Below are 53,560 nucleotides of genomic sequence, written 5' to 3' on the forward strand. Positions count from 1 at the left end.
ATCCCTGTGACTGGTGGGAGAGGAACATCTCCATTCCCCTGAGCAAGCCTGAATCCAAGGCAGGGGATTGACTGTCTGAGCAACTGACCAGAACACCCTGTCTGCCTGTTCCACCTCTGCAGCAGCAGGTAGCGGGCATCCCAGCACTGAGCACCTCAGTCATAGTTCACCCCTAAATATAAGCTTTAGTAAGGTGTCTTCCACTTTCTGGTCCCTCCTACAACAGTGCTGGTGGGGTGTCCCACTGCCAGCTGCTCCCGAGCTAGCATATGACCTTACTGGGTTTACTGCCGGCACGTAGCAGCCACATCTTCCCCTGCTCAGTGTGTGTGTGCAGGGCTGGGGAGAGTGGAGGGCAGCAGCATCGCTGTGTGCTGCTAGTGTGGAAACGACCAACTGGGAAAGCATGACCCTTCTGTTCAGGGAGCTGCAAAGCTGCAGTGGAATTAGTTCACCAGTAAGTGGTTATCAGAGTCCTCAGAGGGGGTCATTGAAATAGGAAAGCCACCTTTCATAGCACAACCAAATTAGTATAACTGTGTTTTTGCTCTCCCCTTCCCCAGCAACGCTTGCTTTCAAGCAGTAAGACCTCTGAGCAGAGTAGGGGTCTCCATGTCTCTGCCTCCAGACTTGTCATTCCCAGGGAAGCTAGCCAGAGCACCTGCAGTGTTTTCCATTGATCCTCTCTTCTTTGCCCAGTCCTACACTGGGTCTGGGGCCAGGCGCAGTCAAGAGGGACTGTGCCAACAGTTGTACCTGCCCCCCACTCAGCGCACAGCTACCATCGCCTCACTCTGGTGTGCGTAGTGGAGAAGTTCGTACACCATAAATATGTTTATCTGGGGCCCCAGACAAGGAAACTAGCCCTGCTCCTCACTGGGGAAAAATCTGTTGCTGCATAAAAACCGTTGCACTGGCTGACGAGAAAAAAACAAACCCTTAAGAACTTAAATGGTAAGAACATCGCATCTTTAAAAATTCCCCAAAGACTTCTAAAACCATCTCTCCTTTCCCTTCTTCCTCTGTAAACAGAGGCACAGTCTCAGCTTAATCACTACCAGGCAACAGGGAAAAATCTTTAATTACTTCATAGCAGAACTTCACAAAACTTCTAAATATGAACAGCCTTCCCCACCCCTGGCACAACTATTCTGGCATGGCCCCTTAAGGACTGCTGCATGGACAACTTGTCCTGTCTGCGTTGCAGGCATGTAAAAATAAATATTTCAAGGTCAAATACTTAAGGAAGAAAAAAAAAAAGTGTATTTATTTAGCACAGCCTAAATTGACACTTAATTTTTGTAATACTTAAAAAACAATCAATTTTTTTTTTTTTTTGCATGCTTTGCAAGCTTTAGAAGGCTGTGACCCTCAGTTTGATAAACACTGCTTGATAGAAAGGGAGCATTTAACTCACAGGTACTCACAGAAAACAGTCTCCAAGCCAGCCCCAGCTGGGAAGACCCAAACACCATGGCCAGGCAGTGCCATGTGGAGCTGGTCTCTGTCACCACACAGATGACAGGCACAGCTCTTGCCAGGTGTTAACAGCCTGTGATGGCCAGGTCCAGCTACAGCCGGAGTCCACAAGGACAAACTGAACAGGCTTTTACAAACACTTGCAACACGCTGTTTTGCCAATACCTTTGCTTTTGCCTGAGAAGCTACACCTATACCCCAACACCTACATCAGCGAGCACCACACCGTTTCCATCTGACAGCCTGTCCCTGCACTGTAGCTCAAACACAGTCCAAAGCCCCTCCTGGAGCCCCGCTGCCCAGCTCGTCCAGAGGGCACAGCTTCACATCACCCCTGCCCAGCAGCAGCAGCCTGAGGAAGAAAAAAAGCCAACCAGCAACACCAGTTGTTTGAAGGAACAACTTTTTTTTTTAATAAAGAGTACAAAGTAGTAAAACTCCTTACACGAGGCGCTGTTACAGAGATGATCTGGGCTTCACAATGGCCCTCATGGTGAAACACCAACGAGCGCTGTGTGGAGACAAAGGACATGAACACAACACAGACCCACTTGCCCCCACCAGTTTCCGTAAACCTGCCCTCCCCGTCCCACACTGCGCCTCTGGCCGGCCCCTGTCACTTCACCTGCCTGGCCAGTTCGCCCACGCCGGGTTGTTCCTGCTGTCCCACACCACGGCATCCCACACGTGTTCAACACGAATAACACACTGAACCAAGTGACCTGTCTGAGCGGCATGCATACAGAAAGGAAGAGTAAAAACACAACCCGACCAAACCCACAACAACAACAGAATTTTAAGGCTATGCATAAAACAAAATGAAGCAATATCTTAAAGCTAGGTAGCAAGTAGCATTTGTGAAACATAAGGCTTGAGGCTTATTTATTCTTCAGAACAGGTTTATTTGCTTTTCCTTCTTAAACACCAATGTACCATTTTTCTTCCTTCGCTTGAACAGGGATTTTGTTTCCTTCTCGGCAGGGACATTTAACTCAGGGAGGTTATGTTGGAGCGGCCTCCTGGGGGCGCAACGATGCGCTTGCTCGCTGAGCGAACTCCTTCATCAATCTGGGTACCTGGGAGTGGACAAGAAAGCACAAAGTGAAGGGGGAAAGTGAAGTTAAAAGCATTTTCTTCACAGCACTGAGCAGTCAGGCAGCCTGGGGTCTCGCCAAAGGGCCTCCTGAGGCTGTCTACAGCCACCTGCTCCCTCTCTGACTCCATGAAAGACCCTGCGAGCAGCAGTGGCTTGAATGTCACTGTAGATGCTCCTCCATGAACAGACCCATGCTGCAAGAGCAGGGTCCGATGTTGCACTGGCACCTCCGTGCCCACAGTCCTTCTTGCTTCTACTGCAAGGTGCAGAGGGTTGGAGGGCCAGCTCTGGCCATGTCCTTTAAGGGACACACAGGGTCTCACATTGCCATGCTCCACTCTTGTGCTCAGCTTGCCCCAGGCTATCTCCCAGCTGCCCCCTGCCCCAGGCCAGGGGCTGGGACAGCATGGTCAGTAGCTCTACATTCTCCCAGCCCAGCCGCCACGTTTGTTCACCTGACAGGCTGAATCCAGACTGATGGAGGTTCCTGACGGGGGGTGTCTGCCGCGTGGGGGACCCCCTGGTTGACCCTGCAGGGGTGCCCCCCTTGGGGGTGGTGGTCAGGTCAAACACGGGTCCATCATACATGCCGCGGGGCACAGCATGCATCTCCGCCATCTGTCACCAGAGAGAAGACGACAGTGACGCTTCTCTGCTCCCAGGGAGCATCCTGCCATGGCAGTGTCAGGCTGCAGTGATCCTTGGCTCCCCAGTCCCACCGCAGAGGCAATTCACGCTGCCACCGCTGTGCCCCTCTGTCCTGCATGCCCAAGACCTTCCTGCAGCATTGAGGCCTGGCACAGCCCCACCACCCACCTCCTGTGTGACGGCCTCCCTTCACTCCTGCCCTGCAAAGTGTGCAGAGCCTGGTGCAACCGGCAATCCCTCAGCATGGGTTTGTGCTGTGTGGATGGAGGAGAAGGCCATTTTGCCCAGTCTCCTTATTTTTAACTCAGCACTTCCCTCCAGAGTCCTGCTGCAGCAGGACAGCAACAAGGGCAGGCATCACCCACTGTTGACCCAGATGAGCATCTGCCTCCAGTGGTAGCACACCATCAACACTAAGGTCAAAGCTCTCTATCCAGGCCTTAGCTATCCAAGCTGTAGGTTCAAAATACACCAGTTTGCAGTACTGTTTCCAGGGTCCACAGAGAACAGTCAAGGAAAACCTATCAGTTATTAGGGAAAAGGGCAATTTGGGCTAACAGTGTCCCAACTATGTCTCCTGGTGTCCCTGTCTCCTCACCTTCCTCCTGGCTTTGATGCGCTTGTAGACATAGTCAGGGAAAGGGCTGCTGGGCAGGAAGCGTCCAGTCCCCTGGGTCACATGCAGGTTGCCATCCTCCAGCATGATCTTCCCCTGGCATATGACAACCAGCGGGGCCCCACGTAGCTCCATCCCTTCAAAGATGTTGTATTCAGCTGCCTGCAGCAACCAGGGGATGATGGTCAGGAGGAACGCGAGCACTGCCTGCCCACTCAGGGCTGTTTAGTCCCCCCTCGCTGCTGCAGTCACCAGTGCAGGGAGAAGACACCTCTAACAGCCTCGCCTGCCCCAGGGGCCTCCTTTAGTTCACTAGTCCATCACACTAAGAACCCACCAGAGCTCCCAATATGAACCAGGACCTGCTACTTCGGAGCTCACTGTGAGCAAGGACTCCAGCAACAGAGGAGGGCAGGGCCTAGGCTTGAGGTAAGGCATGAACAAAGCATGCTGGCAAACTCAGGAAAAATTTGTACCAGGAAGAGGAACCCAGATAAGGAGAAATGTGTGTCCTTACACCTGTGTGGGCCAGGCTCAGAAGAGCAACACAGCAGGGTGAGAAAAGCCCTGTGTGCAGAGCCCAGGGCTCAGAGACATCCTACCCCACAGTCACAGCTGGCATCGCCCAGCACCCAGATTCAGTCCTCCTCCTCAGAGCCCAGCATGGCAGGGCAGCACCAAGCTCCCAGCAGCCAGGTAGCCTTCACACAGTGCTACTTGCACCCCACTCTCCAGCATTCCCACAGATGAGCAGAGGGCTTACAGATTGATGGGTTTTTGCCGTGACGATCTTCACTGCATCAGGATCCCATATAACCAGATCGCTGTCTGAGCCCACTGCTATTCTCCCTTTCCGTGGGTACAGGTTGAAGATTTTTGCAGCATTAGTGCTCGTCACAGCCACAAACTGGTTTTCATCCATCTTTCCTGTGGCCTGCTCAGACACAAAGAGAACTAAGCACTCTTTTGGGGAAAGGGAGAGCTAAGAGCCCCAGGAAGCACCAGACTCACTCCCACACAAGCTGCTGGCTGGCTGGGTCCAGACTGCTGCAGCTGATCTTACTATTGGCATGAGACAGACCAAAAACTGGGGGCATAGTCACAGCTCCTGGCTGTTCAGCCTGAACCCGCGACAGCTGCCTCTCCCACTCTGGCTTGTTTTGACTCTCAAAGCCAGAGAGGAGACAGGCAGCTGGGTGTCCAGCTCTGTGGGGGCAAGAACACGGGTGTCCGAAGTGTCAGTCAACCCTGCCCACTCTTACCCTCTCCCTGGCATGACTCTTACCACTGCCTTGTCCCAGATGACAGACATTCGTTCCTCTATGCCGTTGGTCCCTTCTGGGATTGCCGTGAAGTTGTCTTTTCCAATTGCTTTCTGTGCAGTGCTGAATGTACAGTGGGCACTTCCTGAAACCTGCAGGTCACCACTGAGGGATGGTGGTAACAAAAGCATCGTCAGTTGTTTTGTGGTTAGTCAACAGCAGGGACACGAGGGACATGGATCTCCTCTGGGCACAGGTGGCCCCTGGCTCACTTCTATTTTACTCTGCTCCCTCATTTCAATGGCTCCTCAGTCTGAAGCCTTCCACCCGACTCATCTCCTGTGACAGCCACGTCACCTGGGGGCACGGGGGGCAAGAGAGCTCCGCCACACTGCGCTGCCTGCCTGGGACATGGACAGCATCCTGCACACAAGAGGAGCCAACAGCTCAGCTCCCAGGGAACAGGGTGGCCTTTGTGTCAAGCCAAAAGATGTCCTTCCATACTGGACTCCATCATTTGCACTAACACAAAGAGAAAAAACCGTCCCAGTGTGAGTCAGAAAAATCATTTCTGGCAATTTGTCAGGTCTGCTTGGGAAAGCAGCCTTCCTGCCACACAGGGAGAAAGAGGCCTTTCCACCCGAGAACTGTACCTAGAGCCAGCCCTTTCGTTGTGTAGTGCCAGCTCCTGTACCCTGAGGGGCAAGCGCAGCCCTCCCCTGCCCCACAGGAAGCCTGCTGTGGGCAGGTGTCACCCTGTCTCTGGGAGAGGGAACACGGCTGCAGGAGTGGGCTTATGGGGAGCTGAGCCTGTGGACTGCCCGCCACTCACACTGCCAACCTTCCCCAGCAAGGAGAGCACCTCAGCCTGGCTCTAGGGCTCTCCTAAGACATTTTGTCTGGTAGAAGCTCCTCTCAGCCCCTCATGGACACTCGCAGCATGAGCTGCAGCAGCCAGCAGTGCAGACCAAGAAGGTGTGCTTGCAAGTGCAGGCTGGTCCAAGCTGCAGCCTCTGGCCCAAGCTACAGCATCTCTGCCACATCACTGCTACAAAAGCAAATGCTCCCCATGGCTACATGTAAATCTGACAGTGGGATGAAGAGAGGCAGGACTCCCCAGAAGCAGCTCTCTCCAGGAGGCCCAGAAAAGCTTCCCTGAAGTGCTCTACAGCAGGTGCTGCCCAGTGCTGTTATCCAGACTCCTCTGCCCAGAAGGGCTCACCGGTCAGATGACATGCCCTGACCCATCCTGATCCCGACAATGATGGCAGAGGGCAGGAACAAGCAAAGCCTGCAAGCTTCCAACAGGCAAAGCAGGGCAAAGAGCTGCCCATGGCTCCCTGGAAGTCACCTGGCTGCTGCTGGGTCTTCAGGGAGCAGTGGATAGGCAGCAGCTGGGAAGTCATTGCCACTGGGCAAAAGGAAGCAGGCCAAATTCTCCCTGCATGAGGCAAGTGGCTGAGCACCTGGCTCCCAGACAGGCTGTGCCTGAACCCAGGATGGTGAGGACACAACGGCTCTGCTCAGGGCTGCGAATCAGCCCTAATCCACTGGTAATCTCCATCTTCCTCTGATAATTTCTGCCATATGTCTTCTGACTGCGCAGCCAGAGGCCCAGGCTGATGACACAACGTGCTTCCTAATCTCCACCAGATTTGTCCCGGTGGAAGAAAACAAGCCATCCAGCCCAGCTGGAGCCTTGCAGCCTCTGCTCCTGCTGAAGCCTCACAGAAAATGGCATGGGAAAGGGGTCAGAACAGATGCCTGTGGGCTGCAGGGACTGAGAAGTGCTCTGGCCTCTCCTCTGAGGTCTGGGGTAAATTTGAAGTGGAAGGGAAGGATTAGAAGGCCAGTTCAGGAGCTGGGCTCACTTATCCCTGCCAGTCCCCAAGACCTGCACCTATTTCATACATCCAGACTGAGCAGAGGCATCTCTTGCTCCTTGACCAAGCAAAATCCAGGGTGAGCTGCATATTCAGACCCCAAACGCACTGGCACCTCTCTTACACCAGCCATGACATATCCACCCTGGCACAACACAGGTTTATCCTAATGTGCCGCTCTGCCGAGACACCTCTTAGTGACCAGCGATCCCTTGCTCATCTAGTCAGAGATGTTTACAGCATTACCTCAAAGGTCATTTGAGGGAATTCTCAGTGTCAGTCGTTCCCTGGCTAACACAGACCAGCCACCACACGCACAGTTAGACATACAAACACAGGGCGAGAGGGGCGTGTGATTCACACGCGGCGTGTGGACAGGGCCAGCAATGAGCTCTGCGTCCCTAGCTGCTGCGCATGCCTTGCCAGTGAGAGGATGGAGTATAATTGTGAAAGGTCAAAGCAAATTGCTGAAGTGCTTGTATTGTTTGCTCGCTATTTTCAACAAATCCCTTCCCCACCCCCTTGCCTTCAGGGTGCAAAAACGACCTACCATCCCTGTCAGATGTGCACGAGCTGCTCTTAAAGGCCTCCTGCACTCTGCAGGCTGTACTACTGCTCACCTGTACAGGCATGAGAAAATGTCTGCTTTGTATTCGACTGGTGAGCCCCCACCAGCTTGTGACACCTGTAACCCCTCCACCTTCTCCTGCATCATTGCAACCCAGGCAGCCATTCCCCACCCCGCACATGCAGAAGGGCTTCTCCAGCTTGGTGAATGCTTTCATTGACAAGTCTGTGTTAGCTGGTCTTCATTTCTTTGCCTTCTTCAGGGCATTTAAAATGGTTCATGACTACTTGCCCTGGTATTTTTCTCATTACTGATGTTAAGCTTATAGTGCCTCCCCAGTCCTTCCTCCGCTCTCAGAGATAAGCCACCACAGCTCTGAGCCAAAGCCATTTCATCAGTCAGCTCATTAAATACCTGCAGTGAAGTGGTTCAGGTTGGACTAAGGTCTACGCTGCCTGGGTACTCCCTAACCTCTTCCTCCCCTATCCAAGGCCAGAGTCTGCTTCATCCTGCTAGCAGCATCACCCAGCAGAGCTGTCACTCACCTGGCCAGGAGGGAGTTGATGTAGTCAGGAGTTGTTGGATCTGGGCTCAGAGGCGGAGAGACCACAAATGCTGCAGCCTTGGCCCAGTTCTTGCTCCAGTAGTGTGTCCCGTCGGTCCCGAGACTGGCTGTGATTGGCTCACCAAACACCACATTGCCTGGAAAGGAGGACAGAAAGGATGCTGGTTTGGTGGAGCCTGGAGACATTCTCTGTTCCACAACACTACCAACAGTCTGCCATGCGCAGAGGACAGCCAGACCCACATTGGGCTGTCCCACACTGCCTGCGTGGACCTCAGGTGCTGGGGCAGGCAGGAGGGACAGCAAGGCTCACATTAGGGGTGAGACCTGCCCACCATCACCATAGAGCCCTCCTGCTCAAGGGCACAGATCCTGCTGGCACAGCAAGCCTGGCTGGAGCATGGCACAGGAAGGCATGGCCACAGAGCTGTGTTCCCCAGAAGACACCGCAGAGAGACAAACGATGCTGGAAACGTGGCCTCCTGCCCCAGCACATGGCTGCTTCCCAACCTGCTCTGCCCCAGCCATGCTCCTGGGAAGCGAGGCCCCTGGTCCCTCTAGGCCCTCCTGCAAGCACTGGTGTCCCATGCTGTAGCAGGGGCATTTCACCCTGCTGACTTTGGTGACAGCCACATCTCAGAGCTGACTGGCAGCGCAGGCACACCTGGCAGGGGTCAGGCAATCTGACGTGCCCACATGCGTGTGGGGAGTCTCTGCGCTCCACCACCAGTGACAAATGGAGCCCCCAGCCACATGAAAAAGAACCTCTGAGGGGCCAGGATTTCAAAGGGAGGCCAGAGCTATATGCAGCAGCTCAAACCACTTGCACGTGGATCAGACGAATCTCCTCAGAGAGCCCTTCACAGCCACAAACTTTGGTGTTTAAAGCACTGCTCCTACCTGCAGTTGTTGATGCTACCTGATGTGACAACAGGAGGTGGCTCCATGTGGCCTGATGCAGTGTCCCTGTGCCCTTCACAAGTCAGGTAAATCCCTGAACTAACTGCTCCCCAGCAGAAGGGGAAGCACTGGACTTCCACTCAAGGCACAGTGGCGGTCTTGGCAAAACAATCATGAGGACATGGGCACCATTTAATCCAGCTGTCCAGGATGCCAGCAGCAACAGCAAGGCTGTGTGCAGCAGCAGCTGCCACTCACCTTTTTTTCTAGCTTGCGAGATGAGGTCAGCAGCACTTTTGCTCATCACTTTAGTCACATAGAGAGGACAGTTGGTCTGGCTGGCAATTGTGATGGCCCGGAAGACAGCTTCTGCTTCCAGCTGGAAAAGAGAACAGTGCAGGGCTGCAGAGGAGCACTGGATGAGTAGGGAGGAGCCCCTGTTCCTCTCGGCACACCACGGATTGCTGCTGACACTCTGTGCCCTCGCTCTTACCCTGGACTCCCCAGGGACAGGTCAATCAGGGAGACTTGAGGGGTGAAGCCTCAGCCTCCCTAGGGCCTGGCCCAAATCGCAGGCTACAGCCACACAACGCTCAGCAGGGGAGTGCTGTCTGGACTGTGCTCGGGGTCGAGCACAGAGCTGCATCGGCTGTTTTTTCCACTGTCTGGTTCCAGCTCTCCTGACAGCCAGAGAAGGCCAGGGACTGCTGCCCGCGCTTGACAGCATGGCTCACTGGCTGACACCAGGCAGCGAAAGGGTCTGCCCCTTCAGACCGCTCACGGATCCAGGCTCTCCTGTGGCTGTGTTTGGTTTAACCAAACACCACCCTGCCTGTGGCTGGGGTGCAATGAGCTATGCGCTGGCAGGCTGTTTGCATCAGGGTCTGGCTGTCCTGTGATGCAGCTGCTGCTCATCCCAGCCTGCTGACACCCGCCCCGTGTTTCACTGCCTTGCTGTTAGCGGAGGGTGGATTTTGATCATGAGGGATATCTTTGGACTATTACATCAGCCCGTGCTCAGCCTGAGCTCAACCCCCGAGGTTCTCCAAGTGTTTGCTCTACAGTTTGGCTTCAAGCTTCAGCATGAGAAAGTTCAAAACAGAAGCCTTAAAAAGACAATGTACCAATCAGCTAGCTCCCAGGGGAGGCCAGGACTGCCAGCTGCAGGGAACGCAGTAACTGCCTGCAAGCCAGGCAGCTGGCTGTGCAAGCTTAATTCTCCCAGTAGCAGAAGCAGACCACTACACCCAGACACACATGCACTCGTACACCTCTTGTACTTCTGCAGGCCTATTGGCTGCACATGAAAAGAGGTTTTTCTCTTCTGCTTCAAGACTCCTTAAACAGAAATTTAAACAGAAAACATTTCTATCAGCCCACTTATGGACTTTGAGTAGTTGACAGGGTTTAACATGTGGATAGGAGCAAGCAGAGCCATCACTGAATATGCTTCACAGCAGGTTACAATCTGGACCAGCACCATCCTGCTCTACCGGGTCACCACCATCACCTGATAGAAGAGCATGTCTTTAGCCCCCACTGAGGTCCCTCCGGGACAAAGCAGACCCACGGAGCTATGGACCACTCTCCCAATGCTTTGCCATCAACCTGCAGGCTTTACGGGGGGTAGCAGGTTCATCTGTGCTCTACCTAACATTTTCCCAGGTAGAGTACGTTCTGGAAGAGGGACACTGTTTATTTTCAAAGGCAATGAGATCTGGATTTAGCTGGACAGATGATATCTAGAGCCTTCTTGCACTGTTCTCAGTTGCATTATGCTTTAATGGCATTTCAAGATCAAACACTCAACAACATTTTACCAGCTTTGGATGAGAAGAAGCGCAGTGCTGTCTTATGGTAATAAGACAGTTCCCAAATCCTGGCACAACCACAACATCCCGTAATTGTGGGTTAGCTTGCCAACTAGTGGCAATGGGTCTAGAGCCATAAAAATAAATGGCAGTTTACACATAGAGGGACTCTGATCTATTGTATTTGATATTGAGTCTCTTCCCTGTACAGGTAAATGCTTTACACTCTCATACTTCAGAGAGAATAAGCACTGTATTACACTAGGCTATATATGTTGTTACCAGCTACAATACAGTCAACTTCCTACACTTTTAATTTAAGCCAACTGATTTATTTCCAGCAGACCCTGAAGTACAAATCTGTCCCAGTGTTCCCCTGCTCAGCTTTGCTATTGTACCAAATTCCTATTGTTCTCTTCTTTCACATGCTGTGGAAAGTTTAAAGCACCTCTCAGCAGGGAGCTATCTCAAGAAAACCTGTCTAAAATTAGACTCAACTCAGATTAATGGACCAAACAGAAAAATACCCTGCAAGCTAAAATTAGAAGTAATCTAATTAGTGTCTTGACAATGATTTGTAACCAGGGAATTCCCCCTCTCCTTCCCTCCCACTCCTTCCACCAATGGCTTTGCCTGCCTGATTTTGAAACGCACATTAGACCCTAAACAGAGATTAAGCAGGAAGAGGCTGGAATCTGTCTGCACTCAGACAGACATGAACAGTGACTTTTCAGAGGAACTAAAACTCACCATTTGATTCTCCTCAGGCCTCTCACACCCATGGAGTCACCTATATAAGACAAATACTCCCAAACCAACCCCAAATACTGCTACAGCCATATAGATCTCTTTGTTGATTGATTAATCTCCGAGAGACTCAGAAGCCCTTGTCTCTGCTAGGAGACTCAAGCAAGACTGAAAAATGTTTGTCACAAACATGCACCTCGCTCTTTCCTGAGCTGATGACGAACAAGACAGTATTGCCTGTATAAATGGATACCCATGGATGCATACACACACACACACAACCCTGACGCTTGCTTGGCCCCACTACATACACTAAGCCCTCTGTGACTTGTGGGGATAGCTCTTCAGTGCAGCAAGGCTGGTACTGTCCTTTGCACCTTACCTCCTCAGGTCTGCTCAGCACATGGCCCTCGGGGCCGGTTATTCCCATCTCCAACATCCTGGTTTGCTCCTAGGACATTGAAAGGACAGAGGGATGTTACAGGGCTGTGAAATTATCAACCACACAGAAAAGCAGACCCCTCCCGTGTGGAGCCCTTCCCTCAGGACTGCCACCACCCTGCAGCCTGTGGGGTCATCGCGCACAGTGAGAGGCTACTGCACCCTCAAGGAATCCGAGAGAGAAAGGGGGAGGATGGGGAAACAGGAGGGCTTGGAGGGAGCATAGACACTGACTGAAACCTCTTCAATGAAACAAGCACAGCGTGGAGGGAAAAAGGGTACAAAACCCCCCAGCTCCATGTACAGCACTTGATGTTTACAGTCCCTTTCTAAGGCCCTCCTTGGCTCCCCTTCTGAAAAGCAAGTAGTCTGAGTAGAAACTACTGAGAAAACAATCATTAAAGCCAATAAAAAAATTCTCCTCCCAAGGTTACTCCTGGGTCCCCAGTGCTGTTAATTTAATCATTTGGAAATCAGCAAGTGCTAAATCATGTCCTGTATCGATTTCTGTATAAGCTGGTGGTGTATGGTGTTAGTTACAATATTAACATTATCCCAAGTATTTTGCTGTTATAATTAAGGACCACGGATAATTGTGTGTGTGTGCACCATGTGCTGGCGTGCCTATCTCCTGTCTGTACCCTAGAGACTTCTCTTGTATTCCCTCGTTTCAAACGTCTCCCTTTGACAGAGCTCAAAGGAAACATGCAGAGGGACTTGACTTCATGGTCCTCCCTGACCAAGGCACTCCGGGATCTTTCTGATGCGACCCTCACACCTTTATCCACATGCTGTTGCTGCCTGTGGCAATGCACGTGTTTGCTCTCACCCAACACCTGTCCTTGACTTGCAGAAACCACATGCAGTTGCACAACAGGCAACATTTCTCCAAAAGGTGTTGTGGGGCATGAAGTGGATGCACAGCTGCAGTAATATTAAGCCTGTAAGCAAGCAGTTTTATGCACTTTTTCTCGTGCCTTGTAGAGTACTGAGCATATTACGGGCATTAAATAATGCCACCAATCTGCGTCAAGACCGTGTAACTCCTGCAATGATAACAGATGTGTTCACAGCTGTTGGAGGAGTGTATCAAAGGATGAGGCTGCACAGCAGGTAAGTGCTGTGTGTCACCTCCTCTGACACATTCTCTGCCAAGTGAAAGTGCCGAGCAAAGACTTGACAATACTCGCGTCTTGCTCTTCACCCACCACGAAGCACTCTTCCACCACCTACAGCACGTCAGAGTCTGAAGTCAGAAGCTCTGCTCATGTCTATTTCTGTTCAGGCCATGCATCACATCTCTTCCCCTGCAACCTCCTCTCCTATGTTCACCAAACTGGAGAAGCGCACAGTCACCAGGACCACTGAAATAAAATGGACTGAAATGGCAAATGGAGAGGACAAATCCTCTGCCTTCTTCCTGGGAACCACCACCAGCAGATGACCACAAGCATCATTCTTTGTGCTAACAACATGCTGAGCCCCACATCAGCGTGGGATTTTTCAATCAATCCTGACAGAAGGAAGCAATTCCCAGGGCTGTGAAGTGCTACCAACTAATAGTTTTGGGGCATTTTATGGTTAGGCTGGTGCTGAAGTAGAGAAACTCTAGCCAATACAATTCCTCTGATGACTCTTTGTTCTCATGTGAAACAGCCATCCAATTGCGCACTGCAGCTCTAAAAAGTCCAAAGAAAAACTGATTGTTGCAGTCTGAGAGGATGTTCAAAGAATGACCTCTTAGTTCACACTTCTTCAACTCCCAAGAATGAGACAGACAGGAAAAAACTAGTTGCAGAGCGTAACTGAGCAATGTCTTCTCCGTCTTAATGAAAACCAAAACATTTGGACTTTCTCTCATCCAGCACCAATTACAACACAGCGGGCCAATACAGACTACCCACTTGAACACCAAACCGCACCCCTCATAACAATTCCCTTGCAAATCCAGCTCCATTAGCCAGCTGCTCACTTGCAGCAGGGAGAAGATTCCTCTCTTGCCATGGCACTTTTCAATACACTTTAACTCTCAGCTGATTATGTGCAAGGCAAAGGTCTCTGCCTCTCCACACTGAAAAAGAGCTGCGGTTGGAATGAACATACTGTACTTGATGGCCCACTCTCTTCCATTTAGATAATGGCCAATACACTATTTCAGACTTGCTTATGAACCACATACTCACAGCAGAAAGTCTTCGTAAATTTGATATTGCTGCTGAGCAGCAGCAGAGATCACCTTGCAAAAGATGTCCATGCAGCTTTAGAGCCGTTTTGCCAATACCCCACGCCAAATCTGCCTGGGATAGACTTTCAGTCCCTGCATACCACCAGAGTAGTTAGTTACCTGTGCAATTATGTCCCCATTTTCAGCATGAACTTGAGCTATGGCACCCAGCTCTGCCAGGCAGCTGAATATCTCATACAGCTAAAACAGAGACAAGAAAAAAGGATTACCAAGCAGACAGACTGCCCCAGCCTGTGCATGGCGCCGACAGCCCACATGGCCCTTCAGCCGAAGGCCCTGGCAGCAGCAGGGCCCGGCGTGGGCGCGCTGGGACCGCCTCTGGCCGCGCCAGACAGTGCTCTCTGAAGGCCGTGGCCGCCGGTGGATGCTCTTGGTGATCTCCACGCCAGACCTCTGCCCCCACCTGTGGCGCAGGGGCCCGGACAGCCCGCATCTGGCACACCATGGCCCCAGCCTGGGGGCAGCCCTCAGAAGGCAGCGAGGGCAGAGGAGAGGAACCTCGAGGCCCGGCCGCCTGCCGCCCCAGCCTCCCAGCACCCAGCATGGCTGCCGCGTCCCCCGCTGTCCCTCGCATCGATGCAACCAAGGCGGCGAAGGGGGTCTCACCTCGGTGTTCGACATCTGGTACAAATCCTTGTAGGCCATGTACACCATGAAGGAGTTAACTCCTAGGGGCAGAGCAGAGAGGAGAGGGGGTGAGCCGGGGGCTCTCCCTTCCAGACGGTCTGGTCAGGCTGCCTGCTCTGGGCTGCCTTCCCCACCAGCTCATCCGCAGGGCACAACTCCCACTCACAGCTGCGCAGGACCCCAGCTGGCGCTCGACAGCGAGAGGACGGACGACAGCACAGTCGCCCCTTGCCCTCCTTGGCGGGGGGACGCGACTCGCCACGGCCCACGTGCAGGGAGCGGAGGGCAACAAACCTTTCTCTTGGACCATGGTGTGCAGCTCCTGCCGGATGCGGTCGCTCCAGCGGGGGATGTCCACGTGCAGCGCATAGTCGCAGCAGGCCTTCCCGTCGGCCCGCTCCCGCCACCGCTCGAACGCCTCTGCCAGGCTGGACTCGGGGTCCGGCACCACGTGGTCCACTGCAGCAGCACAGTGGGGGTAAGGGGTGGGCGAGGGCTCCCCTCCTGCACCACCCCACCGCGGCCCTGCACACTGCCGGGCATCTCCGCGATCCCAGGCTTGTCTCCTCAGCAGCTTCAGGGCAGCTCCGAAGAGGCCCCCACCACCTCTGCCATGTGCCTGGGCTCCTCCAAGTGCACTTATCAGCAGGGAAGCACACAGAGCCTTTGCTTAACAGCCCTTGGCATAGGACCAGGGGCTTTTACAGGCTTCTGCTGAGACATCAGCTGAAAGCTGAAGGGCCTCGTCCTTCCTCACCCCCACTTCCACCCCATTAACACTTAGCCTCCTCCCACGCTGCCATACTAATGCACCTTTTATTGCCCACCATGTAATCCCTTTGCCTTGCCGCAGTCCATTTCACACAACTTATTTTTTTGGCCCAGGGGAAGGAGAAACAGTGGGGGGAGGACAAGAAACCCAGTCCTTTACTGGAAGGATCAACAGTTGCTCCTGCATCCCAAGGAACCCTGCAGTGTACACAGCTGTGACCACTGCACAGCAGTAAAACCTGGACCTCAAACCAGCACACAGCCATGGCCTTCCCCAGGGAACGATCTGAGAACTCCCTTTCCTTTTCCATTAACGCTGTTTATTTCCGAGCGGTGCGGGATGCCAGGACATTGCTCTGTTTCTTTGCTCAGAATCCTCTAAGCATCATGCTGCCCTATTTTTATTTAACAGGGAAAAAAAGTTATGCCGTTGTTCCTTTTTGAGGGTCCCAGGGGCACCAGTGGCTGTAGACAATGAAGCACTGCAGAATATGGGATCTGCAAGGGCAAGGGGTCCTATGCAAATCTCCTGTCCCACCACTTCATTATGACTAAGGACTCCAAAGATTCATCCCAATCCTCACTCTCTAGACTAAACTGACAGAGATCACAAAAAAGATGAGCACATTGTCATGGACCTTTAAAACAAAGACGACTGAGCAAAGCAAAGAGAAAAACAGATAACTGGGGAATGTTCCAAGAGTCCTGGCTACTGTCATGTACAGGACCTGCCTGCTGCACTCACTGATCATGGTGGTTCCACCAGCCAGGGCCGCTTTCGTTCCTTGGAAGAAATCATCCACAGCTGTCATCCCCTTGTATGGCATCTGCAGGCGAGTGTGGACATCAATTCCTCCAGGGATCACCATCTTCCCATTGGCTTCTATGGTTTTGACCCCTCCGGGGACAATCAGATTGTCTCCAATCTGCCTGATGAGATGATACCAAGATGGTACAAAGGAAAACCAGCCACAACATAATCAATGAACAGTTCAGTTAGGGAGCAGCCAGGTCAACTCCCACCTACGGCAGAAATGCCCCACTCCCACACCTGGGCTTGCAGGAGCCAGCAGAGTGAAACCACCTAACTGCAGCAAAAAGCAGGATTGTCTGGCTTGCTTAAGCCTGCGATTTGCATAGTCCAGGGGTGGATGCCATCTGTCCGACTGCTCTAGTGGTGTCTATGATGGCACCTGCTGTCTGGGGCAGGCACTGGGTTGGGGTAGCTGGAAAGTATGGTCTGATGGGTACACAGATCTCTGCAGTGTATGGTGAGAAGCTGCCTAAGACACTTCATACCCCACAGACTCGTGAGTCAGACTCCTGCAAGCGTTTCCAGTGTAGCGGTCCTACCTGTTCACCCAGGGTGCATGCTCACAAAACCTGATACCAGCCCTGCTTCCAGTAAGCTGCACCCCTAATCTCTCCTCTCCCCCATCCTTCTGCCCACCTTAAGTAAGGCTCAAGGCTGAGGCTTACTTACAGAGAAAGATGATTTCCAACTGTAATGCCACAGCTGCTAGGCCAGCTCAGGGCTTGTCAGGGACTTGTAATGCTGCTCACAGCACAAAGTCCCAAGGGTAAAGGGAAGCCTCCCTCCAGAGAGCTGGGGAGGAGCTCACAAAGCTCACAGCATGGCTGGCTGCAGCCCTGCTGAGCACACAGCACTGGGCTCACTCTCTTCCCAAGGCGCACAGAGTCCTCCCATCCCCAGGACCTCCCTTCTCACATTGTCTCCTTCATGCTCCTGAAGGACATCTTTGCTATCAGCAGGACCATGATGCAGTGAAGGCAGCTAAAATCCCAAGTACCTAAAAATATCTTCTGAAAACAGGAAATGTAAAAAGTTCCAGTATACATCTATTCACAACCTAAAATACTATTATAGTCCTCTGGAGTTTGTGCTGTTCTAGCACACAACATTCTCCTCCCTAGACATACCCAGCCCTCCTGCAGGCCAGGTCACCTGAACCTTAGGACTCCCTTCACTCAGGCTCCCGCCCCCTCAATCCCTTTATCTGTCCATATGTAGCACTCAGCCTTCAAATCTCTTCTTTCAGAAATCCTATTTTCATCAAACCTTTCTCAGTCTTCCCTGATAAATCAAGATAAAAGACAAGTTGGTTTTAGTGGAAAATTTCTGGTTTCCTTGGCACACTAGGGAGGTAAAAGAGGAGCAAATTCCATTTTTGTATTTCATTCAACCTTAGTCACTTTGCAAGTTTCTTTCCTTAGCATAACAAAAGTTCTGTTGACAAAACTGCTCACTCCAGTGTCCTCACAGCAATAAACCAGCAGCTCTTTCCATTGCTTTTATTGAGATGAATCCATCAGCAAAGGATTTAAACTGCTCACTGTATTCTTACCAGAATTCACTTGCGAGAACATTTCACTTCCAAGGCAATGAAATTCTGTGACCTCCAGGCTGCAGACGAGGCTAAGTGACTTGCCCAAGGATACCCAGAAAGTCTGCGCCATAGCAAGACCTGAAGCTAGCTCTGATCCCTGCCTGGGTACGAGTACTAGTCAATCATGAATGCTCTTGTCCACCAGCTAAAAACAGCCTCATAAAAATACCTCCTGACGTACTTCTCTGCTAGACTTTTAAAATATACCATCCTGGGAAGGCTGGATATTTTCCTCTTACCATACAGCAAGCAATGGCTTTTCAAGTCTCTCTGCTATAAACTATCACGGTTCTTTCAATTCACACAGCTTGGAGCTGGTCCCAACATGATACACTTGCCACATTTGAACTCCAGCCTTTGAACAATGGAGTTAAGTTATTATTGCACCTCTGAAACACACATGAAGAAGCTGGGGGGCCCCTAGAGGTTTGCCTGCAATTCCTGAAAATCTCAGGGATGCAGATGACCTGCAGTACAGCGCTGTCCTTGTTAGGGCTAACAAATGGGATCTTGTGTGTGGTCATTCATACTAATACTGTTAACACAGGGCAAAACAGGAGTCAAAGATAAATCTTGTTCCTGGTGCAATTAGATGCAGCTTTGTTGTACAATGCATGCTGTATCACGAAGTCACCAGCCCAACTGCAATTCAGTCACTGGAGTTACTATGGAAACATGTCAGGCAATCACATATATGTGCTCACACACACTGCAGAGAGCTGACCCTCTAACCAGAGTGGGCTATCGAGTTTTACTGGCTGGCAAGTTGGCAACAGACCACATCGACAAAAAGCCAATAACCATCCAACCTGAAGCTGATTTAAGGGGAGAGAGAGATAATAGAAGTCCCATACTTACTTTATGAGGCCATCCTCCATGTAAATGTCAGCATAGAATGACTGGTCATCATTGACTATTCTCCCTCCTTTAATAAGGAGACGATCACTCTGTGAAGGGAAGAACACAGCAGTTGTCAGCAGCAGGCAATACACATGCTTCTCAGCAGCCAGTTCAGTGCCCTTCTTGGGTGCTCTCCTACCGCATCAGATGGATCACCCCAATAGCCGATACTGCAGAAAGTTCACATCTGTTCCAACACTTGAAACAACAGGACAAGAGGAAAGGATTGACAAAATCATATTCGTAGGGCTGTTTCTGAATGGAACAGGTGCTGCCAGAAACACCATTGAGGCAGAATGAGTACAAAGGAGAGTCACTGGGGACACAGCAAATATGCTTCCATAAAATATACAGAGACAAGTCAAAGCTTCCTACACCAGGTCATTATACACATAAATCTGCAGGCAGCACAAGCCACACACCAGTATTTACAGCAAGTTTGTTACTAAGGGCATATCCTTAAATCTTATCCAAATACCACGCAAAATGAGTTGCATTAAAGAAGACAATTTAAATCTCTCTCATCTGTTACCACCTTGCAAAGACCACCAACAGGAGAGGCAACCCTGAAGATGATGGAACCCATCCCTCCCCTACAATGCTCAGCGTAGTCCTGAGGTATTTCACAACGTCACAGGTCTACACACGACCCAGGAAACATTGAACTGTGTTACCATCTTATCATTTACCACCTCCTCTGTTCTCCTTTCTACTGACCTAAGTGGCCAGCAGCCTTCTCTGAAGGAGCACAGCCAGACAGTGGAAGAGCACCCGGACCAGAACTCTCTTATGCTCTTCCTATATTCATGCTTCTGGACCTGGGCAACCCAGCATACACTGATGGGAGAGAATGGACACTGTCCTGTGGAGAACAGACCCTGTCCTGAGGAACTGGGAAGGCTGAGGTCCTGCTCTTCTACCTCTACCTGCACAAGTCCAAACACCAGCTGCAGGCAGTACAGGGGCAAACAGCCCAATCTCACACATGGCTCACATGTATTCAGGTGACATAAGCTGACTGCGCTGTTCCAAAGAATACGCAGTCTTCCGGACTGCTTAAAATGCCTTCAACAACCCTCCAGCTCCCAAGCTCCCCTTATTTTCCTCTCTGCTCCCCGCCAGTGCCCTCAGCCCAGGTTTTGGCATGTGAGTACACCCCCCTTCCACAGTCTGAGCCTGGACCACGGCTGACCGGAGCCTTCAGCACGGCTCACAGGCCAGCCTTACCCTGTGAAGCTCTTGCACAAATAAGTCCTCTACAGGGAACGGGGTTTGCTCTTCATCTGCCGTCCCTGGGGTGATTTCTGGAAGTATCACCACAGTGGTGCTAATTTGCAGCTTCCTCCCTGGCAACAGAAGGATGCAAGAGAATCCCCCCGTGTCCCTGCAGCTTGCAGCAGCCAAAGCCCTGAGACCCGTGTGCGTTTTTACGGCAATCTCATCCACAGACAGTCAAGACAAAGAAACTGGGTGGGGAAAGGATCAGAATGCACGGCGCTCTCAACCCCGGCTGCAGCTCAGCGCTGATGCAGGGGGAAGAGCCACAGTCTCTCCTTGCTTCCCAGACCAGGGCCTTCCCATGGCTATACCAATGACCAGCAACCCGAGTTCCAGCAACGGGGATCTACCTTCCCCACTCAGCGCAGCTTAACGCCGATCAGGAGCCTTGCCTCCCACCGAGAAAAGCGCACAGCTGAGTTGATCCTCTGTTCCCCTCCCACCCACCGTCCTCGCTGACGAGCAGACCCGGGGTCAGCTCCCCTTCTCCCCTGACCTAAGCTAACACATCGGCACAGAGGTCTAGCAGAACTGTGCTGTCTCAGGGGGGTCTGGAAGCAAGGGCACATTGCTGGTCACAGACCTCCCCGCACAGCTCCCTTAAACAGCTAGCTTTAACAGATTACAACCAGCACACAAAGATACTGGCCTTGACTAGCAACCTGGGGGACCATTAACACCTCTCACTTGCAGCCCTTTTCCTCAGGGACAGCCAAGGCTCGAGGACAGACAGGTGTGTGCTGGCCCAGGAGTCCTGGGTCCTCGGGCCAGCGCTCAGACTGTGCCACGTCTCTCCCCGATGGGCACACGCCAGGCAGTGCTTGGCTTTGGGGCTGAGGACCCTGTGCACAAACAAATGCTGTGGACTAGCTGCTGATTTTCCTCCTCCCCGGCACAGGGCGCTTGTCCTTCTTTTTGTGTCTATCCAGTTGTCACCTCACTAACAATACTGTTATTTTAAGTTCAAAAACCCCTAAAAGAGCAAAGTGTGACCACGACCAGTTGCTTATAGCCTATCAGTCACACAGGGCAAGCAGCTGAGCTGTGGCTCCCATGGATGCAAATGATGAGTATTTAAGTAACAGTACAAGAAATGCAGATAGAAACTACCAAGCAACAGTATCAGGTGTCAGCTATGGAAGAATCAGGGCCACAGTTAGAAACACAGAGAAGAAGATTTCAGTCAACTGTAAAGAGTTCTCCCACATAAGCAGTCCCCTGTGCCCTGGCAGATCCTCCTTGGCTTTACCTCGCCTACACGATGAGAAAAAAAAGAGTCTACCTGCCCAGATCCAATAACACAAACGGGCCTCCAGTATTTTTTGTCTTGCCCATACCCTTTAAACCTTCCCAACTTGCTTTCCTGAAGTCCCTGGAGCTCGCTCTCACTAGAGCACAGGAGTGCCAGCAAATACTGATGCTGGCCTGCCTCTCCCTGTGCATCAGACAAGAGAAAGCAAAGGGAGACAGGCACAGGCGGCATGGGGGCAGAAGACTGCAGCACTTGACAATTACTGAATAAACTGTTAATATGAACTCAGAAAATATGCCTGGCCACAAACACAAATGGTCATTCTGTGGCAGATGTGAAGGGCTGCTCAGTGCTAACTCTGTTAGTACACAAAATTGTGAGGTCCATAATGGCTGGAGCACAAACAAGGCGCTCATTCAGGGGATCGGGCGCTGCCTCAGGGCCTGCCCCGAGCCCAGCTGCCAGACACCCCCCACGAGAGAAGGGCTGCATCAGTGCCTACCCAGCAACTATGAGGAAAAAATATAATACAGTAAAGTAAGTAATATTCAAATGACACCACATCTACAGGCTCTGGCATCGTTCCGGAGTGCACCCAGACGTTAAGAGGCAGGGGAACAAGAATGGAAGAGAATGAAGCAGTTACGAGGAAACAAGCCTGACTTAATAGACAGGCTTCTGCAGCACACGCTGCCAGAGCAGCCTCAGATTACAATAAATGCGCTGTTTCCCCTGCCAGGGCTCATTTGTGCATCTCCACACCCACCACGTCTCCACACCAGCCAGTGTCAGGCTGTGTCATCAGCCATTGTTAGCAGATGGAAAAACCCTCCTGCACCAGGAGCCGTGGAGGCACCGCGGGGAGCACCTTTCCTCCCGGCCCAGCAGAAGCGCTGACAGGACTGGGCGAGCGTGCCCAGGGCCCAAATCCCTGCCACCTCTGCTGCCCAGCTCAGCCCCTGGCTCTGGGGGGCAAGTGGGGCCAGCCTCTGTGCAAAGGGCCGAAGCCACAGCGTGAGTGAAAGGTGCCACGCAGACCGTGGCTGCACGCACACAGCTCTACCTGACCGCTGGCACAGACCTGTCGGGCTTGCCAGCCTGATCTCCGCCGCCGACTGGGTCTCAACAAGTCTCCATGCAGCCGGCGACAGCCCATTTGTCACCATTGTGGTACCTTTCGTGAGCACCCATTTCTGCAGACACAGGTGCTGCCCCACAAGGACACACCTGAAAGCATCCTTCCAGCACAGCTCTGCCAAAACCCGGTGGGATCACCACCGGCCCCCAACACCCCTGCCATGCTGGGAAGCCTTTTTGTGGAACACTCCCCGTCTCTCTGCCTGTTGGCATTTGGGATCAAGCTTTCAAAACTATTACCCATGCCCTCATGTGCACACTCTGCTCCTGATGCTCTTAAGCATCACTTGGCCTTTTGAGATCCAAAAATATCAGGGGGTCTCTTAACATTTCTCAGCGTGATGCTGCAGAAGGAAAGAGAGGCAGCAGCTTCCAGAAGGCTCCTGAATCCAGTCAAGAATAGTGCTCACCTTGTTTACAAAGCACAAGGGCATAATTAGGGTAGCATGGAAGCAGGTGTATGGCTTTACTGCTCTCTCCCTTGTAAAAGAAGAGACACTAATTGCAATGGCGTTTCATCAGTAGCTGATGTCTCCTCCCTACTAAGGTACCACACAACAGCACGGAACAACCCCTGGCTGGAATCACAGGGATAGATGGCCAGCCACCAGCTACATGCAGTGATTCCCTACGGTCTGTCAGCATGGTAAGAAATGCCATCCTGACAGCTGCCGCTTTATCAAAATCTGTGTAGTCAGTAACTGAGGCTTTTCTCCCCACTGGCACCTGATACAAAATAGAACTGCAATCCCCAGGCAGACCTCATTGTTCTTAGAGGTGCCAGAGACATCACAGAGATGGTGCTTGTGGGCTCTGACAGGGTGGTTGAACAGGATGGGCATGGCTTACACCAAGAAAAAATACAGGAACTCCAGTCTACCTGGGATAGGAATGGTTTTTGTCACCAAAGCACAAAGACTGGGCAATTTTGATTCAACCAACTGCTCTGTTAACAGTTATTTTGTGAAACCAGGGCAAGGCATTTCACCACTTTAGTCTTCCACCTCTCTTTCCACAGGGATAGGAAAACATACTGTGGAAAGCAGGAGGGGAAGTATTTTGATTATATCTCCAAACAACCAAAGAAAAGGAACTAATAAAAAGTCTCTCAATACAAGGTTTGAAATTACTATTCGCCTGAGCTGGACATTCCAGCATCAGCACACACCTGGAAAGTAATACTACATTTACTCGTCTCTGATGGACTGTGCACAACCTAAGGCACAGTGAAGAGCAACACTTCCATACCAAGCTGATGAAGCAATCACTGAGAAAGCCAAAAGACACAGTTAACCTCCCCTCTCCATGTTTTCTCCACATCACAACCAACAGATATGCCCATATTTCTCAGTCTTCCTTCAATGGCTACAGTCTTGCCTGTCACACTGTCACATGTAGTTTTTGACAACGTATAGGCTTTTACAATTCAGGTTGGGAATAATTCCCACAGCAATTTATCTCACACAAACACATGCACCCTTCACTCATTCTCCTGGCTTCTCCACTGAAATAGCTGTCCTAGAAAAGCCTAGAAATTGCTGCAAACAGATACAACACGCAAACTATGGGTTTTCATATGTTATTGTCAGAAACTAACTACAAATTCCGACTGCAGCACTGTTGAGTATGAGAGGAACCAGGAAGGAGTGTTTGTGCATCTCCAGAATCACACTAGACAGTTCAAACAATAGCTGTCAGGAAGTAAAAATACTCAGATTTCCAATACAACCTTCACAAAAAAAAAGCCAAACCTGCCGCTTGCTTGGGTGACGGAAGCGAGGAAGGCACCACTCCTTTCATTTGCAGGCTCAATCATTGCTTCAGTGCTATTAGCTTTGAGATCTATAGGTGGGTTACCTGCCAGCAAAAGGGGGCTCCTATAATTCTCTGTATACTTTCATACTCCAGACCTCCCCCCAGCTGTGATGCTTTAGATGCTTTAAAGTTCTCTGAGATATCTTATATCCTAATGGTGCAACACAGTCCCAAAAATCTCTAACAACAAACGCAGCTTAGCTGAACAATCTGCCATCCCGAGAAATCGCTATGTGTCCTGACATGCAAGAACAGATTCTGGGACGGAAATCTAGGAAGGAGGAATAAACAATCAAAACAATGCCCAAGGGGGACACAATCTGCGGAAAGGGACAGAAGAAGCTTTGTTCTAGGGGAGACACCATAGCTGAGATTTTCATTCTGCCTTCTATAAAAATAGAGAAGACTACCTGAAACCTGACTTCACTTCATTGCTTCCCACAGGCGTCAAAGCATGGGTTCAGGAAATAAGGGTCATTTGACCAGAACTCCAGAGCAATCTCCTCCACCCCAACCAGGACACGATAATGTTGCAGAACAGGGCAAGTGAGTCCTGGAGGGCCGTCACCAAGCTGCAGAAGTCAGAAGAGAGAGCTACCTGCAATACCTGTGTCAGCTACGCAGATACCACTCACCCACAGCATTTTCAGCTTCAGCAGGCTGAGGAAAGGATTTAATTGGGAGAAATAAAGCAACTTGTGAGATTTTGTTACCGTGGAGGTGAGAAAGTTCCTGCCAGATCCCAGAGGAGCAGGAACAAGCCCTGCATATCAGTAAAGCATATCATAAAGGTCCTTGTATAAAAAGCCCCAGAGAACAGGAGAAATCCCACCTGCAGGAGCAACGTTGTCACCATGGTGGTCTACGGATACAGAAAAGGCAAGACGTGCAAAGCAGTGATACTGCTTATTAAAGCAATTGAATCTGGGTTGACAAAGGAATTTTTCTTTGCAGTGGTAACGATCTTTGTGCTTCTTTGGGAGGATTTTGCTCCCACCTGTACACTAAAAGGAACAGTGAAACCCAAGTCCTTTGTTTTCCCTTTTTCTTCAAGGGGCCAAAGCTGTCCTCAGGATTGAAAACAAGAGCTATAGGAAGCCAGCGAAAAGCCATCAACAAGATGAAAGACCTGACGGCTCTCCCAGAAGTGCAGCCTGCTCTACGGAGGGCCCGGGGAAAGCGGAGGGAGGCCACAAGCTGGGTCGGAGCATGAAAGCCCCGGGGCGAGCTCAGCAGGGAGAGGCATCGGTGGGACCCCGGGGAGCGGGGCTGCCCGCACCGTCCAAGAAAACATGTCGGCCAGCCTCTTTCTTCTGGCGGCCGGCGGGCAGGGCTGTGCCGCGCCTCGCCGTGCCGCGCCGGCGGGAGGTGTGGTCCCCGCGCCGCCGCACCTGATGCGGCAAGGCAGGGGAACGGCTCGGGATGCGGCGGGGGCAGCCAGCGCGGGGAACGCCCTGCGGGCCAGCCCAGGCGTTCGCCGGGCCGCGCCCCCGCCCGCGCCCCGGGGCGGCGGGGACCCGCGCTCCCGGCCCCGCCGCGCACCGGGAACGGCCGCCCGCGGCAGCCCGCTCCCCGCCGGCGCCCCCGGCCCCGCTCGCACGATGGGCTGGGGCGGACCGGTCTGCGCCCGGGCGGGTCACCGCGCCCGCCCGGCGCGCCGGCTCTGCGGGAGGGGGGGGCCGCCCGAGCCGCTGCCGGGTTGCTCCAGGCGGGGACGCGGGCAGTGCCCGGGGAGCGGGTGCCGCCGGAGCAGCTCCAGCCAGGGCTCAGCCCGCCGGGGCGCGGCTCTGCCCAGCCCCGGGCTCACCGGCGGCGCCGGGACACCTGCGCGGGCGGCGGGCCGGGCCGCGGCTCTTTGTCTGCGCGGCGCCGCCGCCGCCCCGGTCCGGCCGGCGGCGTCGGGCACCGGCCCCGCGCTCCCCGGCCGCCCCGGGCACCGCCGCCCGCCCCGCGCTCCCCGCCCGCCGCCGGCAGCGGCCCCCCAGCACAGCCCGCCCCGCGGCGCCCACCGTGATGCGCGGGATGTTCTTCTTGCCCTGGTACGACATGGCGCCGCCCGCCCCGACCCGCCGCCGCCGCCTGCGCTGCCCTCCGCGCCGGCTCCGCACAAAGGCGAGCCCGAGCCCGCGCCCGCCGTGCCAGCCGCCACCGGGGACGGCCGCCCGCCCCGCCCCGCCCCGCCCACGGCGCCGCCCGCGGCCGCCAGGGGGCGCTCCGCCACCGGGTACCGGGCACCGCTCCCCGCGCACCCGGTGTCGGGTACCAGGCACCGCGCACCGGGTATCCCGTACTGCGCTCCGGGCACCGCTCCCCGCGCACCCGGTGTTGGGTACCAGGCACCGCGCACCGGGTATCCCGTACTGCGCTCCAGACACCGTTCCCCGCGCACCGGGTATCCCGTACTGCGCTCCAGACACCACTTCCCCACGCACCCGGTATCCCGTACTGGGCACCACGCACCACTCCCCGCACAACGGGTATCCCGTACTGCGCTCCAGGCACGACCGCCTGTGCACCGGGTATCGGGTACTGGGCTCCACACACCAGTCCCCACGCATCGGGTTATTGGGCACCATGTACTGCTCCCCGCGCAACGGGTATCCCATACTGCGCTCCAGGCACCACTGCCCGCGCACCAGGTATTGGGTACTAGGCTCCGGACACCGTTCCCCACACACCAGGTATCCCGTACTGGGCACCACACACCGCTCCCCACACACAACTCCCTGTGCAGTGAGCGGGGTTGCCACCCTCTGCACGCCAGGTGCCGGGCACCCGGCATCACCCACCAGGCAGCTGGCCCCAGGCAGAGCCCAGCCTCTGGGCCCGTGCCCCTCTGCCAGGGAAGCCCTGGGCTTGGGGTGGCTGTGGAGGGGCCCCAGTCTGCACCCCGGTCCAGCCTACAGAGAGGGCAACCAGGGGAGCAAGCCACAAACAGGGGTCTTTTAAGCTGAAACTTTTCCATGTAATATTAGTGAGTAAAAATGAAAGAGATTTCTAAAACAATGGATATTTTGGTACTGCTGGAGCGCATCTGGATCACCTTAAACTTTCCTGCACAAGCACAAGAATTGGAAACATTAAAAAAAAAAAAAATGCCCTACGCATCTGGCTCCTTGTCCTGTGTAAACACTATGAGTGCTGGCAGTGCTAAGGACTGCTGTATTTCCTCAGCTGTGATCTTGGTAGGAAGGTTTAAACTGTGGAACTGGTTACAAGTATTCAGCATGTGCTGAGACAGATGAGCTGGGCCTGGGACCCCCACTGACAGCCAGGACTGGGCCAGCTGGAGTTGTGCTGTGACGGGAAGAACTTGTCTGCCCTCTCCTGTCTGACGAGATCCACGATGCTGCCGGCAGGTCCACTGCCCTGCAGAGCCATGGCCAGGCCTGAATCTTTCTCTCTCCCAGGCCAGCTGTGACTCCTCTCACGTGCAGAGCCTTGAACACCATCAGCGAGACCTCCCTACAGATCCTGCTGCCAGCTAGCAGCTAATGGTGTGTCCTCTGCTACCCGAATCTTACAGCCACACCTGGCACAGGCATTGCTGTAAATCTGAAAAACAAGCCATCTGACCTGGATGATCAACACCCAACTCTCCCTTCAGTTTGCTTTCCGAATTAGAACCTAACTATGGTTTGCAATGGCTGCAGTGGCCCGAAGAGCACCCTGCCCAGCACCGCATGCGTGAGCAAAGCAATCTTTGTAACACAACCCCTGACGCTGCAGCCAACTTTGACTGCTACAAAGCTCTGGGGAAGTGGGTGATCGCAGTGCAGACTGTCTGGAGCACATACTCTGCTGCTGGGGTTCAGTGGAGGGTCACACTCAATAGTGTTAATTACATGTTCTCCTTGCTGAAGGGTTTAAGCTCATAGATTGGTATGGCAGCCTTCCCTTACCACAAACTTTGATGTCTCCACTAGCTCAGTAACCCAGCCCAAAGCTTTTATTACTCACTGAGTCTGTTATTCTGTGTGCTTCCGCTGAAGCTCTTAGAAAGTTTTACTGGATACATATTTATTCTAAACCAAAAAGGCTTTCACCAGCTTAAAGTGAAAGTCAGCAGCTTCTCAATAACCTACTTATTATTGCCAGGACTAGGAGGGCATCTGCATGGGCTGCTTGGCCCAGCTGGACCACTGCCTCCTGCCTCCATTCCCGTAGCTCCCCTGCTGCTGCCTGTGAGCTGGTGCACTCCAGCACTTGGCTGGAGACAAGCTGAAAGCCTTCCCCCTCCCTGGTGGGCCCATGGGCAGGGAGGTGTCCACAAGCACCAGGAAAGGAATGGGAAGCAGTGCTGTACCAGAGCCTCAGCAACCAGGGAGGGTGTGGGGAAGAGATAAGGTACCAGACCGTACTGTTCTTGCCACGATGCTGCAATGCTTCAAGAAGAGGTCCTGGTCTCTACCGAAATTAGACTGGCTGGGGCTGGACATGAGAAAGACCCTTGACCCCTATTGCCAAACCTCCTGACACATCACTCGCCCACTTTCCAGAAAGTTAAAAGTAGCCCTATGCTGGGTGCTACCATGTTACCTTGTCTGAAGTAGCAGTTAATTAGTTAATAATAGATAAATGACTCTTCAGACAGATGCTGCTAACTTGAGCACTTGGACAGTTTCAAGAGCCAAGCTTGCATCAGCCCCCTGGATGCTGGCCAACCACGGTGACTTCAGTCCCTTCTTTTGAAGAGATGTGCTTTCCTCCTGGTTGCTATGTGATACTCACTCAAATACACAGTAAAACATGCTGCCATGGGCCCAAAACATTCAAAATGGAAAAAGATTTTTTTCTTCCATAGGACCTCTCCCAGGTGCAGTCAGTGAGGTGTTAGTCACATGCTTCAAAACAAGCAGCATGGTCAATTTGAAAGCTATTTAAAAATGGCAATACTCTTACAGCTCATAACCTCCTTGGAAACACCTACAGGGATAACATGGCACTAGATGTTTGTTAATAGCCACAGAGTAGAAGACACACACTGCTACAAGGACTTTGTCATCAAAACAAACCCAGCTCTGACTGTGGTCTGCCAATGCTCAGCAGCCAGGCTCAACAAGGGACAGTGAACATAACCAGTCACGGAATAATCAGGGCTCAAATGTCATAATGTTCAGCAGACCTGTCAGGACAGCCCATCCCCATGCATGCAGTCTCCTCCTCCCCATATGTATTCTTCGCATAAAAGCATCCCCTCTTCTCTCCTAGCAGACGAGTTATCAGAGGCTGAGCTACCTCAGGGCACAGTGAATCCAAGGGACAGAAACACCACAGCTGGTGCACCCTCTCCAGATGGAACCTCTGGCAGGACAAGAGGTTGGGCATCTCAAGAGGCTGGTCACCCAGCGCATGAGGAATTCCATGACACATGAACTTCAGAGAAGCTTTTCTTGTGCTTGTGCATGCCATCCCTGGAGGACGGGGGTTGCTGACCCAGAGCTGTGGCTCTCCCTCCACACTCCTTGACCCCTTCCCATTGAGATCCATGGGGTCACCCTTACTTCTGTGGGAGAGTGCAACTCCAAGTGATGAGCGCTCACAAGCGTTTGACAATCATGCTATCTGGTGCTGTTGGCTCCAGCTCTCCCAATCTCTGATGTTCAACTTGAGAGCCAGAGCTGGAGGAAACTGGGAAGAGAGCCCACTGGCTCTGTTACTGAGAAACACTCAAAACTACACTGGCTTTCACACCATTCCCATCATCCACACCATTTCCCAGAGGCAGCATGGAGCTCTACAGCCCTTCAAACTCCCACTCTGCAGTAGACATGAATGGGAAGGAATCTGAAACTCAGCTGCTCGTGCTGGACACACATGAGGTCTGCCAGGAGGCAGCAGGAGACACGCGTTGTACAAAGCAGGTGGCAGGCGGTGACACAAGTTTTTCCACAGTGGAGAAACTCTGCTTAGTTTTCTCCTGGCTAGAATTGAGGCTTTGGCAGTGGAAACAAGGTGGGAAATCAGCAGATGTATGGCCTGAAACAAACTAAACTTCTAGGTCAGCATTTAATGTTTTCAAGGAACCATTATGTTAAAAGCAGTAAGGTGTTACTGCCACTCCAGCTGGAATCACCTGCCCAAATTGACATTAGGGTGGGTAATTGTTCAAGCCAAAATTTATTTGCAGCCTTCTTAAGGACTAAAGTCAGAGCAATTTCAGGACCATTCCTTTCTTTCTCCTTTGGACTGAGGTGACAGGCAATGCCACCTACAAAATCCTTGCCCGAGATTGATGCTTCACGGAATGTAACAAAGGCTCTGGAAAAACACAAGTCCCCAGAAGGGACTGTCCTGGACTGTCAGGAGCCCACAGCAACTGCAGCGTGGCCAGAGCAAATGCCAAGACAATGTCTCTATCAAAATACCAGCTTCCACCCTGTGGCTTTGGGACACCTTGAGGTTTGTGGACTACCCTACACTGTCCACACGAGGCGACCAAGAACACCAGAGTGCTTTAGTCTGCTGTACAAGACTCCTAACTTCCACCTACGCTGAAGTGTGACAGTGGCCAGAGAGGGAGAGGAAGGTGGGAAGGGGCAGCTGGTGGTGTTGACACAGCATTCATCATAGCCTTGTGCTACCAGTTGTAGCTGAGAGGCCCAGCACTCAACAGGCTTCGTGAGCGACCAGATCCCTCATTTCTCTGGAGCAAGCCCACCTCTGGATAGCCAGTGTTTGGAGGCACAATGGGGACTCAGCTCCAGGAAGCATGCCCCACCCCTGCCTGCTCCAAGCCTGCTGCAGGTAAGGGATTCAAGACCACCACCCCAATACTGCTTCTCCCAGGACATCTGCCTGCAGGCAGGGCTCATTCCCACAGACTGTGAGCAGCCCCCTGACAGAGCAATTAAATGGGACACCCAATGCATAACTACGTTTCAGCTGGAAAAGCCAGTCAAGTTTTAGTTACTTACTCTTAGAAGGGAAAAAAAAAAGAAGAAAAGAAAAATAAGAAAGGGAGAAAAAAGAGCACCTTGAATTTCTGTTGGATGGTGACAAAAACTTATATTTCTAAAATATCTAATGACAGCAGGACCTAACCGCTGCCTTCAAAAGAGGCTTGAACTCCTGGTCATGGACATACTTATGTGGCTAACTGCCTGTGGGAACACAATTGGTAACCTCATGCCTACATCCCTCAGGACCCAGCCGTGCTGGCGTAAGCCTGCCTTCGGCTCCCAGATGCCTCTCCTTCAGACAAGAGGACATCGGTGCTTTTGCAAACGTCCCCCGGGATTCCCACAATCTGAAGAGCACTGCAGGGCCTCCGAGAGCTGACCAACCCCAGACTGCAACAGACTGACCCAAACCGGCATCAAAGCAGGGGAGTCTTGGCCCCAGAGAATAGCTCCTGCACCCTGCATGCACGCAGAGAAGGTGTCCAGGCAAGGGACAAGATGTTTCTTCTCTTTGCCAGAAATAAATGAGGTTGAAACCAAACATGTCAAATGGAATATGCGAATATGTGTACACGAGTGACTGCTGCTTCAAGGCCAATTAATTCAATTACAGCCTGATCCTGCGGAGCAACGAAGTGCCCTTGATTTGGGTGGCTCAACAAGTGCTTCTCCTTTCCTGGCACTGGATCTGCTCAGCGACCCGCAGGAGGCTGAGGCTGGGAGGGAGCTGCTAGCCGCAGAGGCTGGCCCAGCAGGCTGTGGGACCGGGCACCGCCGAGACCCCTGTCCCTCTGCTCAGCAGCGCTGCCAGTGTCAGCAGCGACTGGATGAGAGGTTTCACCCCTGCCAGCTTGGGTGGATAACACCTCTCTTCCATTCCTCCCTTCAAAGGCACGACGCAAACGCAGAGAGCCCAGCAGAGCGGCATGTATGCCCCAGTTTTGTCACTGATGAGGTACATTAATGATTCCCTGCCTTTCTCTCACACTCCCCCTGACCCAAGCCCCCGGGTTTCTGCTCCCCAGCTTCCTTCCCAGCTGACATCTTCCTTGCTGCTTGCCTTGCAAGCCTCGGAAGAGCCAACCTAGGCTGAAAAGCAGAACCAAGCTGAGGACACGCAGCAGCGGTCCCGGGGCGAGGCTTGCTGGGAGCCAGCGCAGGTGCCCGGGGGATGTCAAATCGCCCTCCTCTCCCGGAGCAGGCAGCAGAGGTGGCCTCTCTTGGGGCAGGGGCTCCCCGAACCCGCAGCTGCAGGGTTAGCATGAAGGGAGCCAGTCTCCCCCTGGGCAGGCTGGTAGCGGGAACCGCTGCCTCCCGGGGGGCTGAAGCTGCTCCCCCCCGCAGCCCCCAGCCCCACCACAGGCCCTGCAGGATGAGCTGCGGGAAGGACGTGGTGCTCCCGGCAGCCGGTGGGGAGGGAAGGGCTGGGGAAACCGTGCAGGCCAGAGGGAAGCAGAAATTACACCAGAAAAAAACGGCAGGGGAGAGAAATGCAGGAGCAAGAAGATGGCGGCGCTGGGCTCGCAGAACTCAAGGGTACGTGGCAGCAAAAACTGAATCTGTAAGTAGCCTCGGGTGCTCAAGGGCTTAAAGCCCAAGTGCAAAAGTAGGGTCCAAATTAAAGCAGCAGTATGGTAAACAAGCAGACGTAGCGGAGCATACAGCCAGGCTTGCAGGAAAAAAATGAGGGGTGCCCCGAGAGACTTTTCATCCCCAGTCAGAACTGTTCTTCCCCCTGTCTGGCCTCCAGCCTGGCAGAGACGCCTGGTGCCAGCAGCGCAGGGCCGGTGATGGGGCTCCTGCCACAGGATGTCACCAGAGCACAGGGCCAGGACCTCGGGGACCGCTGCTGGAGGGTGCCGCCGCCACCCTCCCTGTCCCTCCCTGCAGCCCTTCTCCCACCCCACAGCCCCAGCCCCACGGACACGAGACACCCCACCTGGACAGATCCTCCCAGGAACGCTAAGATGAGGAGGCTCCTGGCCAAGCGGGTGACGATCCGGGGCTCAAAAATACCTCTTCAGTCCTCAGCTGCAAGCAGAGGCCCTGCTGCAGGCTGCTGTGCTGTCGCAGCAAAGAGCCCCCTGAAAAAAGAAAGTCCAGGGACAGCAAGACCTCGCTGCATCCCTTGTGGGAGGTCTGATACCCCAGCCAGCAGAGACGGGGGGCACACAGACGCCCCTTCTCTAACTGGCGAAAGCCAGGGTAACGAAAGCTCCCCGCTCCACAGGCATCTCTAAAACTGAAGGTACCTGGCTGCTGTTGGCTCCTACCAGCAGGCTGGCTCAGCTCACTGGAAGCATCATCTATTTTGCATCCCAGAGAAAACCAGATGCTGTAAACCACAGAAGGACCCAAACCCTACCCACAAACAGATCCAGACTCGTGCCACATGCAGGGTAAGCGCAGCTTCTCCCACATGGGATCAGAGCATGTGCTGCATCAGTTGATGGTAGCTCAGTCCCTTCTGCCTCACTCCCCACTCCCTTACACATCAGTCTGACATGATGGGAAGGTTTGAGCCAAATTCAGATCCTTCCTCACTTCTTTAACACGTATGTTGAGAAACAGGATTTTTACTAGGTTCAGCTATTTCACCATGATGTGAAAGGTGCTACCTGTTGCTTCCTTTCTCCACTGACACAGAACTTCTGTGAAGCTTTTTTGTGCAATTTGAACTCACTGTACCTCATCCTAGCAAAACCATAGGCATTGTGACCCACTCTCGGTGCAACATGTGGCAGCCTGCAGGCAGCTCTCTGAGGATGACTGCCAGCAGCTACCCAAGCATTTCCAGGCACACCAGCTACCCACACCACTGGACCATGTCTGAGACAGGGTCTTGGCAGGTGCCCAAGCACACAACAAGGATCTCGGGTCACTGCTGTGAACACAGCAGACATCCCTCTGCATCCACGACAGGCACAGGGATGCCTTAAACCTCTCCCTGGAGTGCTACCCCAGAGTCCTGTGATAGTCACAGGCACCAGCAAAGCAGGACACTATTAGCAATCACAGCTGCTGTAAACAAAGCAAGGACAGCGTGCCTGGCTGCTTTGTCATCTCACAATCTTTAATCCAATGTCAGTGTTCTTGAGGCCCGACCCATAGCAGCATGGCTGGGGATGCAGGCTTTCATGGCACAAGCTGACAAACCTGTTCTTTAGGACACATCCCGCAGCCTCCACAACCACGCCTGCAGCCACACCAGCACCCAGGATGGGGCACCGAGGTATCTGGATGTTGTGCTGCCTGTAGCAACGGGGACAACGGCACCCAGCACTGACCCACTGGGGATGCCTGCTCCCGCTGCAGGCAGCTGCGTCCCTCCCTCCCTCCTGCTGCGCCTGGGCTAGAGGAGACCGCTCACCCCAAAACGTCACCCAGGTGAAACACTAATGCCAAGCCTGGAGGGAGATGGCTTCCACTTCACACTTGGCTCCCTGCAGGGGGTGAGCTTTGGCTACGCAAGAGCACCTGGATTTCCGCTGAAATAACTCAAATCCCTCAGAGCGTGGACGGGCCAGCCTGAGCCTGTGAAATACAGGCACCTGTCTCGCCCCCTCTAACGTGCGTGCGGAGCAAGGACTGGAAAGGTCTGAGCTCTCTGCTCAGCATCACTTCTTTCCCCCCCCTCAACTGAATGGAAACACCCATTACAGGATCCAAATCCGTGTGTTGTAAAATGGAGCTTGGCTGTTCCCAGCAAAGCACTGGGAAAGATGCTGCTGGATCCAACCCACAGCTGAGAGCCAGCCCAGCTGAACAAGCCAAGGTCCAGCTATACTTTCCAGCTTCTCAGCCCTGTCTCCAGGAAGGCTGCCGGCATGTTTGTTTTTTGTTTCTTCCTCCCATTTCCTCCAGCCATCCATAGCAACTGCTCCCCAGCAAAAAAATCAACCTTCTCCACCTTCCACCTCTTCACAGCGGTGACGATGGAAGTGGTCCATGCAGGGAAAGCTTTTGCGAAGCAAAGCGACAGAGAAAATGCAGTTCTAGTTGGTCTCTGCCATGGTTTTCCTAGGGATTAGGGCTAACTGTCAGTGACCAGCTTTGCGCTCACCCAGACCACCTCTGAAGAGCAGGCCACACATATGAAATGACTTTTCTGGGTCTCCTCAAAAAACCTCCTTGTTTTGATGCCTTTTGCAATGGCTTCTACATTTTAGTCTTTCTCTAGGTCTGTTTGCTTGTACTTTTCAGAGCTGAATCTTTTTGTCATTCCCAGCTTGTGCCTCTGAGTCCTCAAGACCACGTGGGGATCGTTCCTCCCCAGCTGGCATTCACAACATCACTGTCATTGCACACATGCTGTAGCTCTTCTTCCAGGTCACTAGTGATACCGGAGAAGAGTCGCTTCTAACAGAGATGCATACAGCTTCCCACTAAACCATTCATACACCCTCCCTTTAAGCCCCGTACAACTTTCCTATGGAGCTGTATCCGCCTAGTCAGTTTGCAAGCTCACGCTGCGGTGCCGGCAGCCCAGCTGACAGGGTGTGCACAGGGTCAGGCCATTTCGAGGTCCTTTCCCTTCACACACGAGAGCTCAGTTTCTTCCAGGCTGCCTTGATCCCCGCGTTAGGCATGGAGGGTGCCAGCAGCCCCCACCAGCCCAGCCGCTGTGGGACTTCACCTGCCCTGGCGGGACTGCAAGCAAAACCCTTCTGCAAAAGCAAAGTGGCCTGAGAGCCCAACAAGCACCCTGCTCACCCTGCCCGGGGTGAGGCTGCTGCTGGGCACGTGGCACAAGAAGAGCAGAGCAGCACAGCACAGCAGCTGAGTGACACCGAAAAGCTGCTGAGCCACAGTCCTGGGACTCCGCTGAATCCTCCTGGAAGACCCGTGTCTTGGCAGCTGCCTGTCTGCCGGAGAGACACTGTCCATTAGGAAACAAAAGCCCCCAAAAGCCTAGTCTACCTTGCCAGTGGCATGCCTGGCACGTATTGGAGACAAACACGCCTCCCAGCCAGTGGGCAGGCAGAGCTGTGGTTTTTCTGGCCTATTGGAGGTACTGACATCTTAGATAAAAAGGAAAGAGGAGGATTATTTTGGACAGAGCCAACTATTTTGCTGCAGCCAAACCACAATGTTTCATTTCAATTTAAACCTACTGAAGTTTGCATTTGACACTTTCAACTATGTTCATAAAAAACGCTTAGAGAGTTTCCAACACAACAAAGCCCCTTCCAAGTAAGAAAGCAGCGAGTCTTGCCTTGCAAATCTCAAAATGTTTAGCTGCTTCTCAGAATTTGTCATTGTTTTCCTTTCTTTCCTAAAATGGGCATCTCAAAAGTCACACAAATCTGTGAGAACAACAAGAAAAGTCCATGTGGCTCATGTAGTTTGTTTGGCTCCCAAAGTATGTTTGTCGGCAGACTGCTGCCTGCCAGGAGGCTCCCTGCGACACCTCCGTGGCACCTCTGTCAGGACCACAGACACCTGGGAACCACCCCTTCGTTTCTGCACCTCAACCTAAAGCCAGCAGCTTGGCAGGGACAGAGGCCCCTCGTACCCTGCTGGGCTTCATTGGCCAGAACCACTTCAAAGAAGAGAAGCTGCTGCATTACTGATGCCGTGTCCTGCTGCACGTGTTTTTCTTGTGGCATCTCCCACCAGAGCACTGCACAAGTCCACTGCTGGTCAGTGGTCAAGGGAGAAGCAATCTCAGCTACTCTGGAAGCTACTCATGAAAACAGACTTTTCCTGATGCGGCACCAGGTGCAGGTTTTGCTGTGTTTTCTGATAACCTCAGAAAAAATATACAGTATTAAAAGAAGCATCACCTCTCCTACCTGTTGCAATGGGCTACTGCTAGAGCATCTTGTATACGGTGTACTTCATGTCATGCTTGGTGATGCCCCATTGCTCCCATAAAATGTGCCATGGCTAGGATCTATTATTAGTTGTGAAATGTGGAGAAAAAAATATCACTGTCTTTTTATTTTAAATAAAGTCTTTTGGGGTATCACTTTGCAAAGGTAAAGAGCATTATAAACCATATATCATGGGCATAAAAAGAACTTGCCCTGCACATGAGCCTCTCCTAAACCACCAGGCCAGAATCCCTCTAAATGGTGCGCGTCCCGGGGTCACGACACAAAAGAAAGGCACCAGCAGAAATACTCATCTTGCAGGTCACGCCAGCCAGCCCACCCAGTGCCCCTGCCTTTTCAGAGGAGATCGATCTGGTTCAAGAAGGCTGAGAAAAGGCTGGATCAATGCAGGACTGAGTGATCTGTCAACCCATCTTTTTTTACACCTGACTGCAAAACCTAGTTTCCTTTCTACATAAAAGTTCCATAAAGACCTACACTCTCCCAGGAAAAGCATGAGGATTTCAAGAACACATCACCCAGAATAACAATTGCAGCATCCTTCCAAAGCCCCAGCAGCGTGAGCTCAGCACGCTGTTGTGGTGCCTTAGGGACTGGGTGGCCAGGTAACCCCGGTGTCTGCCAGCCAGTTCCCTGCTCCGACTGCACCACCCGCAGCACCGGGGCCAGCCAGCTTGCAAAAAGCCTTGACCACCCAGAGCTGAGAACGAGGACAGAAGGAAACCAAGGCCTGTTGCCACAAGGTAGCGTGATAAATCAACTATTTCCACGTTAGGGTGAGTTTTTTGGTAAAACGAAAGCTCTTTGCAGCAAGCTGGAACTCTTCAACTGAATCCCTAATTTCTGTAGAAAACTAGCCCTACTGCATAACTCGCATGAAATCTGAGTCTTCTTACACGGGGGGGAGAGGGGGGCGGGGGGGTGGCGGTTTATCAAACTTTGCAGTTTTCCATAGCTGCTGGTAATAATCTGTATCCCAGCATGAACAGCCAAAGAACCGACCTCTTATTGTTGTGCTTCAGGCATCAGATTTCTTAAAAAACCACAAACAAGAATGTGTGGGATTTTTTTCAGTAAAGATCAGAGTATTTAGCACCAAACTCCATGAATTATATTACAGGTTTCATTGTTGTATTTGCATTGTGGGTAGTAGTTCAGTGGCTTGGGTTTGTTCCTATTGTTAGTAGAAATACCAGAAATAATGTAACTCCAAATCTGTTTCTTAAGAAAAGTAAAACCAAAACAAAAACCTGAGCTCTCTGCTGAATGGGGTGATACTAAGTTGATGAATTAATGCTATCAAAATGCTTTATGGTCCCTTCCACAAATGCAAGATTTTAATCAGTGCTAAAAGGCAGTGCCCAACTGCAACTTTTAGATCACGCTAACTTCACTGGTAAGAAAAAGACTGCAGTTGGCTTGGTGTTTCTGCTATAAATTACTGGCAATGGAAACAAAAAAGCTGAATGCTCAAGTCATAACACACTTTACAAGTGTCAGAAAAACTAAGAGAGAATCGAGTTAGTTCAAGCTTCCTTCTCCCTTTGAGGCAGCCCCGCGTGTCTTTCCAGGGTTTATCACAAACTGAATCTGAGTGGTGTCACACAACTGGACATGGCGAGGCACATGTGGCACTGGCTACCGCCAGCAGAAAGCCAAGGACTGGCTCCAGCAGGTCTTCTGGAAGGGACAGACCCCTTGTCTGCTTTTGCTGCCCAGAAGTTTCCCTCACACCCGGGAGCCCCCTCCTCCTCCTCCTCCTTCTCCTCCTCCTCCCAGCCACCAGGCTGATGGAGCTGCCCCAGCCTGTGGTAAAGCTGCAATCCCGTATTTGTGGGACCACAGCCAGTTGCCTTGGAAATGACGACTTCACTGCAGAACCATGCAGCAGGACGGGATGAAATGTCTGGGGGTGAGCGTAACCAGCCTAGTGTTCCTGCCCGTGTTACTACTGAACAGGAGGATGGAAAAGCGGGGTCTCTGCACGGCTGAGCAGCAGGGAGGTACATGGAAGAGGCTACCACAGACTTCTAGTTTACTTTCTTCCCAGGCACTGAGCACGGAGTGTAAAGCTCCTTCCCCACTCCTCAAAGCCACGTTGCCTCTGCAGATGCCCAGTGGTGCAGCTCTCCAGTACCTATTCACACGTTAGTAGCCCTCAGTGAACATTTTTACCACAGGAATTCAGAGGGTGTTGTCCGCGACCTACAGAGAAACTCTCTTTGACTTCATTATAGTAAAGTAAGCATTACAATCCACTCTGGTTAGACAAAAGGCATGGCAGCTCTTGAGGAAAACTGCAGGAAGCATCACAAGGGTAGAGTCCACACAGGCTATTACTGACAGAAACCTGCACCAAGTTAAATTGTTAAATAAGGTCTCCGCAAATAGCCTAGGTCAGAGCAGAATCTGGCCCCCAACATTGCCCCTCTAAATCTTAAGTGTTCTGCAACAGCAACCCTTGCTGCAGCAGATCCTCATACCAGGGAAAGCAACCTCCTGCTTTTAGCAAAGAGCACCCGAAAGGCTTGTCTCTTGTTCGGGCAAGTCCTGCACCAGGACTGAGCACCAGGATGTGGCTGAGTCCAGAAAGCCCATCCGCCCGCACAGGCAGGCAGCAGCCTCGGTAGCCAGGGCCTCCTTTAGCAGAGGCCCCCCGCGCCTCACCCCAAAAACCGGTCACTCTCCCTGTCCCTGAATCAACTGGCAAAGCTCAAATTCCCGCTGATGAAGCAAAGGCACAGCACCTAACTGCTCTTAGCCCTATCCCTCGCTGTAGTGTAACTATGGCTTTCCTGCGCCTGAAAGCACAGCTCAGTTTTTGTCCTTCCAATAGACTTTGTGATAAAGCAAAATGAGATTGAAACATCTACCTGGGCCTGTACTATTCCACTGGCAGGTTGTAAGACATCACATTATCACTGGGCAGTTACACATTGCAGTTGTCTTCCTGTAGAAATGCTGGTGCTTTAATTGTAATTGATGCCATCATTAAAAAAAAAAAAAGTGTGTTGTGTTGGTCTGTTTTACTTCCAAGAAACTGTTCACTGCAAAAATTAGGAGATACATCTGTTGTCTTGTCTGCTGCCCTGTGCACAGGCAAGTTTCTTACTTTCAGCTTTCCTAATAAACAACATGCTTGGTCAAGGGTAGATGACTTAACCCCCTCTGTTTCTTAATCTGTGAAATTATTCAAAGAAGTTCGATTCGCCTTGACAAAAGAGCCTTTGTGTGCTCTGAATCTGCAGAGTTCAACAGAAGCAAACTCTCTGTGGCTGTGCAGGCACAGAGCGTGGCTCAGTATGCACGACGGGCATTTCCCATTGGGACCGTCGCACTCTGGGATGTTCCTGGGCTTGAAAGCTGTAGTACCAAGTCATATGATTTCTTCTAGCCATGTACGCACAAGAAAGAACACATCTATGAAGCTTCCCACCTTCTTAGGCAAGATGTGGGCAGATAAAAAGGGTTTGGTTGCTGATGCCTATCAGGTGGAAGGCCTCAGAGGAATAAATCTAGGAGTAGAAAACATCAGGGAAAGAGGAGCTGTTGAAGGAAAACCTCAGCTACAAAACTCCAGAGATAAGGGTCTACACAAGACCTTAAAAGGGAATAAGACTGTTTCAAATTTTTGGTAAGGCTAATAAAGAAAAGCTCATAGTAAAGCCTGCAGACGGGCCATCCTGAGTTTCTGTTTCTTCTCCAACAAGCAGCAGCATAAAAACTGCTAATGCAGTGGTCAGTTCTCCAGCTGCTATTCAAACCATATGGACGAGGTTGGTACTGATAGGAATAATGTCAATTTTGTTCCTGACTCTGTAAATCGGGCTGTAAAGGAACAAAGCCCAAGAACTGGAACCAAAGTGTGCCAATAAGAAACCAAAATGCGGAGACTGAAGAAATTAAAATGCAAGGAAGAAACCTGAAAGCAACCCACTGCTTAGCTGAAGTTCCTACACAAGATAGCAGACATTAAGGACAGCCTGATGATTTTCCCCAAAACCAAAACAGGCCAAGCCATTGCACTTCACTGCTTCTGCTCCCATCAAGCTCTAGCTGGTAAGTTTAGTCCTCCAAATCACAAACGTCTGCAGTTTATCAAGGTTTGCACTCTGGATATAAGCTGGGGTTTCTGCAGAACCCCGAGACAACCACACCACTTGTTACTCACTCACTACTCACTACTTCAGTGATTTTTGCTTCCATTTTTAAAAATGGGCTTTATTAATTTGCCCTGTTCACTGGTGAAAACCAGTGCCCTTAAGATGACTATTTACTAAAAAGTTCAGCCCCAGATGAACTCGTTGACCAACAGGCCAGCCTGTGGCCTTACTTTCCTGCTATGTAAATGAGCAACAGGCTCACTGGAATGCCAGCTGAGGCAATTCACTCAACACTGGTAACTTCATCATCTTTCTGCCAAACTCACGCTGGTGAAACCAGGACCAAGAGAGCAAGCCAGCACAATCTCTGGCAGACGGATCTACGCTGCGGAGCTTGGATGAATCTGATTATTACCTTCAATTTGGCATAAGTTGAGAAACTTTGTGCCTGACGATACCTTCCGGGAGGTCACTTCCAGATCAACGTCATGTCCCTCACTTCTGATTTGTGTCAATGTGAGATAAGGATCAGCCCGGTTCGGAGTAACAACTCCAAGATCCCCCGGGTTTTTTCGGGGCGGGGGGTGACACACCGGTATTCTTTCACACAAGTATAAAAAGAGCAACTCTAGTGAACCGAATCAGCCCGTCTAACGCTCAGCCAGACCACTCCCGGTAACCAGTCGGTGAGGTCGACCCGCGCACCGGTGGACGACGACAAACCTTCCTTCCCGTCGGGAAACGCAGGAGGACCCTGCGGACAGCCGAAGCCGGGGCGCGGAAGCCCACCGCCGGCTCCACAGCGCTGCCCGCGCCGCCTGCAGCTCCTCCGGCACCGGCCCCGAGGCGAGCGGCGGCCGAACCCCGCCCGCGGCCCCGCGGCCCCTCGCCCCGCGGCCGGAGCCGCCCCACCGCCGCCCCGCGTCCCGCACCGGCCCCGGCGCCCCCGCCCCGCCGGCCCCTACCGTGTCGTCCGCGGGGGCCAGGTCCTGGAGCCGCTCCTCCCCGGCGGCGGCGCGGAGCTCTCCGGCGTCCGAGTCGGGGCCAGGGGCCGAGCCGGGCTCGGGGCCGGGGCCGAGCTCGGGGCCGGGGCGGGCGGGCGGCGGGGCGCGGCGCTGCCCAACCCGCAGCGCGCCGAAGTCCAGGGTCTTGCTCTCGAAGGCGCCCTCGACGCTGCAGAAGAGCCCGCCGCGCTTCTGCCGGGGCACCGCCGCCGTGCCGGGCCGCGCCAGGTACACCGGCAGCTCCTCGCCGCCGCGCCGCCCGCCCGCCGCCATGCCCGCCGCACCGCACCGCGCCGCGCCGCCGGGACGGGACGGGGCGGGATGAGGCCGCGGGCGCGGGCGGCTCCGTGCGGGGCGGGGCTGGCGGGGCCTCCTCGGCGGGGCGGGGCGGGCTCGGCGGGGCAGGCAGCCGGGCTGGGCCGCGCCGCGCCGGGCGGGGCGGGGCGGGGCGGGGCGGGTCCGCTCACCGGCGGCGCCTGCGGGAGTGGCGCGGAGCTGGCCTGCGTTCAGCTGCCGGCGCGGGGAGAGCGCTCCCGCTCCCGCCCCCGGTCTGGCGGAGCCCGATCCCGGCGCGCCCGGGAGCCGAAGCCCCGAGCGCCGGCTGGGACAAGCCACGCGGGCCCCCGGCGGCGGGCGGGACACGAGCAGCCGCCTCCCGGCGCGGCCCCCCAGGGCGGCGGATGCCCCGGGGCAGGGCGGGGTGCCGGTGCGCTGCCCCGGTGCCGCCGTCGGCCGCCGAGGGGCTGCCGCGGTGAGATGCCACCAGCCGCGTTCGCCAGCCGCTCGGGGACAGAGAGCGGGCGCTCGGCAGGGAGACCCGGAGAGCAGCTCGCCGCCGCTGGCGCTCAGCAACCGGGCTGGGGCGTGAACCCACCGGCGGCTGGCTCGGCACGCTCCTCGGCTTTTGCTCTTGCGGGGAACCGGGTGCTGCCTGCGAGCAGGCGTTCGTTCCCAGGCACGAGGCTGCATGTCATCGCTCTTGGGCCACAGTCCCTGGGTAGGCACTTTGGTCAGGCACGCGCTGCAGCGAGACACGGGCAATGTCGGCTGCGTGACGGCGTGACTGTTCGCATGCATGTGCATGCGTGTGTTCCTGTCACGCAAACACCACCAGGCGCAACTGCGCAAGCAAGCTCCACGTATTGGCTGATGGAAGGCGTTGCTCTGAGAACTCCGTTGCAACTTCATTTCAAAAGTACGGGAGGCCTGAAGGGCAGAGGGACGGCCAAAGCTGAGCCTTAAATACGCTAACAGCTATGTAACTGCGTAGCAGCCTGTGAAATCTATCACGCAGCACCGAAGCTAGAGAGAGTTTTGACTCAAAATTCTTTTCCCGAGTGCTCATGCCTTTATATAGAACAAGTGTACATAGTACCTGGGCTCAGCATCCTGTCAAGTAATTTCTCACACCACATACTTGTGTTACAAGATGTTGTCAGTTCTGCTTTTTCCAACTTTTTTTGTGAAAACAAAGCAGTGCCATTGTCTCTGCCAGTCCTTCGAGGACTGGTGGTTCTCACGGAAAAAATCACATGGAGCCTGACCCATCATGGAGAACAATGACCCTGTGATTATGCCTGGAGAGGGACTCTGTGGGCACTGGCTGACAGAGGCTTGAAGTTACAAGGGAGGAAACGGTTTGGGATTGTTTCCTTCCTTTTGCACTTGGGAAGCAGTCTGCTTTTGTCACTGGACTTGTACCAGTGTCATTAACTCTGTCCCCTTGACCTTGAATTTTTGACTAATTATTCAGGTCTGAAGGGTTAGGAGAAGAGAGGATGCACTAAATGTAAACAAAGTGTGTCAGCAAACTGCGATGAGTTACTTTAACAGCATTGTGTTACACAGCAGAGTAAAACACTGGTCAGTGTCTACCCTTGCTTTCTCTAAAGCAACACCGGAGAGGGTTAAATTTGGTTGTTCTCACAATCTTGCACAAGCTTTAATATGCAGCTGCCCCAGCTTTGTTGCTTCACAGAATTTACCACCACAGGGTTCGTGCCTGGGCCAGAGCCCCGCTGCTTGCCCGACCAGGGATGTGCACTGGGAGGAGAGCCCTGTGCTGCTGCCTGCATGATGCTCGCTGTCATGTTTCAGATGCAGGGGCAGCAGTGCCTGGCAGCTGATGGAGGAAGTATTCCTTCAAATAGCCAAGAATGAGTTTGTTTGTTTTACATCCCTCTGTAACTGGATGTTTAGCAGCGAGACCACCAGTACTGTCCAAATAGATGCACACAAAGCAGCTGTCCACCAGGTCTTTACCTTCCTAAGGGACTGCCTTACCCTGAATGAATTTAACCCTCCTCCCACTGCAAGTTGGACCCATTGAGCAGAGCCTGAAAACCATCTCAGAGCCAGCTTCTGCCCCTACCAAGGGGAAAAATTCACACATCTGCTGATTTCAGACCCGGTGGCCAGAATGCTTTAGACAGTGAGCAGAGCCCCTGCCTTCTAGTTGCCAAGTAATAGCCCTTGAAGTGAGCCTTTCTTGGGATGAAGCCGCAGACAGCCTCATGGCTTTGTGCACTGACCACAGTGAAGTTAGAGTGAACCCCTTGTTTTGGTTGGGACCTCTCCATATGGTTGTGTAGCTTTATGGGGAATTAAAATTCCTTGGAACAGGGCCTGGCCTTTGTCTGGTTCTGCAAATGTGCAAAAGTTTCAGCATTGTACTTTAATAGCAATATTTATTCAAATCCTGATTCTGATGTTTATCTTTCCTAGTGCCTTGCTGCATAAATTGTTGCACTGAAGTTATCTGCACCAGTAAAAGAGTATGGAGGCTCTTCTAAGAAGTGAAGGCTTTAAAATCCGACCTTTAATGGAAATTATTATCTGTTTAAAAGACAATCCTTTATTTTATTTCTCAAATTGCCATTGGCTTTTAAGATTCTTTTTTTGGGGTGTTGTACAGCCTCTAGTTCAAGAATACCATGAAAACTGAAGTTTGGGTTCAGTGTGTGTTCACTGCAAATAGCCTTGCTTTTGAGGCCAGCAGAATGCATTATTTATATTTCTGTATATGTATGTCAGATCAGATCTGAAGCTTTTAATTATACAATGACAAAATATCTGTCCCCTGTAATTAAGCACATTTTCTTTTCTTTAAATCACATGTTTATATGCTAGTTGACAAAAATGCTGTTGAGGCAAATAGTCATGAGTGGTGCATTTTCAAATCCTGCTGGCAAACCAGATCTTCTCTCTCTTGCCTGTGCAAAGCAGATGAGAGATACAGATCAGGGAGGGGATCCCTGGTTGTCTTCCCAGCCTGAGCCCAGGGAGGATGGACATGGCAGGCATTTGAACTCAGGTACTTGGGTGCTGCTGCAGGACCTACCAGAACGAACACGTCATCCCTGCAGAGCGTTTCCTCAGCTCGAGGACTGTGTTCGTGTCTTGACCCCAGAATGAGAGTGCCTGTCCACTGTGGTTCAGGAGTCTGAGCTGAGCCTGCCAGATGGGCACTGCTGGTCATATCTTGAAAGAAAATAAATAGGCTAGTATTCTGATTTAGGGAACAGAATTTATTTTATGGGAAATTACGTTTTGTAGTGGCAAGCTTCTAATTTACATCTGACTAGACCATGTCTTTCTAGTTGAGTAAGAACTGCTTTTATTAGGCAGCACTCAGAAATGGAAATCAGTCATGTTACAGGGTGAACCACACTAGTTATGAATGGGGGGAGTGGTGCAGCCTTCTTGGAAATGGTCTTTAGGCAAATCCCTTTCTGCAAAAGGATTAGTTAATAAGATGGGACATAATCACCCTGTCTGGGGTCAGCGTTTTCTTATTCTGTGCACTCAGCCCCCATGTTGGTTTCCTTTGTTATTCTCATCGTCTGCTGCCAAAGCACCAGCTGGGTTTCCCATTAGTACCTATGCAGGGGAATCGTGGGCTCCAGACGATGACTGCCCAATCTGCTGAGTAATCAGTGAGAGGCACAACATGCAGTATAACTTTCACAAGCATTTTCTACATGAGGCTGCCTACTTACTAAGTGTTATCTTTTAAATGTTTGAAGGGGAATTTAAATTGCCAACTGAATCATTCAAACACCAAAGGTATCGACAGAGAAGTCATATTAGGTCATCCTGCCTGCTGCTGCCAAGGCTCTGCTGTTCTCTGCTGGGTATTTTCTGATGATTTTGCTAATTCATTTTCCGTTTGTCAGGCTGGCAGGCAGTTTCTTAATTGGAAAAACTCTGCATCCTCTGTTGGCAAACTTCTGTGCTGGTTCCCGTTTCCCAGATGCTCTACACAACGTCATTCTGTCTATATGAAAAACAGAAAAGGATTAAAAAAAAGTGAAGCATGTCCCACATTGTGGCTTCTTGCTCACAAAATGTTGCCTGCGCCACTGGAAGTTGCTCACTACACCAGGAGGTTAAGATCTTGTTGTGTTTCCCTTGTCTCACTAACAAGGTGAAATCCACTGACCGTCGCTTTTGTTTTAGACTGCTAGTGAAGCAGAATCACAGTACTAAATACTACAGGTGGGTTTTATCAAGGAATGGATAATTTTAGGATCAATGGTAAATATCTGGAGTTCTTTAGTCAGGTGATTTTCATGGGCATCCATTGGTAAACAGAAATCACATACCGTGTTTCAAAGCACGAGCTGGTAAACTGCCAAGAGGAAGGACCTCCCTCTGTGTATGATAGGATAGTGACTTACACGGCGGAGGCACGTGCATGTTCGTGAGACGCCAGAGGCCTCGGGCGCGTGATGGCAGATGTGGCAGGGAGCGGTGCGGGGATCCGGCGCACAGCGCTCACCTGCTGTCAGTTCTTTCCCCTCGGTGGTCTCACGGGCAGCCATCACATCCTCATTTCAACCTCCGTTTCGGTAAACTAAAGCCCTTCATTATTAACATTGAAGCTTTTGTCGTCTGCTGTCTGTGTTCGAAGTGACCTGGTGTGCTCTCCCGGGTGACTGGTGAGGACATGAGACACGAGGTCACTGCAGACCTGGGGGACTTTTCCCTTGGCCGGGCTGCCCCAGCACCCAGGCAGCCCCATGGGGGACACAACTCACCAGTGGGGCCTGCGGGGCTGGGTCAGCACCTCTTCTCTATAAAACTCCACCTGCGGGGTTTCTATGCAAAGCCCTCACGAGTGCTGCAGCACTTGCACAGCCGTCTGCAGCCCGCTGAGAAGGGGCTCTCACCTGCACAGGGACCACGGCTGCGGCTCTGGGTACAGCTCTCCGCAGCTGTCTCTGCACCACCAATGCTCTAGGCCTGTTCCTCGGGCAGCTGAGCACCAGCCAAGCTCCAGACGTCCTCACAGGAGCCAAGCTGACTTTGCGGGAATAGGATGACTTCTAGTGCTTTCTAGCATTGCATGTCAGCCGATCTTCCCCTTGCATCCCAGAGAAACACAAAGGCTTTGGCAGGAAGAAAGTCCTGCCAGAATTTCACAGTATTTAGTGTTTAGCTTGTTATTCTTGCTTCTTTTCCTGGAGTTACTCAGCCCCTTTAAAGAAAGTTGAGGGGGTGGGAGGGAAGCGTCTCTGGCTCCATAGCTGTGACCACAATGCTCATTAGACTTGGAGAACGTCATGTTACTTGAAGGAAGTAGGCTGTTGACATTAGGTGAGATTTGACCCCCTCCTTCACTAATGCTCACAGGCTCAAGCAAAGGAGAGCTGTGTCCTGAGTGAGGACATTTCCTTCCTTGATGCCAAATCAATACAAAATGGTTTTACACTGGTTTTCCTGTGGGCCTGGAGGCAGCAGATCTTTAATTGTGCATGAAAGGGACATAATGACAGCATAACTTTGTTAGCATGATAAATGCACATCTGGTTTCATAGCTCATTTTCTTCTAAGGTCTGTAGGTTCAGCTGGAGAAGCACTGAGAAGCAGCAGGGCAGTGGTAGTGGCAGGTTAATGCTGATTTCTTCATCCCCATCTGCTTCCTACAGGGTTTGGTAAAACTGCATCCCTTTATTACATGCATGATAAGTAGCAATGATGAAATTAGTCAGAGTTGTCTTGTTTCATGCAAAGTTAGAGCTGCCTTCTCTTACTCTGCAGTCCTGATTTACTAGGGTGTCCTGTTTTAGGAGACTGCCAGATAAACAGGATTGTTTTGCTGATTCATTCTTGCAGCAATGTCAGGACAGCCTCTAGCACTGCATTTCATGTGCCTCAGGGAAAGTCAGGCTAAGGACGAACACAGAAGAAAAAGTGAAAGGGCCAAACTTGACAAGAAAATCTGCTTGTCCTACTTACATTTAGAGGCAGAGGTCAGAGATGGGGGTTTCTTTCATTCCCCAAGAAATGGCACATTCATGAAGAGGAGGCGACTGATGAGCCTGCTGCCTCCATCGACCAGGGAAGGTCAGTGGCTGATGCTTCCATCACCATGCTCCAGGTTCTAAACTTTCGGACATAGTAGCTTAGAAGGTCAGAATAGACCTTTGTAATCCTCCAGGCTGCTCTGCACATCAAGGGGTTCTCCATCTCAACTCTGTATATCTTTCAGAAAACCATCTGATCTTGATTTACACTTATAGTGATGGGGAGTATGTGACAGACACAATAAGGGCCTAATTCAGAATCCTACCCTTGCTGTTAAAAATGGGCATCCCATATCTCCTCTACTCTAAACATGCTCAACTTCAGGTTCCAGCAGTAGACCTCTCATACACATCCATCCATGAGCTTTGGGGGCCTCCTGTATCAAGTATCTGCATCCCTATATTGGCACTTACAGACTGTGATCAAGTTCTGCTTAACCTTCTCTTTGACATGACAACTGTATTGTTGTCCTTGAGAATAAACTACAAAGCATGTTTTCTAGTCCTTTTGCTACAATTGTGGCTGGAGGGGGTGGAAGTTTTATCATCCTCTGGAAACATAGGCAGCTAGAACTGAAGGCAGCGTGGCAATAGTACAGCGATGTTAAATACATCCATATGTACTCCCATGTGATATGTCTGCTTACACACCCAAGCACTAGCATTGTCTTGGCCACAAAGTCATGCTGGGAGCTGATGTTTAGTGATTTAAAATCACTGTTTACCAGAACAGAGTTTCCAGCGCTGACAGGTATATCTTTGTTCCTAGACGTACAAGTTTATGTCAACCTGTGAATGTGCCATTTTGTGTGACTGGTCCCAGCTTTCCATGCTGTGGCCAGTGTGCTGCCCTACCCGCCTGGATGTGCTATGCTGGATGAGATAAGTTAACGGATGAGACTGGAAGGACATATATAGTTTATGTTGTCATAAACTAGGAAAGATGGGAACAGGATGGTTGTCTTAACACAGAAGCAATGTTGGGGGCAAACAACCCTTTATATCGGGTACTGGGGAAAGGTTTCACCGCAGGCACAGATGTCATCTGATGGGTTGCTGTACAGCAGGCTGGAGTCTTTCGTGAAATCCTTTATGAAAGTCAAACCACTGCAGAGCTAGAAAGAAAAACCACTTGAGACTGTCAAAAGCCTGTTCAGTATTTCATGTCAAAGCCACAAGGGAAGTGCATTCATAGCATGTTAATTTCTTTTGCAAAATGCTGTTGTATTGTTGGAGGGTATAACTTCTAGCAACACATATGGACTGACCTCAGTGTGCTGTCAGAGTCTGTCATGCTAACAGAGATCACAACTCCAATGAGCAGTTGGAAGTTACAATCTTCTGCGCTGGGTTATTCCAAAAATATTTCTGAAATGGAGTAATGCTTTTTGCTCCCAGATTTGTTTAGTGCTGAGCAAAATCTATGGGAAATTCCAACATTTCAATATATGGGGTTTTCCTCCTGAAATGAGCTGATAGTCAAAATGTTAACGAATAATAATTGTGGAACAGGAGTTCTGAAAATTTCCCTGTGAGGAATCTAGCCTCTCCTTCCTTCTCCCTCTCCTTGTCCTCTTCCTCAATGCCCAAGGACCCTTGTGGTGCTGCAGGCATCACCATCAGATGCAGACTGAGTCAGTCATGAAGTTGTTGGAGACAAAAGGTGCCAGAGATAAACCTCTCACAAGGCAACAGATGTAATGTTTTTAAGAGGTTCAGAAGTACAGGTCTGGCATCAGTACGAAACTCCAAATATTCCAACCTGGGTAGAGTCTCCATAGCTAGCTGGACCCACTCACACTACTGAGGAGGAACACCTGGTGACCCAGGCAGTTCTCCACATCAGGTAAGCTCCAGGCACCTTGCCTGAAGATGGAGATAGTTCAAGACCAGCCCAGAGATGCAACTCCAAGACTTCCAGGAACTACCAAGTAAACCTGTAGATATCTTCTGTAGGTTGCAGGTCAGTGGGCATTTTCAGGATGAAAGTTTGGGGAAGGGTGAGACTGGAAGAGCTGTCTGGCTTGGTGTGGATTGGACTGTTAGGGCCTGGATGAGATGGTTTTACATAAGAAAACACCCATTCTGGATCAGTTTGAAGCCCAAAATATTCTGCCAGACTTGTGCCAGATTCACTTCAAGAGCACTCAGCCCATTTCCTCCGAGTTCATGTTCTGCCTCCCTGCCCACTTCTCTTCCTCTCAAAATCAGTCTCCTTCCACCTGTTCTGTTTGTTCACTGCTTCCTGGATGCATCATCCAGCATCTTCTCCCAGGCTGTGAAGCCTGGCTTGGCCATTCTCATTCAAGTACTCCATCTTTGGCCTTTGCTGTGATGGCAAATGCTGACTTGCTTTCAAATGGCAGTCTGCTGTTGTGACTCCCTCTTATTGCAGCTTGTCCCAGGGATCACCAGCTACTCCTCTCTGTGCCTGCTTTTACTCCCAGACAGGACTTTCGAGGACTAAGCTGAGATTTCCTTGTTTCCATGGTGTTGCACTTGACCTAATCAACCACTGCGGACCTAAAGTGGTCCTACCTTCAACCTCCCTGCCTATAGCTTCAGGAGAGTACACTGATGCTCTATAGCAAAAACAGGTGGTGTATCTAGAGATAATTAGTGATTACATGCAGTGATTACATGCCTACAATCAGTAATTAGATGTCAACAGAGTAGAATTGTAGTGGATTTAAAGGTACTATGTTTGTTTGTTTGTTTATATGGTTCCTTGTGACTGTGAGGAAGCAAGTGGTGAAATGTATTTTGGCCAGGCTAGTGAAGTAGGCAGGGCTGCCATTTGTGTGCATTTTCTGTCATGGCCCTCTAACCCATGACATAAGCATCTTAGCTGTGTAAATACCACAGAAACCAGGCTGTGACTGAAAGATTGCTGTCTGCTTGCCTGTCAGTCTATTTGCTATCACTTTGGAGGAAAAACATATGCTCTAAACTGGAGTGACTGATGTCCCGCAGGAACTAGAACCTCTGCTTGCCGTGGCCAGGACTACTTCTTCATTTTCACTAATTCAGATGAAAAATAACTGGGCTGGGAAACAGTTGTTCTCTAATGATGCGTAAAGCTAGACTGTGCTAACTTGGTATCATGGTCCTTATTGTGCTGATAGAGATGAGTCCACTGCTTGCTGTCTAGCAGCAGTCCTGGCTCAGTGTTAGCCACAGGTGAGTCACTGGCAATAGTTTGGCAAAGCCTTACTATCTAAGAGAAAAAAAGAGTTGGCTCTAGCACTGCTTTAGGACTCAGCTTTTCCTTGGTGAGTCATGAGTTTACTAGGATAAACTGTATTTGGAGACAGAAATGACTGGCCAGCGATGTACAGAGCACATGTAGCAGGCAGTCTTACCAGGCAGCTCATTCCGGCATGATCAGCAGGTGAGAACCAGCCACGGATGAGCGGAGTGACGGGCTCCTGGGTGCTGACATGACGTCTCCCTCCAGTGCTGCAGAAGGAACTCATGTCATCAGGGAAGTCCCTGTAGTGATGAGGATGAGGATCTCTCAGGCAGCATGGCTGTGCTCAGAGGAGTGCCCCAGGCAGCAGACTGGGGAGCATCACTTGCTGTGCATGGGACATGGCAAGGCAGATTGAGAGCTGAAAGCTCCGTTCTGTCACAGTAGATTAGCTGAAGAGAACTTAATGTACTGAGGTGATGGATACTGAACAAGGACAGAGCTACAAAGGTCAGAACGCTGCTAGTCCAGAAGAAAGTCTGCAAGTAGTTCTGTTTCTTTCAAAGCCACACCAGGGAGCCATGTGCTAACTGCTAAGGTTTTGTCCTCCATCTGTTTGAAAGCAGGGGTGGGGGGAAGGAATCACGAGAAAGAGATTTATCCTTGTTGGCCAGAGGATGAACCTAAGTTCTGGCTGAAATCTCTATTTGTTGAAAGAAGACACTGCAGGAGGGAGGTATCTCAATGAAAAGATAAGTTTTGTAGATTTTGCTTAAACTGAAACAATGTCTTTCTAAGTTTTATGCATCAAAGAGAACAGAAAAAAGGCCCAAACAAAAAGATCCTCAAACATCAGACATGCCACCTTCTGATCAGCTGAAGGTCCTTTAGAAGTTTTCCAAAGCATGTTTTTTGAGGTAAGCAGACAGCTCTGAGGATTAATAATAAGCTACATTTGCTTTCAGCTTTAATATACCTATGTAATTCTAACGAGGTCAGCAATGGCCAAAGCACATTATGAAAATAATTTGCATTCATTTAATTAGCATAGTTCATCTGACAGTTGCAAAGTTTCAGGAGACCAATAACTGCTACCGGTACATACAGGAGTCAGTGACAGCAACGCAGAAAAACCTCACTGGAGTCTTCTTGCCCTGTGTGCACAGCTCCAGCTCACCTGCTGCTCTCCAGCCTTGGCACTGGGCTCCCAAGGACGCTGTGGTGGAACACGTGAACCATCAGTGCTGTAGTCAGTTCTTGGGTTAGAGAATCACTTACTGTTTTGTAGTTCACTTGGTTTGGTTTTCCAGCCCAGGGTGTATTACATGCTTGTGCTGCACAGACAGCACCAAGGCAAAGATGCGACGGGATTGAGGTCTTGGGGCCTCCTGCCGTGGAGGGGTGGTGGCTTGCAGCTGGGCACTGCAGCCTTCATTCTGCCACCTAACTGCTAACAGTTCTGGAAGATTAGTTTAGAGGGGGTAGGGATTATCTGATTTACGGGATTACCATGTTGCACAGACACTAAATTAACATCAATGTTTTGTCTTCATAATACCTGCTCATGCACATCTTTGCTCAGGCTGAAGGGGCTTTTCCTAACTTCTGGCTTGGTTCTTTCATCTCAGCTGCTTTTACTTCTAAACCAATGGCTTGTGAGTGCCACACCACGGGCAGACTGCAGTGAAAGGAATTAAACTGACTCATCACACCACAGGCTCGTTCCTGTTTAATAGGGAGTTGTGCACCACAAAATACCATTGTGCT

General features: G+C 51.7%; 1 protein-coding gene across 2 annotated transcripts; it reads right to left on the minus strand.

The window, feature by feature from the left end:
* Window positions 1–1,876: 1,876 nt before the first annotated feature.
* On the minus strand, window positions 1,877–42,611 carry DPYSL3 (dihydropyrimidinase like 3). 2 transcript variants are annotated; one of them, XM_049829857.1, is made up of 14 exons: window positions 42,257–42,611; window positions 18,926–19,014; window positions 16,405–16,589; window positions 15,183–15,347; window positions 14,868–14,929; window positions 14,361–14,441; window positions 11,958–12,026; window positions 9,276–9,396; window positions 8,098–8,254; window positions 5,125–5,266; window positions 4,603–4,773; window positions 3,822–4,001; window positions 3,031–3,193; window positions 1,877–2,555 (listed from the first exon to the last, which is right to left on the minus strand). In XM_049829857.1, exons 1-14 carry the CDS (start codon window positions 42,566–42,568, stop codon window positions 2,467–2,469), a joined length of 1,986 nt encoding a protein of 661 aa, XP_049685814.1. In that variant the 5' UTR covers window positions 42,569–42,611; the 3' UTR covers window positions 1,877–2,466. The 2 variants fall into 2 exon arrangements, with proteins under 2 accessions (XP_049685814.1, XP_049685815.1); XM_049829858.1 differs by lacking the exon at window positions 42,257–42,611 and adding an exon at window positions 26,459–26,588.
* Window positions 42,612–53,560: the final 10,949 nt, after the last annotated feature.

Source organism: Accipiter gentilis, chromosome 26, assembly GCF_929443795.1.
Source record: "Accipiter gentilis chromosome 26, bAccGen1.1, whole genome shotgun sequence".
NCBI lineage: Eukaryota > Metazoa > Chordata > Aves > Accipitriformes > Accipitridae > Astur > Astur gentilis.

Excerpts from the sequence above, each read along its gene's own strand:
- DPYSL3 (XM_049829857.1), bottom strand. The coding sequence starts at position 42,568 with ATGGCGGCGGGCGGGCGGCGCGGCGGCGAGGAGCTGCCGGTGTACCTG. Across the intron at positions 19,015-42,256 it reads TGGCCCCCGCGGACGACACG|AGTGATCGTCTCCTTATTAA; the intron begins GTAGGGGCCGGC and ends TTCCCTTCACAG. Across the intron at positions 12,027-14,360 it reads ATGGGGACATAATTGCACAG|GAGCAAACCAGGATGTTGGA; the intron begins GTAACTAACTAC and ends TCAATGTCCTAG.